Genomic DNA, 63,563 nt, shown 5'->3' on the forward strand with positions numbered 1-63,563 from the left:
GGGCAGCTGTGGCTCACCCTGGGGACATAGACACTGGTGGCAGACGTATCAGGGAGGATTCATCCGTGTGAGCTCTCCTGGAGGCTGACATTTTGGAACCAAGACCTGGCCCCACCCAACAGCCTGTAGGCTTCAGTGTTGGGATGCCTCAGGCCAAACAACCATCAGGGCAGGAACACGGCCCCATCCGTCAGCAGACATGCTGCCTAAAGCCATCCTGAGCACAGCCACCTCTACACACGTCCCTAGACATGGCTCTGCCCACCATCTCTAGAAGGCCAAGACCCAGCACCATCCACCAAGAGGCAGACAGAGGCGCCTCCCACCAGGAAGCCTGCACAAGCCTCTAGACCAGCCCCACCCACCAGGGGACAAACAGAAGCAAGAAAACTACAGTTCTGCGGCCTGCAGACAGAGTCAGCAAACGCAGGCCAGACCCTACCCTGGGACCACCCGGCCCTTGGCCCTTGGGTGATGATAAGGGAATTCACTGCTGGGACACATAGAATGTCCCCTACAGAGGGCCACTTCTCCAAAGTCGAGAAATGTAACTAACCTACCGCATACATAAAAATACGAATAGCAATTTAGACAAAATGAAGTGACAGCGGAATATGTTTCAGATGAAGGAACGAGATAAACCCTAGAAGAAGAACTAAGTGATGTGGAGGTAAGTAATCCACCTGAGAAAGAGTTGAGAGCAATGATCGTTAAGATGATCAAAGAACTCAGGAGAAGAATGGATTCACAGAGTGAGAAATTAAAGTTTTTAACAAAGAATTAGAAAATATAAAGCACAAAAAAACAATTGAAGAATACAATAACCGAAATGGAAAATACACTGCAAGGAATCAATAGTAGACTAAATGAAGCATAAGAACTGATCAGTGAGCTGGAAGACAGAGTAGTGGGAATCATTGCCACTGAACAGAATAAAGAAAAAAGAATGAAAAGAAATAAGGACAGTTTAAGAGACTGCTGGGACAACACCAAATGCACTAATATTCACATTGTAGGGGTCCTAGAAGGAGAAGAGAGAAAGAGCCTGAGAAAATATTAGAAGAGATAATAGTTGAAAACTTCCCTAATATGGGAAAGGAAACACTCACCCAAGTCCAGAGAGTACAGAGAGTCCCATACTGGATTAACCCACATTAGAACACACCAAGACACATTGTAATCAAAATGACAAAAATTAAAGAGAGAATATTAAAAGCAACAAGGGAAAAGAAATAACATACATGGGAATTCTCATAAGGTTATCAGCTGATTTTTCAGCAGAAACTCTACAGGCCAGAAGGGAGTGGCATGATATACTTAAAGTGATTAAAGAGAAAAACCTATGACCAGAATACTCTACCCAGAAAGGCTGTCATTCAAATTTGATAGAGAAATCAAAAGCTCTACGGACAAGCAAAAGCTAAGAAAATTCAGCACCACCAAACCAGCTTTACAACAAATGCTAAAGGAATTTCTCTAGGTGGGAAAAAAAAAAGGCCACAATTAAAAACAAGAAAATTACAAAAAGGAAAAGCTCACTGGTAAAGGCAAACACAGTAAAGGTAGGAAATCATCCACACACAAAGCTAGCAGGGAGGTTAAAAGACAAAAGTCGTAAAAATCACTTGTATCCACAGTAAGCAATTAAGGGATACACAAAACAATTAGATAGAAAATATACCAAAAACAGTAATCATGAGGGGATGGGAGTATAAGTGCAGGGTATCTAAAACGGAGTTGAAATTAAGAGATCAGCAACTTAAAACAAGTGCATATATATATAGACTGCTATACAAGAACCTCATGGTAAAAGCAAAACAAAAATCTATAATAGATATACACACAAAAGAAGAAAAAGGAATCCAAACATAACACTAAAGACAGTCATCAAATCACAAGAGAAGGAGGAAAAAAAGACCTATAGAAACAAATCCAAAAGGAGACATCACAACCAACACCACAGAAATACAAAGGATCATAAGAGTCTACTACAAGCAAATATATGCCAATAAAATGGACAATCTAGGAGAAATGGACAAATTCATAGAAAGGTACAGTCTCCCAAGACTGGACCCTGAAGAGACAGAAAATATGTTCAGACCAATTACAAGTACTGAAGTTGAATCAGTAATTTAAAAGCTTGCAACAAACAAAAGTCCAGGACCAGATGGCTTCATAGGTGAATTCCACCAAACATTTAGAGAAGAGTTAACACCTATCCTTCTGAAACTATTCCCAAAAATTGCAGAGGAAAAAAAAAATGCAGAGGAAAAAATTTCCTCTTATAGGAAAACATAGGAAAAACACTCGGACATAAATTGCAGCAACATCTTTTTTGACCCACCTACTAGAGTAATGGAAATAAAACCAAAAATAAACAAATGGGGCCTAATGAAACTTAAAAGCTTTTGCACAGCAAAGGAAACCATAAACAAGACGAAAAGACAACCCTCAGAATAGGAGAAAATATGTGCAAATGTATCAATGGACAAAGGATTAATCTCCAAAATATACAAAGAGTTCATGCAGCTCAATATCAAAAAAACAAACAACCCAATCAAAAAATGGGCAGAAGATCTAAATAGACATTTCTCCAAAGAAGACATACAGATGGATAAAAGGTACATGAAAAGATGCTCAACAGCACTAATTACTACAGAAATGTAAATCAAAACTACAATGAGGTGTTACCTCACACTGGTCAGAATGGCCATCATCAAAAAATCTACACACAGTAAACGCTGGAGAAGGTGTGGAGAAAATGGAACACTCTTGCACTGTTGCTGGGAATGTAAATTGATACAGCCACTATGGAGAACATTATGGAAGTTCCTTAAAAAAAAAGGAAATATAGAATTACCATATGACCCAGCAATCCCACTACTGGGCATATACCCAGAGAAAACCATAATTCAAAAAGACGCATGCACCCCAATGTTCATTGCAGCACAATTTACAATAGCCAGGTCATGGAAGCAACCTAAATGTCCTTTGACAGACGAATGGATAAAGAAGATGTGGTACATATATACACTAGAATATTACTCAGCCACAAAGAGGAACAAAATTGGGTCATTTGTAGAGATGTGGATGGACCTAGAGACTGTCATACAGAGTGAAGTAAGTCAGAAAGAGAAAAATATTCTATATTAATGCACATGTGTGGAATCTAGAAAAATGGTACAGATGAACTGGTTTGCAAGGCAGAATAGAGACACGAATGTAGAAAACAAACGTATGGACACCAATGGGGGAAAGGGGGAATGGGATGAATTGTGAGATTGGGACTAATATATATACACTAATATGTATAAAATAGATAACTAATGAGAACCTGCCATATAGCACAGGGAACTCCACTTTGCTGTACAGAAGAAACTAACACAACATTGTAAAACAGCTATACCCCAATTTAAAAAAAAAAACAGGAATTTCAGATTGTATTTCCCCCTTTACTCAAGAATTATTTCACACCGTGCTTCCTTTAATAAATATTGAGGAGGGACTTCCCTGGTGGCGCAGTGGTTTAAGAATCCGCCTGCCAATGCAAGGGACACGGGTTTGAGCCCTGGTCCGGGAAGATGCCACATGCCACGGAGCAACTAAGCCCATGTGTCACAACTACTGAGACTGCGCTCTGGAGCCCGCAAGCCACAACTACTGAAGCCCGCATGCGTAGAGTCCGTGCTGTGAAACAGGAGAAGCCAACACAATAAGCCTGTGCATCACAATGAAGAGTAGCCTGCACTTGCCACAACTAGAGGAAGCCCGTGCACAGCAACAAAGACCCAACACAGACAAAAAAATTTTTTTAATTAATTAATTAATTTTAAAAATAAAATAAATATTGAGGAATTTTCTGAATAAATAAATTCAGTGGTGTCTGTGATAAGAGTGGGCACTGGACCTAGTATATGGAAATTGTGGGTAATTATCAGAACATTTCAACTGTTTCCATTGGTACATTTTCTCTTTATATTTCTCTTTACATCTGCAAACTGCTGATTCATTCCTTTGCTATTTTCATGTTGGCATAATTCTCCCATGCCTTCTTTGCAGGTATTATCTTCAAGATGGTGCCTCAATTGTATCTTCAAAAGGCCATTCCATTGCACTGTCGGGGTGGCAGCTTCTAGTTGGTACAGTATGCAATAGGACAGTGGACTCTATGGTTATGCATCCATTTGCCACATCTCCTTTGAGGTAAGGTGGGTTCCTTTGTTCAAAGAGAGGTAGGAACCCTTGAGGGGAGAACACACATTCTGTAAGCTCTCTGATGGTGCCAGTTGAGGTCCTGCAGGCAGAGAAGGCAAAACCATATACAGTATGAGTCAGTTCTAGTCACAAAAGTGTTGGATGGTCTTCCAGTCATTTTTCCTTCCAAGCTCCTGACCAACAAGCCAAGTCTTCTCCCATTGCTCATGACTTTGCAGATATTCTTGGCTTGGGCCCCTTCTCTTTCCACACAGAGTAAATGGCCAGATGAATTGCCCAAAATTCTACTGGGACAATTTTCCCTTGTCCCTATCATTTAGGGCCACGTCTAACAAGAGGTACAGCACAGCAGCCATCAAGTTTTGGCTTGCATCCACTTATTACGTTGACGGGACCAAACTTGAGTTTTCCCCTTCTTTCTAGGCTGACCATAAGGGACACTCCATGCAAACGTAGGGATGATCTGAGGGAGAGGTGCTGTGCAATATTAATGAAAGATATGGGGCTCTGGGCCACCTGCTTGTAGCATGGAACCTACTTTTGCCCAGTTCTAGATATATAGCTTATGATAGATTGGTGCTGGGCCTGCTCAACTTATGACCCTGAGGGCCTAACAGAGCTGCTCAAGATGAACAGTCCTGGCCATTTGGTCACTTCACGTCCTGAGGTCAGGTGTTCTGTTTCCCCCAGGAACCTTGTATACATAAAACTCCATTGCAGATGGTCTTGCATTGTAATTTTCCTACTGTATCTTGCCACACAGATCTTTTTCCAGTCATCAATACCTTTAATACCATGGGGTCTTCTAGTCAGTTATCAACCAAGTGGCAAGTGAGTACACTTGCCTCACTGTCTGTACCTGCAGGGGCCTTTCCTGCTCTAGAACCTGCTCAAATTTGGCAGAATTTCATGTCACTCAGTACTCCCAAGTATGGAATATGCTGCCTCAGAATCCAAAAATTGTGCTTTTGTGAGAGGTGTAAGGTGCAATATTTTGTCATTTAATTTGGAGGTGATGGAACGGCATGACCCCAGATCTCTGGATCCCTAAAAACTTCACTGATGGGGTAGATCCACATCAACCTGCTCTAACAAATGTATTACTTGACTCAGCAGCTACAATTAGGGCTACAGCTGGGTTGAGTTTGCAGTAATCTTCAGTCTGGTTTATTGTAGAGGCCAGAGGAGCAAATTAAATGGGGATATTATGGGAGCCAGTATCTCTGCACCCTTTAGATTTCTAACGGTGGTACCAATCAGGGCGATAACCACCCAGCACAAGATATTTGATTTACTATATTGACTGGGAGGAGACAGTTTCAGAGACTTTCATTTAGCAACTTAGTATTTCCCACAACAACAGCTCCTACCTCAGTCCCAGGCACAACAGGAGAGGACTGCCAACTTCCAAGTACGTCTGTTCCAATCATAAAAAGCATATGGAAAGCATGTGGAAAGGACCACTGGGTAGGTCCTTGACCCAGTGGACTCACTGTGAGTCAAACCTGGGCCAGGACTCTATCGCTGGCCTCCATGTGTTCCCAACTCTAACAGAAGGACCATGTTGGCACTTTGAATATCAAGGTCAACTTGAATCCTGTATCCAAACATCTTCGAAATGTGTAGGTAATTCCCAGTGTATGGTTACTTGGGTAAATGGCCCTAGATCCCCATGAGGAATCATTATCATACACTCTCACCAGGGTATTGCAAGGACCTCCTCCTAGAACTTGATTTCTCTTTTATTTATTGATTTTTAAATAATTAATTATTTTCTTTTTCGGCCACGCTGTGCAGCATGCATGATCAGGGATCGAACCCATGTGCCCTGCATTAGGAAGATGGAGTCTTAACCACTGGACCAACAGGGAAATTCCTGATTTCTCTTTTAGTGAGTATGGGTTATTAAGGTGGCTGCCCTCAGCCTCATCATCCAGCACTGATTTGATTGTAGAAACTGAGCAATACTTGCTGACTCTTCACCATTCCTGGGAAGGCTGTGTTCTATGAACCACTTCTATAGTTCTGTGGGGGCCAAACCACCCAGCTGCCACTCTGGTTTTGCTGCTGGTTATGATAACATTATCCACCTGTTCCTGATCTTTAACCACCTGACCTCCCTTATTTTAGTATCTGTTATGCTTGCTGCTATACGTGAGGCCAATTCCAGTCATAGCATCTCCCACTGTCAGCCCTTGCCTACAGAGGACAGCCACCCCTGGGCTTCCTAATGACACTGGAGCCCTTTTGTGCAATACATTCTTTGTTCCTTTGGTAAAGGGAATGTCTGCCATGTTCATCCCCAGAGCATTCTCAACTGGGTTTTCTGCCCTTACACAGTATATCCAGTCTAGAATGCCCATTTCTCTGTCTTGTGTTACCTTCCACCATCCATCCTGGAATTTGTACTTCATTTGACATGGGCCATCTCTTACTGCCAGCTTCCAAGAGCCATCATAGCAGCAGGTGAGCACTGTCTCCCAGGGTCCTTGCTGGGGAGTTAAAACATGTATCACAGGACAGGGCTCTCCTAAACCCCACTTGAGCCGGCATTCACAGGATCCGGTCTCAAATATAGATTAATACCAGGCCCAGCTGGTACAGGTTAGCTGAGTGCTGTAGCTGTTTCTTCCTATAGTCCCTTTGGTCCCTTAGCAGTTTCCTGGCAGGCTATGTGGTGACTTGACTCTAGATATTGGTCTGGCAGCCAGAATGGAGATCCTGAAGGGTGTGTGTGTTACCCTACAACACAGAGGCCTCTGCAGCATCTTTAATCAAGAGGAGTGCTAGTCTCCAATAGGGAGGACTAAACCATCTCGGCAGGCCCTGAGGATTTTCTTATAAATTTACTAATTTATTTATTTATTTATTTACTTTTGGCTGCGTTGGGTCTTCGTTGCTGTGTGCAGGCTTTCTCTAGTTGCGGCAAGCGCGGGCTACTCTTTGTTATGGTGCACGGACTTCTCATTGCAGTGGCTTCTCTTGTTACGGAGCACGGGCTCTAGGTGCTCGGGCTTCAGTAGTTGTGGCATGTGGGCTCAGTAGTGTGGCTCGTGGGCTCTAGAGCACAGGCTCAGTAGTTGTGGTGCACGGGCTTAGTTGCTCCGCGGCATGTGGGATCTTCCAAGACCAGGGCTCAAACCTGTGATCTCTGCATTGGCAGACAGGTTCTTAACCACTGTGCCATCAGGGAAGCCCTCTGAGGATTTTCTTCATCCCAAATCTCAGGATCCTGTTTTTTCCCAGCCTTGCTGGAACTGAGAAGTCAGCCTCCTCTGGAATGCTACTTTTTTTTTTTTTTTTTTTTTTGCGGTACATGGGCCTCTCACTGTTGTGGCCTCTCCCACCGCGGAGCACAGGCTCCGGACGCACAGGCTCAGCGGCCATGACTCATGGGCCCAGCCACTCTGCGGCATGTGGGATCTTCCCAGACCTGGGCACAAACCCGTGTCCCCTGCATCGGCAGGCGGACTCTCAACCACTGCACCACCAGGGAAGCCCATGGAATGCTACTTTTATAATTACATCCTCACCCTTATCCTCAACATCTTCTGGCCTTTGGGTGCAGAAACTAAGCTGTTGCCAAAGATGCCTCTGACTTTCTCACTTCACCTTCAACTGCTGATTAATGACCCCAATCTTTCATCATCTTTCTCAGAAAGAGGCATTGTCCTTATAATTGGTTCTTCCCCTGAACCTCTCAAAAGCTTGAGATATTAAACCTTCCAGTTCATCCTCTTCCAACACAGTCCCATCCCAATTCACCATCAATGAAAAAAAATTTTTGGAATATAATTGCTTTACAATGTTGTTAGTTTCTGCTGTATAACAAAGTGAATCAGCTATATGTATACCTATATCCCCATATTCCCTCCCTCTTGCACATCAATGAAAATTTTAACCACTGGTCATTACAACTTGCCAGGGACTGCTAATGCTCCACATACCATCAGTGATAAGGTTCTCTTTGCCTGGTAATCCACAGCCAAAATCTCTTTTTAGAGTTGTCTTCCTTAGACCATTGCTGGCACCCGCTGTGCTAGATTGAGTTTCCTGGGAAACACGCTGAAATGTAGATTTTTGTGCAGGAAGCTCATTGGGGGAGTGCCCTCTGCATCAGTATCCCTGGGAGAGAGAAGCTGAACTGCGATGTATCAATAATTACAACAAGGGCCTCGGTTGATTCTATAGGCAGCTCCCGAGGTAGGATGGGTCTGGGCATTCATACCCTTACACTGGTCAGTCATTGGATGAGGGTTATCATTTGTCTCTAGGGGAGGGGCTGAGGCAACTGTCTTCAGCTGAAAGCAATGCCTGGAGAGGGACTCACCTGAAAGCCATCAGCTACCAACACTCCTAGCAGCTGGGGAAACGAGTGCCTCAGCCAGAAAGAGGATCTGGATGACGTGCCACAGCATCAGCTACGATGCGCTGGATGTTGTTTCACGTGTTGAGATACAGCAGGGAGTATAGCAGGCAAAAACCTGTGTTTTTTTCTATATTTTAAATGGAGTACACAAGGAAGGCATCACTGTGCAGGCAAAATTGAACAAAGACTTGAAGGAACAGAGGAAACAAGGTATGTAGATATTTGGGGCCGCGTGTTCCAGGCAGAGGCAACAGCAAGTGCAAAGCCTGGCTTGAAGAGGGAGTGTCCCTGGGTGTTCAGGAACATGAGGAAGCCAGAGTGAGAAAAAGGGAGAGTAACAATTGTTGAGGTCAGAGAAATTGGGAGTGAGGGAAGGAGGCAAATTGTAATAAGCTCTGAAGGCCATTGCAAGGGTTTTTGGCTTTTACTCTGAGTAAACATGGAAAGTCATTGAGGAGTTTGGAGCAGACGAGAAACATGACATATTTTTCAAGGATGGCTCTGGCTGCGTGTCGAAGGAGGGACAAGGATGGAGGCAGGCCAGTTACGAGGCTTTTGCAACTATTCATGCCAAGGAAAACGATGAGTTGCGGACAAGGGCAGGTAACAGTGAGGGTGGTGAGAAATGGCTGGATTCTGGATAGAACTTGAAAAGTTGAGCTCAAAATCCATCTGTTGACGGACCGAATGTGAGTTTGAGAGAGAGAGAGATAGAAGACAAAGATGACTTCTAGATTTGAGGCTCAAGCAGCTGAATGGATGGGGTTGCCATTAACAGAAATGGGGAAGACAGCAAGTAGAGCAGGTTTGAAGGGGTTGATCAAGAGTTCATTCTTACCTGGTGGCGCAGTGGTTGAGAGTCCGCCTGCCGATGCAGGGGACGCGGGTTCGTGCCCCGGTCCGGGAAGATCCCACATGCCGCGGAGCGGCCGGGCCCGTGAGCCATGGCTGCTGAGCCTGTGCGTCCGGAGCCTGTGCGTCCGGAGCCTGTGCTCCGCAACAGGAGAGGCCACAGCAGTGAGAGGCCTGCCTACCGAAGGAAAAAAAAAAAAAAGAGTTTAGGAAAATGAAAAGAAACAAGCAAAGGGAACTAAGAAAGAGTAACCAGTGAGGTTGGGGCAGGAGACGTGTGGTGTCCTGGAAGCCAATGAGGAAATGTTTCAAGGAGGAGGGAGTGATCTACTGTTTCAAACGCTACTGATGGCTGAGTGAGAGGAGCGATGTTTTGGTAAATCACCACTGGCGTGGATTTGATAGAGGATGGAAGGAAAGCAATTGGAGACAATTAATACAAACAACTCTGCTTCAAGAAATTTTTGTTGATTTGTTTTGTGGTGGGGAAAACTGGATTCAAGACAGAGTTTTAAGATGGGAGAAATAATGTTTGTACACTGATGGGAAAGATCCAGTAGAGAGGGGACATTTGATATTCAAGAGGAGAGGATTACTGGAGTGAAGACCTGATGTGGATGAGAGAGGATGGGTCAGGTGTCCAAGTGCAAGCGCTGGTCTCTGAAAAGAGTGCTCATAGTTCATCTCTAGTAACGGGAGAAGAGGCAAACAATATGGCACAAAAGCTGGAAGGTGGGTAGATGGGTGGGTGGTGGGTACTTTTGGAAGTTCTCTTGATTGTTTCTCTTTTCCTCAGCTGAAAATGAGAATTAGGAAAAAGTGTTGGAGGTTTGGGAAGAGATGAGAAAGTTTCTAGGCCTGAGATAAGTACCCAGTTGAAGTTTGCAGTCATGAATTTCAAGTGAGTAGTCATCAAGGTGTGTGTTCTTCTTTAGCCATGTATAGCTGCATGGGTACAGGCGTCAAGAGGTAGAGAGGTGAATATAACTTAGGTTGGCACTCAGCCAAGCAAATGCAGACTAGAGAGGGGGTCAAGGGAGCTGAGAGTAGACTTGAGGGACTCACACACCTGTGTTAGTGCTAATTATCCTGTTACCTCAGCTAGGCATCTATGCCTATAAAAATTATACCCGGCTTATACATCTTGCAGAGATTGAGAATAACTGAATCCTGTTCAGGGTAGAGTGCTAGAGCCATAAATTTTTGTAGCTGTAGGAATGGCAAGATAATATAGTCCCTAGAGGTGTCTCCACTTTGGCTTTCCCAGTTCAAGTCTTCCTGGGAGGCACAGCAGGGTGACCCATCCTGTTCTTCCAGGAGGATTCCTGTCCCGCTTTTGCCTGCATGCATATCCTCCCAACAATCCCTATCCCTTGGTCTTTGTTCCACATAGCTGAGAGAGCCTAAGAAAGAAGTTTCAGTTCCCCTATTGTAAAATTAGTAATATTGTAGTTGTAGAGTTTTCTATTGTTTTTTAGAGAATACCTGTTTTCATTTTATTCTATTTTGTGAGTGGAAAACCACAGTCATTAAATCTGTGAACTTTGGTGTCAGGCAGACCATGTTTTGAAGCCCAGCTTTTTTTTTTTTAACATCTTTATTGGAGTGTAATTGCTTTACAATGTTGTGTTAGTTTCTGCTGTATAACAAAGTGAATCAGCTATACGCATACATATATCCCCATATCCCCTCCCTCTGCGTCTCCCTCCCACCCCTCTAGGTAGGCACAAAGCATCGAGCTGATCCCCCTGTGTTATACAGCTACTTCCCACTAGCTATGTATTTTACATTTGGTAGTGTATATATGTCAATGCTACTCTCTCACGTAGTCCCAGCTCACCCTGCCCCCTCCCCGTGTCCTCAAGTCCATTCTCTACGTCTGCGTCTTTATTCTTGTCCTGCCCCTCGTGAACCCCAGCTTTAACACATGTTATCTCAGAAGTAGCAGCTAATTTCTAATGTGATTTCATTATAGTTAATGGAGAGAAATACACTCTCTTACCACCAAACTGCTCTATTAGCAGGGCTTCTTCTTACACATCTGAAGTGTCAACTTCATGTTTGGATGTCAGTGTTCAGAAACATGTTTTAGATTTGTATGGAATATCATAAAGGATGACTAGCATAGGAGACAGGTGTTTGTTCAGGTTTGTATTGCTGTTAATCATTCAGATATATCTGATGACAGCAAACTTCCCAAGGGTTCCTACTTAAGAGCTCAGACTTCATTCTCCAAAGTCACTGGGCCAGAACAACAACAAACAAACACAAAACAAACCAATAATTGTTTCTGACATTTTCAAACACAATAGAGAAATTTGATTATGTTAGACTTTGGTAATCACGTGGCTAAAGGAGACAGATGGGAACACAATGCTATTGCAATTTCTGATTTAATTTAAGTAATTGTTGGGTTCCCACTAGGAACTCAACACTGTGCCAAGCCTGGGTTAGGAGGGAGGGAAAAAATAGGGCTCCTGGACTTCCCTGGTGGCGCAGTAGTTAAGAATCTGCCTGCCAGTGCAGGGGACACGGGTTCAAGCCCTGGTCCGAGAAGATCCACATGATGCGTAACAACTAAGCCCATGTGCCACAGCTACTGAGCCTGTGCTCTAGAGCCTGCGAGCCACAACTGCTGAGCCCACGTGCCTAGAGCCCGTGCTCTGCAATGAGACAAGCCTCCCCAATGAGAAGCTCGTGCACCGCAACAAAGAGTAGCCCCCGCTCACCACAACTATAGAAAGCCTGCGTGCAGCAATGAAGACCCAACGCAGCCAAAAATAAATAAATAAAATAAATTAATTAAAAAAAAATAGGGCTCCTAGTTTCAAAAAGTATATAATTGAGTTTGTGAGGAAAAGGCTTACATTCATGTTATTACATCAAGGGCAGTATACACACATATTCATATTCATCCTGGGCTAAATGTATATATGTATATATATGTGTGTGTGTGTGTGTGTGTGTGTATATATAAACACGAATTTAAACATTTTAAAAGCCCAAACAAGGTTAAATTAGGGATTTTGCAAATATTTTCCCAATCCTCACAACTGCCCTTGTAGAGATTATTACTTCTTTTTGTAATTGAAGTATAGTTGATTTACAATATTGTGATTACAAAGTGATTCAATTATATATATATATATATATACACATTCTTTAAAAATTCTTTTCCATTATGGTTTATCACAGGATATTGAATACAGTTCCCTGTGCTATACAGTAGGACCCTGTTTTTTATCCATTCTATATATAATGGTTTGCATCTGCTAGTCCCAAACTCCCACTCTATCCCTCCCCCACTCCCCCTTCACTGGCAACCACAAGTTTGTTCTCTACGTCTGTGAGTCTGTTTCTATTTCATAGATAGGTTCATTTGTGTCATATTTTAGATTCCACATGTAAGCGATATCATATGGTATTTGTCTTTTTCGTTCTGACTGACTTAGTATGATAATCTCTAAGTCCATCCATGTTGCTGCAAATGGCATTATTTCATTCTTTTCTATGGCTGAGTAGTATTCCATTGTGTGTGTGTGTGTGAGTGTGTGTGTGTGTGTGTGTGTATACAGCACATCTTCCTCTTTATCCATTCATCTGTCGATGGACATTTAGGTTGTTTTCATGTCTTGGCTATTGTGAATAGTGCTGCTATGAGTATTACCCCTCTTTTACAGGTAGGAAAACTGAGGCTTATAGAAGTTAAATTACTTGCCCAAGATCATGCAGCTCAAAAGTGAGAGTCATGAAATCAGTCAATACCTTTTATTTCAAAGTCAAAGCACCTGCCGCCTCAGCAGAAGTGCTGAGTCATCAGGAAGGAGTGGGATCAATTATTACGATGGTGCTGGGAGGACAGCTGTACATGAATTAGCTTTTTAAGTGTAGTCAGTAGTAACAGGTCATGCTTTCCAGCCTCTTTCTGTGCTTCCTCGTTGCTCATGTCGCCATAGGCTCTTCCCCTGCTTTGTGCTCAAGACCCATCTCCCCCCCTGCAACATCTTTGGGGATTTCTCATCAAGGTCAATTCTGCAGGGAAAATCTGTGTCAGCTGCTACCTCATTTATTTATTTAGTTGCACTGGGTCTTAGTTGCAACAGGTGGACTCCTTAGTTGCAGCTCACGGGCTCCTTAACTCCAGCATGTGAACCCTTAGTTGCAGCATGCATGTGTGATCTAGTTCCCTGACCAGGGATCGAGCCCAGGCCCCCTGCATTGGGAGCTCGGAGTCTTAACCACCGTGCCACCAGGAAAGTCCCAGCTGCTACCTTTGAAGGGCACAAATCAATCCATGAACTCAAGCTCTTGAGAGAGATTGATTACAGGAGGATTTAAAAAGCCTGGGAGGCAGTTGGCGGCAGTAGTGGTGGTTTTGGACTTTTCCTTCTCTGAGACGGTGGAGTAACTGACGTGTGGGAACAGAGGCTGCACAGAATGAGGGCGTTTCTTCAAAGACCATGAGCTGAGGTGTGGAAAGGGTCATATCCTGAGCTGATCTGGAATCAAAAGGTGAGTCAGTTGGGCTTCCTCCTAAGAACAAACATTTCCAGCCAGCAGACCAGGCTGATGAGCTCAGGCCATCGCAACTCATGTTCTGAGAACGGCCATATCACCTCGTGTGACCAGGTATCCAGGAATGAAGACTCATCCCTTACTCCTTTGGCAATGGCTTGGCACCAAGGCAGAACTGGAGGGTCACTTGACTCTGTACTGGAGTCTTTGAAGCCAGGCAGGCGTAGGTTGAGATTCTAGCTCTATGCCCCCTGGGGAAGCTACCTGATTTCTCTGCTGCTCAGTTTTCCCATTGGCTCAATGGGGATCATAATAACTTACCTTGCAGAGTTACTGTAGTTACCAAACAGAATACTGTAAAAGTACATCCCACATCCGACACTAAAGAGGTCCCGCTGCTGTTATTTTTCTTCTCAATATCAAGCCTCCAGTATCTCTGCCAGGTGCATATCTGAATAAGTAGCCTTGTCAATCTTATGTCCCTTTCCTGTTCTTTAGAAGGTAAGTGCTCCAGGAAGAGGGCGGCTCTGCGTGTATCAGGGATGCCAAACAGCCCTGTGAGAGAAGGGCTCCATGGAAGTGGCGCTCGTTAGAGGGGAAGCAGCACCGACAGGGCCCAGCTGTGCAACCTGGGGAGAGACAGTTCACCTCTCTGGGCCTCCGTTTCCTCAGCTGTTCCCTGGGGGAAACCATAGCTGCCCTTGGTTTCCATATCACAAGATTGGGTTAATAATACCTGTTCTATCTAAGGTGGGGAGGACCTTGCTTTTCCCCCACAGCAGGTATTTGAAGGAGAAAATGTCTGCCTCATGACAGGGGTGGGACTGGGGAATGGGGGAAGGGGGGTGGGCTGTAGGGAAGACCCACTGAGAACGTGGCAGTGAAAGTCCTCTGCAAACCGTGCCATGTTGGACCCAGGCAGAGCAGTCCCAACCCCTAAAGCATGTTTGCTGGTGCTTTTGTTTTTGATTCACAGGTGCGGTGAATCTAAATCCTCTGAGTGCAAGGCCATGGCAGAGAAAGGCTCCATGGGCAACAGCATTAACCTCCCCTACAGAGACCTGGCCTCCGAGGTGACCAGGCGCCGAATCACCATGACCATGAGGTATTTCTGGGGCCTCTGGTGGGGGTTAGGATGGAACATAAATGCTGATCCTCACCAAGTGCCGTAAAATGCCTCCAGACGCTGGTTTATGTAAATGTATTCATCCATTGCAGCAAGGCAGATTTTACAGATGAGAAAACACTGTGTCACCCACTGTGGGAAACAGACCCTTGTCACGTGATCCTTCAATAGGCAATGATAAAGGGCGCTGGGATGAACTTCAGGTCAGTGGCTCTTGACTGAGGAGTGAGGATCACTTTGATAATCAGCTGGAAGTTATGATGTACCCTCTCAGTATAAAAATGCATGACTTTGCAAAGTTTGGGAACAGCAGGGACTCCCCGAAGATTGTCCTCATTCCCAGCTAGGCTGTAAGCTCCCTGCAAGGACTGCTTTTCTCCTTCATGACTCTGCACCTGGTGCCCAAGACTGTGCTGGCATGCCCTTAGAAAGGGGAGGCCTCAACAGCTTATCTGGAGCAATGGAGCGGGTTTGCCTGCCTTGGAGTACTTAGCTGCCTGAGCTGCATGCTGGAGTTCTCAAACAAGTCCATTGCCTGACACCTTCCCCTGATTGTAGGCTCAGTGGATAAAATACAGGATGCCTAGTTAAATTTGAACTTTAGATGAGCAACAAAAAGGGTTTTTTTTTTTGTCCTAAGTAAGTCTGTGTGATATTTGTGATATACTTACAGTAAAAAAAGTTGTTTATCTGAAATTCAAATTTAACTGGGCATCCTGTATTTTCCTTTGCTAAATCTGGCAAGCCTACGATGGCCATTGTGGGTTGCTCTACACTCTCTCTGGTCTGAGATCCCCAGATCCAGTCAGGTGCCCAAGACATCTCATATATAAAGGTATATAAAGAAAGCATTAGGACTCCAATTTATATGAAAAGTGAGCTCTATTGAAGTTGATGTTTGCTTGGATGCTGCACCTTCCCTGTGTGTCGGTGTGTGTCAGGAGGTTGTGTGTAGATTGAGACTTTCCAGATGGGAGGACGGGAGCTGCAAAGCTGGAGGAAGGCCAGCTTCACTGGACTGCTTCACTCACTCGCAGCAAATGCCAACATGTTGCAGTTTGTCTGTGTGGGTTAAGTGGACTTATAAGTTACTGTGTCTAGTCTTAATGAATGCAACCCTCAACAGAGAAAAGTGGCCTAACAAATTTCTGCCAAGAAACCTGGGTTGAAGTCGTTCTAATAATGCAGATATGAGTAAACAACAATTGGCAGAGCTGACACTTTTGGTCTGAGTTCTGTGGGTATAGTATGAGCTTAAAAATAATGATTTTATGAAACCTGACAAGTTGGCCCAAAATAAAAATTATTGATTTGAAATAGGGACCTCCGTCCAGTTTGTTCACAGTGCTTCTTGACTTTAGAGTTTGTTGGGATGTAAGATATTAGTGAATTGATTTTAAAAATTATGTACAGTTTCTTAGTTAACATAGGTATGGAGTTTTAAACCTTTACAGATGGGGCTGCATGGCAAATTTGACACCACTGGTTAGACTGTGGAGTGGGCATTGTCTCCAGGGTGCTGTGGTCACTATGTTCTAAAATCCACTCAGGAAGGAAGAGATCCCACAGTTCTGGGGCCTCTCCTGGCTTCCTTCCCGGTTAGCCCCTCCCCATTCCCCCACATCCCCACGGCAACATTAGGATCAGCTCTGACTGGGAGATGCAGCAGTGAACTTGTGATCAGGAAATCTGTGTTTGGATTCCAGTTCTGTATTTTACTGGCCTTATGACCCGGATAAATCGCCTTCTGTCTCAGCTTCCTCAGCTGAAAAACTTAACAGGGGTGAGCTGTCGTTGAGAATCTGAATGTAGTTAGTTTCTAGTTAATTTCCAAGTCCCTAGACCAGCGTAGGTGTTCATTCAGCGAACAGTTAATTCTGAATCTCTAATCACTTGACTGGCTAGTCCTATTCCCTTGAAGGCAGGGTTTGCCCAGACCTGAGTAGAATGGAGATGCCTGGTGCATTCTAGCAGAAGGGAAGGAGAACCTGGCAGGCAGGAGGTGGGGACGGGGGGCAGGGGGTAACTAGGCAGAAAGGAGAGCTGAAGTGAGCCTAGGCTGAACTAGCCAGAGGATAGCTGGTATGCAAATAAAACACTGAGAGAGAGAGAGCCTGCCCTGAGCTGAAACTACAGAGAGCTGGCTGGTAGGGGTGGACCCCAGCTACATTGGTTCCATGGGACCAGTGGAGATGGTTAAATCGTCTCTGAGAAGAGCTGACACAGAAAGTGTAAATAGAGTGTATCTTATCTTTGCCAGGTGATGGCTCTGTAAACGTGGGTAGGTGAGTCAAGATGTCCTCCAAAATGCTGTATGCTCTTTAGGTGCCGGGATCTGGGGGTTCTTTTTAAAAATCCCATCTTTAAATGACATTCAGTGTGCCTTTCTTCCCAGAGAAGAGAGATTTACCAAGAAAAGTGATGAAGCCGGGGAGATACCCTCAGATATGGATTTGGGACAAGCTCGTCCTCCTAGTGCAGCTGGCTCCGAAGTACCCCCAGCCCCACCTCCTTCTCCAACTGAAGACTCCAAAGTTTCCTTCTTAAGCACCTAAAACATCAGTCATTTTGAACTAGACTTTGACAGAAAACTCCAAAAAACAGTTTCCATGAAGTCACTGGGGTTGGCTTTGAAGACTCTCTTGGAAAATCTTTGTTCTTTCTTTCCTAGTTTTCTTCTCCTACAACCACTGTTGAGCATTGTTTATCCTTACTCATGCACTTAGAGTAATCTTTGGTTTCTCAAGCCAAGTCTCTGATGTCTCTGTTAGGTCTTTAATTTATGCCACATGGTAGAACACTTATGGTAGTCAGTTGTATTTGAATTAAAAAAAAATTATCAGGCCTCAGTGTTTGTTACTAAACCTGGATGAGTGAAAATCTGAATTTAAAGATCTGAGCTCCAGAGAACCCTGAGGGGTTTGGGTTTTCAGACCTCAGCCTGGGACATGACAGTTTAGTGGCCTTTTGTGGCATCTCCTGGGCTTGGACTGGGCTGCATTTCACATTTATGGACGACATTTTCAAAGTTTGTTTCTTGGAGATTTAAGTGAATTTCAAACTCTAACAGAAGAAACTTAACTTGTACAGCAGCCAAGCGCAGAGTGGCTTAGTTAGGGAGGAGGGGCATACTGCTCAGGTCTCATGCTCAAGACTCCCCAGAGCACTTCTAAGGACCCACAGGACTCTTCTGAAGAGTCAGAAAGCATTAAAGAGGTGATAATTCAAATCCACTTCTGGGAAATGTCCTCAGCTGCCGTTGGGGAGGGAGAAATTTCCTCCTCTATTCCTCTTGAGTTCTGGTTGGACTAATAGTAAAATTGACAAGACAGATGAACAGGAGAAAGAGAAACAAATTTTAATTCATGTGCATGGAGGTCTCATGGAATTGGGACCAAAGAAGTGGCCAAAGCAGGCAGTTTTTATACTTTTTAGACAAGGAAACAATATATTTGTGAGGAATAGGTAGGACAAAGAAATTTAGGTTTGGGGGTGCTCAATTAATGAAGAATCTAAACAGAGTTTGGGCTTGGAGTAGTAAATAAAAGAAGTAACAAGATTTGTTTACACAGGCTTCTCAGCCCGAATTCTCTCTCTGACCATAAGTGTGTCCATTTATGTGAGAGATTTATTTCCTACTTTAAGGGTCAGACAGAAAGGAGGGTCAGAGTATTCCTCTTGCATTGGCCGTTTCTTAAGTAACTTATTTAAGATAATCCATACACCATTGAGGCACATTTTGGGGTGGCCTGCCTTGGTCCCCAACAGGGCCATCTTTTATTGCATTCACTTCTTCAGAGTCCTTGTGGGTGTTCTCCCTCCAAACCCACCCTTATGTGTGCTCAGATCCCCTCCCCACATAGCGGGCTGTGCTGTTGATGTGGAAGTCAGGTTCCTTCTTGTGGTCTGCTGCTGCAGCAGTGAAGCAGGGGGAGCATGCCTGGAGCACCTGTCATCGCCAGCTGGGGGCTCAACACACACATGGCCTCATCCTCAGTCAGATGAGAGAACAAACCTGCACTGTCCAATAGGGTAGCCACTAGCCACAGGTGGCTACTTAAACATAAATTCATCAAAATTAAATATAAAATTCAGTTCCTTGCACTAGCCACATTTCAAGTGCTCAATAGTTACATGTGGCTGGTGGCTACCATACTGGATGTTACAGATATAGAGCATACTGTCATTACAGAAAGTTCCATTACCGCTGGAACAGAGGTTAAGTGACTAGTCTAGGGTTACACAGCCAGTTAAGCATAGAATCAAGGAGGGAAAATGGTGGGAAGGGATACCCCTTGAGGTAGTTTTATTTCTGATTGTTTCTGGGAAAGTTTCAAGATATTTTTTCTGTTTATTCATGTGTTCAAAATATTAAGTACCTACTGTGCGAGCTGGACACTGTTCTAGGGACATATTATTATTATTTTGGCTTTGTTAAATCTTGGTCATGAGTCTATTTATTTATTTATTTATTTTTAACATCTTTATTGGAGTATAATTGCTTTACAATGGTGTGTTAGTTTCTGCTTTATAACAAAGTGAATCAGTTATACATATGTCCCCATATCTCTTCCCTCTTGCATCTCCCTCCCTCCCACCCTCTCTAACCCACCCCTCTAGGTGGTCACAAAGCCCCGAGCTGATCTCCCTGTGCTATGTGGCTTCTTCCCACTAGCTATCTATTTTACGTTTGCTAGTGTATATATGTCCATGCCACTCTCACTTTGTCACAGCTTACCCTTCCCCCTCCCTGTGTCCTTAAGTCCATTCTCTAGTAGGTCTGTGTCTTTATTCCCGTCTTACCCCTAGGTTCTTCATGACATTTTTTTAAATTCCATATATATGTGTTAGCATACGGTATTTGTCTTTCTCTTTCTGACTTACTTCACTCTGTATGACAGTCTCTAGGTCCACCCACCTCACTACAAATAACTCAGTTTCATTCCTTTTTATGGCGGAGTAATATTGCGTTGTATATACGTGCCACATCTTCTTTATCCATTCATCCATTGATGGACACTTAGGTTGCTTCCATGTCCTGGCTATTGTAAATAGTGCTGCAAAGAACGTTGTGGTACATGACTCCTTTTGAATTATGGTTTTCTCAGGGTATATGCCCAGGAGTGGGATTGCTGGGTCATATGGTAGTTCTATTTTTAGTTTTTTAAGGAAGCTCCATACTGTTCTCCATAGTGGCTGTATCAATTTACATTCCCACCAACAGTGCAAGAGGGTTTAGGGACATATTACTGAACAAAACAATCGCTGCCCCCATGAAATTTACACTCCAGTGGGGGAAGACTGACAAAAGGTATATATAATTTAAAAACAACAAATTATATGTTAGGAGATGTTAAATGTAATGGAAAAGACATTTTAAAATAATAAGACAGAAAAAAAAATAATAAGACAGGGTAAGAAAGATTAGAAGTGGCAGAGGAAGCAGGTGAGTTGCAATTTTAAATAGGGTGGTCTGGGTAGACCTCATTAGGAAGGTGATATTTGAGTAAAACCTTGAAGACAGTGATGGAGTTAGGTGTGTGGACATCAGAGCAGAGGGAAGAGCCAGTGCAAAGGCCTTAAGACAAAGGTGTATCCAGAGGAGGAGAAGGGGCCAGTGGGGCTTGGCTGGAGTAGAGTGAATCGGGCCATTAGTAGATGAAGTCACAGGTGGTGGGAGAAGGAGGTAGATCATGTGGGGCTGTGTAAGGACTGACTTTGAATGAGCTGGGAAGGCATGGAGGGTGTTCAGAAAAGGCAACGCATGCTCTGGCTGTTTGTGTGGAGGACAGGCTGTACGACAGGAGGAAACAGAAACCTTTCAGAGGCTACTGTAGTAATCCAGGAAAAAGACAATGATAATTTGGTAATGGTTGGGATGGTGAGAAAGGTGGTCAGATTCTAGATATATATATTTGAAGATAGAACTAATAAAAGTTTCTGATGGATTGGATGAGGGGTTGTGAGAGAGAAGAGTAAAGGATGACCCCAAGAGTTTTGGTCTGAGCAACTGGAGGGATGGAGTTTCCATCAGCTTCAAGACGAGTAGATTTGGAGTGTCTGAGGGGGTGAGATGGGAAAACTCAGAAATTCCATTCTTGCTCGCTTAATATGCCTAACAGACATTTCAGTGGAGAAGTCAAGTGGGCAAATGAATGTATGAATCTGGAGTTCAGGAGCAGCCTGGGCTGGAGATATAAATTTGAGGCATTGTCAGCATAGAGATGGCATTTAAAGTCATGATGCTAGACGAGATCACCAGACGAATGAGTAGATAAACCCTAAAGTGAGCCCTGGGGTGCTACAATCTTAAGAGGTTGGGGCTATGTGATGGTTAATTTTATGTGTCAACTTGGCTGAACCAAGGGGTGCCCAGATTAAACATTATTTCTAGATGCGTCTGTGAGGGTGTGTCTGGATGAGGTTAGCATTTGAACTGGTGGACTCAGTAAAGTAGATCACCCTCTGTAGTAAGGGTGGGCATCATACAATCCCTTTAGGGCCTGAAAAGAACAAAAAGGTGGAGGAAGGAGGAATTCACCCATTTTGCTCCCTGCTGGCCTGTTTGAACTGGGACATTGGTCTTCTACCCTGCTCTGAGATTTACATCATTGGCTCCCCTAGTTTTGAGGCCTTTGAACTTGGACCAGCTTTCCTGGGTCTCCAGCTTGCAGGTGGCAGACAGTGGGACTTCTCCACAATTGCATGAGCCAATTCCTCATAATAAATCTCTTTTTATATCTGAATCTGTATTTATACTTACATATCTCCTACTGGTTCTATTTCTCTGGAGAACCCTGACTAACACAGACTAAAAGGAAGAACCAGCAGAACAAACAAATAAAAACCAAGAAGGAGAAATTCATAATGGAGGAGGAGTTTTATGTCCTGGAAGCTAAGTGAAGAGTTTCCTTCTCCCTTCTGTTCCTCCTTCCATCACCCTCTTCTTCTATCCTGAAGCCAGAAGCAGTAGCTGGTGGAGGGAAAGAAAAGGAAACGTGGGCAGGGCTGTGCAAACAAGGTAGGCCTTACCTATGTGTGTGCTGTGACCACTCATCTCATCACCCAAAAGTGTCTCATCTTCCACTTTTCATTCAACACCTGGCAGCTACCTGTCCTTAGAAGGGTGAATGACTTCATGCACTCTGACTTCCGGGTTTTCTAGTTTTTAAGAGTTTGCTACCAGTGGAATAGAGTGGTAATACCCAGTTGTTATGGGCTGAACTGTCTCCCCGCCACTTCATATGTTAAAGTCCTTGGGGCCTCCCTGGTGGCGCAGTGGTTGAGAGTCCGCCTGCCGATGCAGGGGATACGGGTTCGTGCCCCGGTCTGGGAGGATCCCATATGCCGCGGAGCGGCTGGGCCCGTGAGCCATGGCCGCTGGGCCTGCGCGTCCGGAGCCTGTGCTCCGCAACGGGAGAGGCCACAACGGTGAGAGGCCCGCATACCGCAAAAAAAAAAGAGAAAAAAAAAAAAAAAAAAAAGTCCTAACCCCCAGTACCTTAGAATGTGACAGTCTTTGGAGCTAGACCTTTAAAGAGGTATTTAAATTTAGGTAAAGAGGTAATTAAATTCCTTAGGTCTGCTCACCTGAGGTTATGGCTTATGAAATTCATACCTGTGACAGCAAATAAGAACCAAAATAGAGCTAGGGTGCAAGAGGGTAAGTTGGAGAAAAGATGAAAAGATTGTTTGAGAAGGACCAAAATCACCAAGAGATGGGTGTAGGGAGGTATGGATTCCACTGTTTGCCTGCTGTCATTGTGAGCAACACCTCAAAACCAGGCATAATCCTCTCAGTTACACACACACACACACACACACACCCCAAAACTTTAGCAGCCTGTAATCATACCTTCCAACCCAAAGGAATTATCTGATGGTTGGAATCTGTACTCTTCTCTTCAGCAAAGTATCTCACAAAGTTCAAGGAGAATATTGTGTAAGATTATTTTATTTCACGGGGCAAAGTTGCTGTAATATCCAACTGGATCCCACCTGAAGCATTAGAAGCCAACTGTAGTAAACACATTTTATATATGTTCAGCGCTGCCGCAGTAGCTGTTCCTCTGCCTTTAGGAGTGCTGCTTGTTATTATAGCTCATGGTAACCAGGCAACATGCAATAGCAGGCGATGCATGGAACAGGTTCCACGTGGGGAAACATGTTTTTCCCAAACTATTCTCCAAACATATGTTATTTAGCCATTGAGGACCATTTATCAAAAGCTTTGTGGTTTTCATGAAGAAACTACTATGCATTATAGCTTTTGCCTCAAATCACCAGAAAACTTAAACTATTTTGGTTAAATATCCCTTTAAAAGCTGACAGAAGAAAAGAATATCTATTATAACGTGGAATCATCTAAATCCCCAGACTGTTATTCCCGCCCAGTTGGACATGGTGACCATGCACATTCTTCTGGGTTAATGCAAGCTTGGAAAGCCAGAAAAGCTGCATGGGCATGGGCTGGCTGGCTGGCTTTCCCCTCAGGAACCCTCAACATCATTTCCTTCTGCCTTTTCTGCTAGTGCTTGGCGGCTTTTCACACCTGGGAGAGCCTGATGTCATAGGTGACCATGTTGAAGTTGTCCCAGGCAAAGAGCTTCTTCTCCAGGGGGTTGTAGTCGATCATGCTGCTGTACTTGTAGCGGTTCTTGAACGGGACCGTCAGGGCCTTGCTGCTACCGGTAACGGTGTCGTATGCGAAGTTGACGGTAGCATCAGGCGATGAATAGCTGCTGATTGTATACAAGGTGCTGCAGATGATGAAGGCGTTGGCGACTGACTGCTTACGGATGTTAGTCTCCCAGGTTTGTTCCAGCTCCAGATTCTCTGGGTTCAGCTTGGAGAGGACAATGGCGCCTTTGGCCGCCTCAGTGCTGTAGATGACCCAGAGGCCTGTCTCATCTACTGCCAGGTCGATGTCTGTGTAGCCGCCCCAGGAATAGGGGAACTGCCCGTGGTAGCCGGCTCCAGGGATTTCCTTCTCAGCCTTCAGCGTCTCGGTGTGCAGCTCGTATCTGATCACCGTTCTGGACCCCGCCCCCTGGAAGTAGAGGCTGCCCTGGTACACCACGGCGCCTGTGCTTTCCAGCGGCCTGGGCAGCATGTGTACCTTGGAAGGGTAGCCCTGCAGGAATTGGCTGATGAGGTCATACTCAAAAACCTGGCGGACGTCTGTGCCCACTGTGTCGATTCTCCACGTGGTCTCCTGGGTATAGGGGTAGGCGGCCTGGGGGTCTCTCATCCACACGCCGTACTTGCCCATGAGTGTTTCAGCTGTTCTCAGAGTGACAGGTTCTCCTACCCAAATGAGTTCTCCACATCCTGGTGAATTAAAACAAACACCATATAGCCACCATCTTTCCACAATGTGGAATCATGGCAGAGCCGGTAGAAGTGAGAACCCCAGAGACAGACCATCTGGGTTTAAACCAGGCTTTGCCACGCATCACCTTATTTTGTCACTTACTGTGACTTTCAGTAAGTTACTTTGCTCTCTAAGATTCAGTTTTCTGATTTGTAAGGGGAGATAAGAGTAGTGTTTTGGGTAGTAGAGCTGTGGTAAGTTTTAAATGTAATTATGCATGTTAAGTGCTTGGTATAGAGTAAATGCCCAGTAAATATTCTATGATCACTGTGTGATATCAAAGTACAGTTGACCCTTGAACAACATGGGTTTGAACAGTATGGGTCCTCTTATACGTGGATTCTTTTCAATAAATACTTCTACTCGGTATCGGTTGTAAAGATGAAGGCTTCACAGAGGGCTTCACACCGTATTTGTAATATTTGACTTAAGCTGGGCAACGTCTCATGATGTTCATTGCATTACTCTTTATGACTTTCATGTCTGATTTATTTCATTATTATAAAAAATGAGACAATAATCTCTATAAAACAAGTTTTTCAAGCCCTTCCCCAATGGACCACATACTTCAGCCATCATTTTAATATAATAAAATCTCAGTATGATTTTTTAAATGAAGAGTTGGTTGAAAACTTAAATTTGATCGAATCACAATAAACCTCTGTATTTTAATGGGCATCTCAATTTCCTTACAGAAAGTGGAAACTCTTTGTTGCCCATACCTCAGAGAATCATATTTTGAATATCTCAAAACTCTCCATCCTCATGCATGCCCTTCTGTACTAGCAATAACTGTCAACAACATGGATAGTCACTGTCTCTGAAAGACACAGTCCTTGTCTTAAAGTCAGGCTTTCAGGGAACACCTTTCAGAGGGTCAATTGTACTTTTCCTAAATACCTAAAGTTCAGAAAAGGTACCTTTAGTAACAGACACTATGCTGGGATGGTCCATGGTGTCTGTCTGGCCCCAAGATAAAGATATGAAGGATCTACTGAAAAATGTTGTTTTTCAGGTGCAATCAATTCTATATGACAACAAAGTGGGTGAAACAAACACATCTCTCATCTTCCCTCAGTGCAGCCCAGTCCCCATCCCAAGTGTAGGTGAAAAGATACAGAGCTTTGCTAGGGAAAGGCCAACTTCCTGCCAGTGTGCCCTGGAAAGGGAGCAGAAAGGGGGTTCTGTTCCTCTTCCCCTGTCCTGCCTCTGCTCCCAGGGAGGTTATTTGTCCACCTCCCTCCCCCATAGTGGGCTAAGCAACTCTGAATGCAGAGCTAGACACAGATAAAGACCACATTGGTACAGAAGAGGTGAAATTTAACTCCATACCAGTGCCTCCCTCTTCACTCCTGGGATGACCAGATGGACTCTCCGTCAAGATTCGGGAAGCAGGAACCTCAGTTAACTCTGACTTCAATTCCTGAAAGTCCACGTTCTCCAAATTCCATTTAGAAACTATATTAAAAGAAAGAGGCAAAACTGTACTGTGAGGAAAGAGGCCTAAGGATAGACTATGTTGAGAATGGGATTTAAATAGGCTTCCAAAGATATGAGGATGTTTGAGATTTGTTTTAAGATAATAAATGGGGTTCAGGGAGGGGGAGGGACAAGGAAACAAGATTGGGCTATGCTGACAACTGTTGGAGCTGGGTGATGGGTATGTTAGGGTTTGTATTACTCTCTACTTTTAAAAAAAAATTATTTATTCATTTATGTATGGCTGTGTTGGGTTTTCGTTTCTGTGCGAGGGCTTTCTCCAGTTGTGGCAAGCGGGGGCCACTCTTCATCGTGGTGCGCAGGCCTCTCACTATTGCGGCCTCTCTTGTTGCGGAGCACAGGCTCCAGACGCGCAGGCTCAGTAGTTGTGGCTCACGGGCCTAGTTGCTCTGCGGCATGTGGGATCTTCCCAGACCAGGGCTCGAACCTGTGTCCCCTGCATTGGCAGGCAGATTCTCAACCACTGTGCCACCAGGGAAGCCCTATTCTCTCTACTTTTGTGAATGTTTGAAAAATTCCATAATAAAAAGCTCACAAATAATAAATTGCATGGCAATGTGCCTAGCACAGAGTAGAGTATTCAAAATAAAGTAAGCTTGTACAAAATTAAAATAATTCCCACTAGAAGGTCTGGTTTATGAGTAGGTGAGGTGTGAAGCAGGGATATTGAGAAAATCCTTAGCATTTTCTGGGATGCCAGAAATTCAACAATTAACAATTCTCTGCCTGACTTAGGTGTTTTTTTCTCCTGTCCTAATGCAAGTGTTCCTGTAAGAACTAACATATTAAGCTTTAACATGCTCGGCTGAAATATTCTGTCAGATCCCTTTCCAAGACCACTTTAGACAAGGAAGAGAGTGTGCAGGATTCCTGCAGGAATTTGGGGGACGGTTTGAGCCATGGAGAAGGGAAGAGGTGTGGGTGACCTTGGTTAGACATTAAGTCATCACAGTGTATCACACATTGCTCCTTTGACTTAGGATTATGGCATACAGCAGCCCTTGAATACAAGGAAAAAGCACAGCCACAGGAGCAGCTGTTTTAAAATGCAGGTTGGATTATGGTTCAGGTATGGTGAGGCCAACAGATCAGGAGACAATTGCCATTAAAAAGATAGCTCGGGCTTCCCTGGTGGCGCAGTGGTTGAGAGTCCGCCTGCCGATGCAGGGGACACAGGTTCGTGCCCCTATCCCGGAAGATCCCACGTGCCGCGGAGCGGCTGGGCCCGCGAGCCATGGCCGCGGAGCCTGTGTGTCCGGAGCCTGTGCTCCGCAACGGGAGAGGCCACAGCAGTGAGAGGCCCGCGTACAGCAAAAAAAAAAAAAAAAAAAAAAAAAAAAAAGATAGCTCGTTATACTCACAGATCCCTAGAGGAGGGGGGACACCACCCCATAGAGGGCCACACGGTGAAGCACCAGGGTTCATCAGGGAACATGGGTGAGAGCTTTATTTTGATTTCCAGGGGAAGGAATGAGTAAGGCAGGGTAAGCAGGTTTAGGATTGGCTACTCTGAACAATTTCTGCAGGCTCTGAAGCGTAGGAGCTGTCCCTAGTTGTCTGGTACCTGGCCCCCATTGATCAGGGCAGGGGAATAGTGGTTCTGAGTGTGAGACCCTGATGGAGGAGGGGGTGGGGTGTAGGCTCCGAATTGGTTCATTTGTATATGAAAGGTGTGCTTACAGGTGAGTCATTTACTATCTTTAAGAACTGGCTAACCCTCTGAGGGGCAGTCCCTCCTGTTATCAGCAAGACCCTGACGTCAAAGCATCAGAATAAAAAGATATGCTTAAAACATCGGCCTTTTCTCTTGCTGAATGTCTCAGGCAGTCTGACCTGGCCCCCAGCCCAGCAGAATAGCAGGGAGGGTAGTCAGGGCAATGCCTGAGGCTGGGCTCCCACACAGCCCAGAAAGTCAGGAAGACGTTCTCTGTCTTTCATCACTTGTTAGCTTAACTCTTCTAAATTTACCTCTCAGGCAACGGAACTCTTAACTGTCCTGGATGTGCCACATTTAATCCATCTTCAGCTGCACATTCTTTCACATTTTCACATGTCTGGAATCAAGGTACCCTCTTATAGTCTCTGGTATTCAGCTTAGGTGAACTACAGTACTAGAAAAGGCTTCTCCCTGTAAGGAGGTAGGGACAGCTCCCAGCTCAGAAGCGCTAAGGCTTGGGCTGGGCCAGGGCACTGGGCGTGGCCTTCAGGTATAGCCCCTCCACCTCCCCTCCCGACCCCACAGCAGTCTCCACCCCTGCCTTTCATGCAGCTGTTCAGCTGGCCTCTAGGGGAGTGTGACTGCCCTGGAGGGGGTGCGTGCTCACACCCTGGGACGTTCCTCAGTCTAGACTGGGCCAGGTGACCAGTTATGAACTCTAAGCCAAAACGTGTAGCCAACTGAGGTCATCCTAGATATGCACTCCACACTCCAGGGGTAATTGGGAGTACCCCTAGGGATGTGGAAGGTCTTCGGTGTCCGCAGCCTTGGGAAGCTGTTTATCCATCCTGTCAGCCAACCCCTCTGGAGCACCTATTAAGTGTTAAGACTAGATGTGGAGAAAAAAGGTGAATAAGATACAGCTGGTCCATGGTTCCCTTTAGGAATGGATAATCTGGCAAAGTCCTCTTGGCCAGGAAGTGACATGGGTTCATTCCAGGCTACTTTGGGAACCAGGATCAGTTGGACCATCCAAATGGTTGCTGGAAAGTCCTGGGAAGTTAATTTGGTTCCTTGAGTCTCCTTCTCCCTGTCTGAAGAGCTGTGGAGGTGAGGAAACTCCTCTGTTCTTCCCTCTAAAGATTGCCTTGACCTAGGAGGGTACCCAAGGCAGAGGCTGATCTACTAGGTCAGATGTAGGTTCCCTAGACCAGACCAGTCCGGGACCTGCGTGGGCAGCATGCGAGAGGAACAGGGTGCCCAAGGTCCCCTCTTCTTCTGTGCTGCCAGGAACAGGTAAGTGAGAGGAAGCCCCTTCCTTTACGAGGGGCTGACAGAGCTGTCTTCAACCGTCCCTGCCTCCTGAAGCCCAGGCCTCTGCCCTCTGTCTGCCTCTCCCAACCACTTGACTTATCTCTTAGGCCTAAAACACAAGGAGAGAGCCCTGACTCCTGGCTGTCAGAAGCCACCACCCCCCGCCTTGCCTACCCAACCTCTGACACTGACCAGAGACTCATACAGTGTGGCCGTTTCTCAAAGTCATGTCACTGAGCGAGTTCCCTGAGGTGAGCTGTTTTCCTTTCCTTTGTACCTTTCCTTAGACCACTGTTCCTCTGGATAATTCAAACTTTGTTTCCATTAATTCTCAGAACATAGGAGCTGGTGTCAAGTAACGTGAGGTGAGAGAGAAATACTGCAGTGACATCTGTACCAAGCTGGGGAGTTCCCTCACCCCACCCCAGCTCCCTGCCCTTCAGTTCTGTGACACACAGTTGCCATCCATCAAGGGCTACTGTGAGCCTGCCCTCCCCTGCCCCTGGCTCCTTCCTCTGTGCATCTGATACAAATTATTTCACTCTGTGAGTGTAGCAGTCAGTGAGAAATTTAACTGAGAAAAAGATGTATATTGAGGCACACACCTGCAAGTCAATGAGAAGAAAATTCAGAAAAATGGGGGACTTCCCTGGAGGTCCAGTGGTTAAGACTCCATGTTTCCAATGCAGGGGGCTTGGGTGCAGTTCCTAGTCAGGGAACTAAGATGCCACATGCTGGTGCAGAAACGCCCTCTCAGGAATTCCCTGGTGGTCCAGTGGTTAAGACTCCATACTTTCATTGCGGGGGCCCAGGTTTGATTCCTGGTCGGGGAACTAAGATCCCCACAAGCCACATGGTGCAGCCAAAAGAAAAGAAAGAAAGGAAAATGCCCTCTTTAGCCACAGGGAATAAAAAAAAGTGAGGGGGAAACAAACCCAAACAGGCACTTTCCCAGGTAACTTCATTGAAGACATTAAAGTACTGGCACTGAAAAACAGCTTCTTTGTGAAAAGAGATGATTAACAGGTATTTATGGCTCTTTCTACATTTCAAAGCAGTTTTATATAAATTATTTATGTGATCTGGTGCCTTCACAAGTTTTAGAGAAGTAGAATAAGGCTTTAGAACTGCAGTCTGCCCCTAATTTAACTATTGCGACCACTTACTAAGAGCCTCCTATGAGCCAGGTCCTGTGCTAGGCTTTTGCTATCATGACCCCTATTCCACATAACAGTCCTAAGAGGGAATGTTATGATCTTCGTTTTGCAGAAGAGGAAACTGAGGCTCAGAGAGGTTAAGTTACTTGCCCAAGGTCACACAGCTGGTAAGTGGTGGGACTAGGACTTGAACCCACGTGTGCCATGGTCATGGCAGTTGTGAACCTTTCCACCCTGTGGTGGGGATGTGGGTCAGTTAGAAATGTACTACTGCCTGTCAGTGCTGAATGCACCCTTCCATAGATGCTCTCTCGAAAAAAGAGACATTTCTCCTTTAAAGTGAGTGTGATGTTAGGCTTTCTCAGTAGAGGGCGCTAGAGGGACACAGTGGTGGGGGGCAGTCTCCTGCAGTGTCCCGCCGGGGCTGGGCTGGCAGCAGGAGTGAGGACATCTGGTGGAGCTCTGCCTCAGGCACTTGCCAAGGACGTGGTTCTTCTGTGAGCTTGCAGCCTCAGCCTGGCCATAACGTTTCCACGACCCTCTCAACACCGCACCCAGAGTCCTTGCATGGGGACCCCCGTGCTCTGCAGACCTCTGCAAGCCCCTACACTGGCTCTGCAGGGCTCCTGCAGCCTTTCCCAGACTCAGGAGGTGTCCATTCCACCTCCACCTGGGCTCACCGGCCAGCGTCTCTGCTCTCTGATGGGCTCAACCCCACCTTCCTCAATGATGTCGGAACCTATTCCAAGTTTGCCCTTCTTCTGTACCCTCCCTCAGCCCTAGGGTGCCATGTGGGGTTTATTTTATCTCATAGTTGCTCTTTCATCAGTTACTTCTTTATATTGAACATCCCTGACTTAACCTGCTATGTGGTATCTGCCTCCTGCTTGAACTGAGACTGCTACCAGAGGCTCTACACTGCTCAGCACTTCAGGGGGTGACCCACTCCTGGAGCTGACTCAGATTCCAGTGGGTGGCTCATGCACACACAGCTCCCAGGCGGTTTTCCCAGAGAGACATCTTCCCGTCAGCTCTTCCTCCCCTACACGTGCCTGGCTGGTGCCCAGTTCCTTTCGTGGTCCCACCAAGGTCCTCAGGGCTCTAACCAGGGGGTCTTTCTCCCTGGCCCCCTAACCCCCAAACCCTTTGCAAGAACCACACCTCATGTGCTTTCTTTGGAGTAAACAAGAATCACAATAAAACATAAGGTCGGGCTTCCCTGGTGGCGCAGTTGTTGAGAGTCCGCCCGCCGATGCAGGGGACGCGGGTTCGTGCCCCGGTCCGGGAGGATCCCATGTACTGCGGAGGGGCTGGGCCCGTGAGCCATGGCCACTGAGCCTGCGCGTCCGGAGCCTGTGCTCCGCAACGGGAGAGGCCACAGCAGTGAGAGACCCGCGTACCACAAAAAAAAAACAAAAAAAAAACCATAAGGTCAGGGAATGGCTTCCAGAATGACTGTAAGGCCAGTTCTCAGTTGGCAGGTGGGATGGTTGGATTGCAAATCTGCTCGGTGCTGCTTGGCTGTGTCAGCCAGGAACACCTGACAACGGTCAGATTCCCAGAGTAGAGTCGCCTGGCGTGAGAAGCAAAGCCTGTGGGAGAGGATGCAGAGCCCAAAGGCAGGGAAGCCATTGCGTGAAGGGGCCTGGCTGAGCCAGAAGTCATAGTTTCCTAAGTCAGTCCTGCCATGTACCAGCTGTGTGACTTTGCGCAATTACTCAATTCCGCTGAGCCTCAGAATTCTTAGCTCAAACTATAAACGAAATGATCCTCAGTAAAAATGTAACAAAACTAAAATTTCTCTGGAATGTTTCAAAATCACTCAGATTTCATTCTGAATGTGGGAGAAAAACAAAAAGAGGTTATGAAAAGATTAAGGACTGTATTGTATCAGACAGCTAAAAATTTTTAGGGCTTTTGTTTCTATGAAAATTCAGTCCTTCTGCGGTTGAGAAGTTCATGTCTATTATAAAATTTTGGAAATATTTTCTTCATGCTCTGTCCTATTTACATACTTATATGTAGATATATAAGCAAATGACATTGTAATGATTTTTGTAGTTATTTTCTATCACTGCCTGAAAAGTTAGGTCAATATTATATACATGAAGAGGATGAAGAAGAAGAAGGGTGCCAACATAATCACAGGTTGTCGTGAATACTCTAGAAGGTGAAGATTAGCTAGCAGACTACTGTCCTTGGTTGCTCCAACATATACTGTCTCTGGAATCAATGCGTGTTACAGAAATGATATGTACACGTCGACATTTTGATCTATAAATGACATTTTTTTTTCTTTTGTTTTGGCTGCACTGGGTCTTCGTTGCTGTGTGCAGGCTTTCTCTAGTTGTGGTGAGCGGGGGCTACTCTTCATTGCTGTGTGCAGGCTTCTCATTGTGGTGGCTTCTCTTGTTGCAGAGCACACGGGCTCTAGGCAGGCAGGCTTCAGTAGTTGCAGCATGCGGGCTCAGTAGTGGCAGCACGTGGGCCCCAGAGTGCATGGGCTTCAGTAGTTGCAGCACATGGGCCCAGTAGTTGTGGCGTACAGGCTCTAGAGTGTGCGGGCTTCAGTAGTTGTGGCACACAGACTTAGTTGCTCCACGGCATGTGGGATCTTCCCAGACCAGAGATCGAACCCCTGTCTCCTGCATTGGCAGATAGATTCTTAACCACTGCGCCACCAGGGAAGTCCCTATAAATGACATTTTTAAACAATAGTGGAGCTCAAGCAAAAGAAGCCCTTCATAGCTATAATGCATTTACTGGGTGGTCACTCAGTGCCAGGCACTGTGCTGGATGCTTTCCCACGTTACTTCTAATTGGGGGGATTATTCTCCCCATCCTATAGGTGAGGAAGTGAAATCTGCAGCACTTGTGTTGAGCAACTCTGGTGCCCCTCCCTGCATATCTTGCCCACCTTTTTCTAGCCATTGCTGTGTCAACCTCTGCAAGAACAAGCCTGGTGCTCACATCTGTGGATCGGGGAAGTGTGATATACCCCATGGGATGATCCCTGACCAACAGAGTATCGAATCTGGGAAGGAATGCTCCCTTTCTCTGTTGCATTCTACACAGATTCTCAGAAGTCTTGATGGGGTACAGCCTTTGCTGCCCACCATGGGGACCAGTTGGAGAAGGGCCCTCCCCCACTGCCCCAGGCTGATTCTCTTTCCTTCCCTGTCACACTCTCCCTTGTCCCTGATTCTCCTCCCTGGGATCGTGGCCCATACAAACACTGCACACAAGCCCTCATCCCAGGTTCTGTTCTCTGAGAGTCCAAAGCAGACAAGAAATAAAGGGGAAGGTGGGATTTCTCTTGTGAGCCATAGCAGCTTTAGTTTATCTTTTGGTAATCTGTATTTTCTATTTATTTAAAAGATTTAAAAGATTATTTAAAAGATTTCTAGACATTTCACTACTGAATTATTACTACAACATTTTATATGCATATATTATTTCAACACACACACACATGTATAAACAAGTGACTTCCGTGATTCTAAGGACATTTTTTTTCTATGTAATAACTATACAATAAAGAAGATGCTGGTGACAATTCGAATTACAGGTGGAGTCAGGAAAAGTCCACTTCCTCACGCCTTTCCTCTGGCCACTCAGCCTCACTAAGCCCTCAGTCCCACACCCTCCATCCCTAAGTTATTGCCTCTTCTGCCTAAAGCACACCTACACCTGAATCCCAGCCGCACCAAACACCCCTTTACTCTCAAATCTAGGACCTTGAAGCACATCTTTTGTTCCAAGCCTTCTTTCCCTGATGTTTAAATGTATCTTTTCTGTCATTCATCTTTAGGTTCTATAAACTAGAGGTCACGTCAGGGTCCTGAAGATCCACTGAACATCGGGGGAGGGGCTTGAATTCTAGTCCTGGCTCTGCCACTAGAGAGCTGGTGACCGGGAACCTCTGAGCAGCCTCCCTGGGCCTAAGTTCCACATCTACACAATTGAGCCAGAGGCATCAGATGCTCTCGAGGCCCCCTTTCCAGCTATACATTCTTGTACTAATGTAATTTCCTGCTCACGAAAAATCCACTGCTAGAAAAGAGCTTCCAAGTCTGTAGTTCACTATAATGGGCTGTTGTCTTTATTTCAAAAGTAGAGCAGCTGGAAAGGACAAAAAGAAGTATAAAATCAGGGCTTCCCTGGTGGTGCAGTGGTTAAGAGTCTGCCTGTCAATGCAGGGGACACGGGTTCGAGCCCTGGTCTGGGAAGATCCCACGTGCCGTGGAGCAACTAAGCCCATGTGCCACAACTACTGAGCCTGTGCTCTAGAGTCCACGAGCCACAACTACTGATCAACTACTGAACAACTATTAATAATGATTCTTTCATTTGTGCTCAAAGGCTCAAGTTCAACAAGTCTCAGCACCATCACTGATCAGCTGTTCAACCAGGGATCCCTTGGCATCTTGTGACCTTACTTCCCTTCATTGTAAAATTTAGAATTGGATCTCTTCCAACTCTATCAATACAGGATTTTTAAAAATCCTTTATACCTAGAGTCATTTCATTTGAACCCTACAAAAATCATTATTCACAACAGGAATTTTCATTGCCACGTTATGGATGAGAAACCAAGGTGCAGAGACTAAACGACTTGCCCGAGGTCACACCCAGGCATGGACCCTTGGGTTTTCTGGTGTCACATCTGTGCAGATTTTGCCTTTCATGCAGAGCCTCTTTAGAAGATAATTTCCCTTCATTTTATTTTGAAGATTTTCAAAGATTTTGAAAAGTTGACAGACAGTACAATAAATCCCCCATGTGTTGTTCACTTAGATTCACCAACTGCTAATATTTTGTCACATTTGTATCATTTTTCTTTCTCTCACTCTTTATATATTTACAGTCTTTTCAAACCATTTGAAAGTAAATTGTAGACATTCTGATGTCTCATCCCTAAGTGCTTGAGTATTTATCTCCTTAGAACACGGATATTCTTCATAACCACAATACCATATCTCACCCAAGAAACTGAACATTAATCCAATAACACAACCTGATAAGCAGTCTATATTCAAATTTCCTCAAGGATCCCAAACCTGTCCCTTGTAGCTTTGTCCGCCTGGATGCAGCGGCCACTCCAGCATCATGTACTGCCTTTGGTTACTACATCTCTACAGTCTCCTTTCATCGAAAACAAGGCCCCCACCCCAGCTCCCTTTTTTTTTCTTTCTTGATGTTGACATCTTTGAAGAGCCCAGACTAATAGTCCCCTAACTGGATTTGCTTGCTTGTTCCCTCATGATTGGAAAACTTATTAAACAGTGAATATTTGGGAGCAGAGTTTCACAAAAAGTGACACAAATACTTTCTTCCCAGCTACTGGGAAGAGTGTCCCTCCTCCCTCAGTGTACACTCATGGACTCACCTGGCAGGGACCAGGATGAACAGAATGACATCTCAGGTAGCAAAAGCCACTTCAAAGTGACTTAAAAGCAGAGGTTCTCAGATTGGACCAAGAGCAGGAAAATTTCCAAAACAACATATTGAGGGAACCCACACTGGGTTGCTGCCTCTTTATTTTGCCAAGGAAGGACACTTAAAAAAAAAAACCCTACCACCTATCATCATTTCATAAATCTATTGTCATTTCATAAACAGAGGTCATTTTAACAACAAAAGGTAAGCATCAACAATTTCTGAACAAAGATTCACAAAAGGACAGTTTTCTAAAAAGGATAGTTGGCAACTTTCTACTGATCCTATATATTTGCATCTCACCTGGTCCTTATATTTCTCATTTTGCTATGGATTGTGAAAACTGTCATGGGTAGGCACAAGAACTCAGAACCTGGGCTTCCCTGGTGGCACAGTGGTTAAGAATCTGCCTGCCAATGCAGGGGACACGGGTTTGAGCCCTGGGTCTGGGAAGATCCCACATGCTGCGGAGCAACATAACTACTGAGCCTGAGCTCTAGAGCCCATGCTCCGCAACAAGAGAAGCCACCGCAATGAGAAGCCTGTGCACCGCAACGAAGAGTAGCCCCCGCTCGCCGCAACCAGAGAAAAACCCTCACGCAGCAACGAAAACCCAACGCAGCCAAAAAATAAATATAAAAAATTAAAAAAAAAAACAAACTCAGAACCACGAACCTCAACAGAACTCTCAGGAGCTAACTCACTAGCAACATGTGAAGGTGATTGCTTTGCCCTCCTTAATTTGTCTGACTCATGTTAGATGCGTGGTCTCCAGGAGAAAGGAGAGGGCAGGAAGGACAGTCCTGGCCACCTGTGACAGGTTTCCGTGAACCGTGCCACCTTCACCCCACGGCATTACCTTCCTTGGAGCCTGGTGGCACGTCCTCAGAGGTGCTGCAGGCCTGGGGACACTGGCCCCTCCTCAGGCTCGCTACCTCCTCGCTACTGCTTTCCAACCTCCTGGCCAGATCCCCATTCTCTGCCTCCAGACGTCTCTTCTCCTCCTCCAGAGCTGACTTGTCACGGACGAGGTTGCTGTAGGCTAACTCCAGCTCCCTCTGCAGCCCCTCCTGGGTGTCCCAGGGTGCGGCAGCCTGGCCCAAGGTCAGGCGGTGGAGGAGAGCCTCCAGGGACCTGAGCCGGGCTTTGGTGGACTCCAGGGCCGCGCGCTGTTCGCTGCTGTCTCTCTGAAGGTCCTGGATGGCCGACATGGCCTGGCCCTGCTCGGGGCAGCTGGACTCATTGGGGCTGGCCACGCTGAAGGTGTACTGGCATCGGCCACTGCGGTCGTTGGCCTTCCGGAACTGGGCTGTCCTGGCACCCACACCCCATACCAGACAGGCCAGCAGCAGCAGCTGGACAGCTGGCATCTCGGGCCTGCACTGGCAGCAATGTGCACAGAAGCCCTCAGAGCAGCGGCTGGACGAGGCTCCCTCTGGAACTCTCCCCTGCGCCGCGAGGTGTCTGGCTGGGTGGCCCGGCTGATTCCTGCCCTGGCTGCACAGAGGTTTATATATACTGGGGGAGGCAGCCCTGCGTCGGGGGAGGATGATGCAGCCACGTGAGGCTGGGTGAGGCCGTGCACAAGGTGGGGGGGCTGTTTTCACACTGCCAGCAAGAGTCTTAGAAAATGACCTTTCAGAAGTCTGTTTTGAATTTCTTTTAAAAAAGAATGTCCCACTTTATGCACCCCACATCCCCATAACAGTCCCTGTGTCCCCACCCTGTTTTCCCACATACACGCACACATACCCACCTCATCCAGCATGACTACTTGTGTGTCAGTTTCAACAAGGATTTATTTCTAGCTCTTATTTCCATTACTCTGCAAACTTTATTGAGAACCTGCTCTGTGTCAGGCACTGTTCTAGAAAACGGGGATATAGCCATACCTAAGACACAGTCCCTTTGTCCCTGTAGCAGTGACAGAGATGAATAACAGCCAGGCAGGATACAAAGGCAGCATGCCTCCAGGCTTAAGGGAGCAGCAATACTTTAAAAGCAGTTAGAAGCAGAATTCTTCCCCCCCCCCTCCCTTTAAAACAAATGTTGGTATATTTTGGGAGGATGTTCTGATTCTAGTCTTGCATCTCAGGCACCAATGTCAGTGCTAGCCTCTAGACTAGTTCTCACCATGTGTGTGCGCGTGCATGCAAATGCCATTGATCTCACTGATGAAATCTGTGGAAGCCTCCTCAGGAAGATGTTTTTAAATGTATAAAATATATAGGATTGCAAAGGAAACATATATTGAAATACTACTATCAAAAAAATTTTTAATTGAAATATACATGTCCTTTCTATTAATGTCTTAAAAACAAGGTCTAGCAGGAGGGTATCTAATTTCAAAGTAGTCTTGCACGTAAATACTATTGCATGCTAACTGCAACAACTGTAATGAAATGTAAAATGTCTGTGATCTCTATTGGTGGTGACAAAGTCACAGGTACTGCTAACACAACTTTGGATTTATGGCTAGATCCATATGGAAGGAAATGTTAAACCCAAACTTTACTTCAAAAGTGGTAAAAATAAAGATGCAATTTTTTCCATCCAAATTCATGAGCTTTCTGGACCCTAGGTTAATAATCCCTGCTTTATATTAATAAATCTAAAGAGAAACAAAAACCCCACCAAATATGCCAAGAAGAGGCCCACGCAAATCAGAACGTGTGCAGCAGCCTCATAGGTAACTTTTAAAATAACATTTGAATTTAAGCAATTGATGTTGTTTGATACCAATAACATCTTCAGTATTTTTGAAGTAAATATAATATTTCAGATGTGCCCTGGCAGACTCTGCTCAAGATTGAGAAAATACATTTTGCTCTATAGATTCTATTCTTATTTGATTGGTTCTAAAGTTAGACTTGAACTTGAGACACTTACAAGTGGTTGTCTGTTTACTGCTGACTAAAGGGTACTATTCTCAGTTCCTGAATCAGATAATAAACATTACAAAAATGATTTTTTAAAATATCTTATAGTTAGCAAGAACAGATTCAAATCCGTTTGGCTTTACTCTTAGGAATGCTCTCTTTCTGTTAAAAGGACTAAGATCATTCCTGAGCTGCCGACTCCATGGAGGAAAAGAGTTCTGGATAAAGAGAAACGTAAGTAATTTTGCTGCATTCAGTTTGCTCAGGATAACTCTGCTTGTAAAGGAAGAACATAGGACTAGAAATCAGGTTTTCTGACTTCCCTTGAATTGATTTCCTACTGTGATACAACACTGCCTCGGATAATCCAGGAGCATACAATCTGTATTTCCCGGGGCTTTTCCAGTCAGTTCCCAATGCCCTTTAGTGAATTTTTTTCTTTTTCACCCACACTTTATCCCTCTCTTTTGCTTTATCTCCCCTAAGCTGCAGGCCAGTCACTGTTGAGCTGTGTGGGTGCCAGTCAGGGGTGAAGAGTTTAACAATCCCTGGCATTTTTGCTTGGACCAACCCAGTTTTTGACTGCCAGGCAAAAGCAATCATTCTAAACGTTCTTCATGGTTCCTGGCAAATGCCACTGTGCTTAGGGAAAGAAATGTGGCTGCTGGGTTCATTGACCTTTTCTCTATCACTGTGGTTCACTGTCCCGTCTTCCCCCTGGAGCCGGATATGATAAGGACTGACCAGGCCCTCACATTCTGCCTTCCTCCCCTGACCCGTCATCACGACCCCTACTTACACCTCACTGCCAGAGCTCTGTCTGCTGCCTGCTCTTAGCATCTCCTTCTCAAAGCCCTCATGGAACACTCAAGCCACCAGGGCACTTACAGATGAGAAAGGAGAGGGACTTGTCCAAGGTCACACAGCCAATGAGTGGCAGAACCAGAAAGAAAACCGAGGTCTCCAGATTCCAAGGTTTTCCATCTTCTCGCCTAAGCCTAGTCCACCCAAGGGCCCACTAATTGCCCAGAATACATGAAAGGCTCCAGTCACTTCTTCAAGGAATCACTGCTCTAGGAAATGAGCTAGCTTCCTATATTCCCATTAAATAAAGGCCTTTAGTGAAGCAAACCCATGCATACCCTTGAATTTTCACAGCTGATTTTACAAAACTGCATCCTTTCATGAAATAGAGTTATTTTCCTAAAAGCAGAGAAAAGGGCTCACTAGAAGACACAGGAAACTTTCCAGCCCCGTGAACAGCAATAAACATCTGGTCGGCTTCCTCTTGCCCTTTTCACCCTTCTGCCTTTCACCACCCTCCCCGCGCCAGCGCCCGACTCCCCGCTCCTGGAACCCTGGACATGGTGACCCCTTTCCCTCTGACGAAACCCTGTCCACTCCAGATTCACCATTAGACTGTGTGTTCCAGTTGCATTTCCTTTCCGGAGCCTGGAGCCAGGGAGTCTCCAGCTCAGATGCTCCCGGCAGCCGGAAAGGCGTGCGTCCGGCCACCCGCAGAGCTAGGTTTGTGGCCGGAGCAGGCACGGAAGGCGCTGGCCTGGGGCCTCCGTGCAAGATGGGGGCAGCAGGGGGCACGAGGGAGCGGCATGCTTAAGGAGCATCCGTTACATAATTCGTTTTGAGGTTGTGTTTTTTTCCGTTCTTTTAGCCTGGGTTTAAGCTGGTTGGCTCCTGCTTTCCTTCTGCAGTTCTTCCACGAGAAACTGGAACCTTCATGAGGGTAGAGCTGGGACCGCTTGGCTCACCTTCTTGTCCCCAGGGTCGGGCAGCTATAAGCGCTCAATACACTTTCAGTGGATTCGTGGATGGGTACATAATTCAGGCAGAAATAGAACACAAAAGAGCCCTCAGGCATGAGAGTAAAGCCATGGATGGTGTCATCTGGGCTGCTCAGGACCCTCTGGGTGCCACCCTGAGGTCTGCCAGCAGGGCTCTCCCAGCTGGAGAGGAAGCCTTTGCTGGGGGCACACTCCTCTCCCCCAAACGCACAAACATAACCTCAACTGGGATTATTTTATGTATGCCTTTATTTCACTACGGATAAGGAGGCTTACTACAAAACACTGGTGAATTAAAATGGTAACTTACTATCATGAAAATAAGGACCAGGGAAGGGACTGATGAGACGCAGTCTTAACCGGGGAGCTCAAGGCACCATTCTCCACCCCGCAGCTTTCCTCTGTTTCCCGGGTGGTTCATCATTGAAGTGATTCATTATTAAGCACCTAGTGTGTGCTAAGGGCTGTGGCACACACAGGAATATGTAGGAGGTGGACCCCATCCTCAAGGATCTCTCGGGCTGTAACGCTGGGTGAGGCTGGTGGAGTAACCTAAGTGCTGGAGAAGCCTAGGGGAGGTGGGTGTCCCTCGTGAACGGGGTGGGGGGGCTTCACAGGGGAGATGCATCTGTAAAGGGACCTAAAGAGATGACATGTTAACAGTTGCTCAGGTCCTCGGGTTGTGACTTGTTATAGGTCTGCCTTGGGTTCTTTCAGTGTACCTTGTGTCTAATGACAAGGCATGCGGAATCACTTTCAGATTAAACATGTCTATTTCCTCTGTGGCTGCCTCCCACCACCCAAAGCAGGAAGCCGGGGTGGGTGCGGTGGGGGGCGGATCTTAAGCCATTGAGCCCTGCACATTCTCTTCCATCCAGTGCTTGTCCATGGGTTGTCTGGTGCTGTCCGGATGGGAGCTGGTCCTGGGCACGGGGGCATCCTCTCCCTATTGGAAGAGAGAGAGACTTACAAGGGTAGGAACCAGCAGCTGCAGCTACAAAGTATAGCCCAGGAGCTTGTCCCTGCCTGGAGAGGATGGCTTTTATGAGACCTGAATGTGTATAGGGACAGCCCTCGTGGCAGTTCTGAGAGCTCCAAATGTCATGCTAGCATCTAGATAGTGTCCAACCACACTTTAATTATCACAATAACATTGTTGGCAATTTTCATCCTACAGATTCTACCACTAGTGCCATGAACATCCCATGAAGCCTTATTATATGGCACGTTAAGCTGGTTTTCTTCCAGCTATTAACGGTAGGATTTCTATAGGGGGTTGGGGGGTGGGATATGGAGATATGAAAGGAAGGACATAAAGAAAAAGTGAGACACTTTCGAAAGACCAAACAATAGCCCAGTTTGAAAAAGAGCATCGGGCCTGTGTTACAAGGGCTGTGATATATCAGGGTAGAAGAACTAGGCTTGGGAGGACAGTGATTTCTAATGATTTCTAACCAATCAGAAGCTGGATACAGTATTCTTGTATGCCTGACTTTACAAAATTGTTAGCCTTGTCTAAATTAATTATATGCCACATATTTGTATTTATTTTTTATTTAGAATCATTAAAATTAGTTCTCTTTTGAGAGTTTCTTGAGATTTCTTAAGAAAACTGGACTTTTAAAAAAGATTTAGGGGGCTTCCCTGGTGGTGCAGTGGTTGAGAGTCCGCCTGCTGATGCAGGGGACACGGGTTCGTGCCGCGGTCCGGGAAGATCCCACATGCCGCGGAGCGGCTGGGCCCGTGAGCCATGGTCGCTGAGCCTGAGCGTCCGGAGCCTGTGCTCCGCAACGGGAGAGGCCACAACAGTGAGAGGCCCGCGTACCGCAAAAAAAAAAAAAAAGATTTAGGGTCCCTGCCATCAGACCTTGCTGGTTTGAATACACTCAATGTTCTAGGTGTCTATAAGCAGTCTTTTGCTTTACTCTCTGCTCTTTTATCTTTCCCTTAAAAGCCTGACTTAACCCAGTCAATTGTTTGTGTCTCCTGATACAGGGAGATGTTATGAACATGTTTAACTACCTCATCACCTTCTGTTATGAAAGCCTGCCCCGTCCCCATTTGCTTCCTGCATTTGGAGAATTTTGTTGTCCTTTTCTTGCCCTACATTCCTGAGCTCGCCTCCGCACAGTGATACTGTCTGTTTTTGTTTTGTTTTGTTTTTTAAATAAGGATCCACTTTGGGATCTGATCAGATCATGCTTTTTATGTTTTTCCCATTTTTCCTTCAAGTTTCCATGGAAGTTCCTTCCTAAGGAACAGGTACTTAATTATCAATTTGGAAATGTCTTTTTCTGAGCTGTTTTCCTTACTCATTGACTATTGATTCTCTTTTTTTTTTTTTTGCGGTACGCGGGCCTCTCACTGTTGCGGCCTCTCCCGTTGCGGAGCACAGGCTCCGGACACGCAGGCTCAGCGACCATGGCTCACGGGCCCAACCGCTCCGTGGCATGTGGGATCTTCCCAGACCGGGGCACGAACCCGTGTCCCCTGCATCGGCAGGCAGACTCTCAACCACTGCAACACCAGGGAAGCCCCTCTCATCATTTTTTTTTTCCTGAAGTTAAAAACAAGGGAAAGCTTCATTTTCCATTATCATTTGCTCTCCTGGAATTTTCACATGGACAAGTCTCATAATGGGTCGTGTTTGGTTTCTTAGCTCCACCTTAATGGGCTTACCTTATGGAATCTCATTCTTCCTGAAGGTCAGCTTCTGTCAGGAGGAGCATCAGACACTAAAACCAAGAGCAGATAGAGCCTGAGCACTTCCCTAGAGCTGACACTCCTTGTTCAATTCTTTATCACTCAGCCAAAGACATATACCTGAATAAGGGCCGAAAAGTTTACAGGACACTTTCACATACTTCATTTTATTTAACCTCTCACAGTAACCCTGAGGTAAGCTGGGCAAAGTTCATAATTCCTCTTTTACAAATGAAGAAACTGTGGATCAGAGTTAAACTGTGGATTAACTGATTCAGTCAAGATCATAGAGCTGGTAAATGGGACTAGGACCTGAATATTAGCCTTCCCACTCCATCCAATTTCTAAATTTAATGGTGTTGTGGGGAAGACCTCAAGAATGAACTTTACAAATGCTCTTCAGATGTTTCCTCTCTACCCATTCTATTGACTGGCAACTTGAAGACTAGATTTGCCCAAACATATACGGGGACATCTGCTTTGGGTTCACTCCATAGAGTGGGATTGTGTGTCCTACACTGTGTAGGCCAGAGCAGAAACATGAGCAGCTGCTCTGTGGCCTGTGATGTTACCAGGGAGTCCTGGAGTAACGCTGTGGGCAATCTAAGACTCCTCCAGAGGCTGCGTGAGGGCTGAGAGTATAACTCTTCCTTAGGTTGAGCACAGAAATTCTCCTGTTTTAGTTTCAAGGTACAGATTCCCATTCAAGTTTCCTCAAGGAGAAAAGAAAAGGGTGTGTGTGAGGGGAGTGGTGGATAAGGAAGCAGAATATCAGGTGTTCTCCTAAATTGAAACTGAAACTGACCTTTTGAAAAATGACCAGGTGAACTATTTTCCCTGCTTCTCAAGAGCTGCGAAATCTTACTCATGGTGGCTCTGCTTCTCAATGTGTCAGCTCTGTTCTCTACTTTACCAGTATCTTCCTGCTGACTTCAGCTTTCATCTGGTCCCCCATGGTCAGCCCAGGCTTGAGCCTACCTCCTAGCACAGGGCCTTTCAGCTCTGCTTACTGACTCAGGCTCTGTTTCCCAGGCCACGTTATTTTATTTTATTTTATTTTAATTAATTAATTAATTTCTGGCTGCATTGGGTCTTCATTGCTGCGCGCGGGCTTTCTCTAGTTGCGGTGAGCACAGACTACTCTTCATTGCAGTGTGTGAGCTTCTCACTGCAGTAACTTCTCGTTGCGGAGCACGGGTTCTAGGTGCCTGGGCTTCAGTAGTTGTGGCATGCAGGCTCATTAGTTGTGGTGCTCGGGCTCTAGAGCGCAGGCTCAGTAGTTGTGGCGCACGGACTTAGTTGCTCTGCAGCATGTGGGATCTTCCTGGATCAGGACTTGAACCCATGTCCCCTGCATTGGCACGTGGATTCTTATCCACTGTGCCACCAGGGAAGTGCCCCAGACCATGTTCTTGAGAGATTTGATTGGTTGAGTTCATTCATTCAAGCCGACCACACCAGTTGGACGTTGTCCAGTGGCCCATCGAAGTTCTGCCCTTGGGACAGAAACTCAACTTCAATCCGTTTAATTATGTGGGTTTTTTTTGTTTTGTTTTGTTTTTGCGTGGGGGTGGGGATGAGGGGACTATTAAGAATAGAAAAGCCAGGGAGGGGGAAAGGTAAGATGGGATGAAGTGAGAGAGTGACATGGATTTACATATACTACCAAATGTAACATAGATAGCTGGTGGGAAGCAGCTGCATAGCACAGAGAGATCAGCTTGGTGCTTTGTGACCACCTAGAGGGGTGGGATAGGGAGGGTGGGAGGCAGATGCAAGAGGGAGGGGATATGGGGATATATGTATATGTATAGCTGATTCACTTTGTTATAAAGCAGAAACTAACACACCGTTGTAATGCAATTATACTCCAATAAGATGTTAAAAAGAAAAAAAAGAAAAGAAAAACCTACTGGCACAAAAGATTCCCTTAGATGGAGATGTGAGTTGGTGAGAGATAGCTAGCAACTCTAGTTCAGTGCCCCCAAAGTAATATCTCCCTCACCGTGTTTAGGCAATATTTATTACCATGGAAGGAAACATGGTGGGACATTCATCTAATAAATATTCTAGGGACTTCTGGTCCTGTGTGCACAGGACTGTGCTAGGCATGGGACAGATATTTCAAAATTAGGGGTTAAGGGGAAGACAGAGACAACTTCCTGATGACTTAGACTTCCCTTCTCACCCACATAGAGGGGAAAAAAAACTGGGTACACAATAGCCAATAGTAAGAGCATAGGTAACAAACTTTTATAGGTTTTGGGGGCCTCTACTTATCATTTACATTTTTCTGTAGGAAAATGCTGAGTTCTCATGGCTTGCGTCAAAGAAGAAAAACATGCTTCTTTTTTATTTTATTTTTAATTTATATTTTATTGAAGTATAGTCGATTTATAATGTATTAGTTTCAGGTGCACAGCACAGTGATTCAGTTCATATATATATATATATATATATATATATATATATATATATATATATATATATAAAGCCATGTATATATGGCTTCTCATATGTTAAAAGTTTATAAATTATTGATGGAGCACAATCCACTTGTGATCTTTGGGGTGGAGTCAAGGTGGTTCTTCATCTACTGTTTATTAAATAAATGGTCAGTACTCAGTGGAGGGGTGATGAGAGTCTCAGAGAGCCCCATGCCACAAGAGCAACACGATGGACTGAGCTTGGTGTGTAAAAACACATGAGCAAAAACTGTGGGCTTTTGAGAACATTTATAAATATATAAAATATTACCTTAGGGGCTTCCCTGGTGGCACAGTGGTTGAGAGTCCGCCTGCCGATGCAGGGGACACAGGTTCGTGCCCTGGTCCAGGAAGATCCCACATGCCGTGGAGCGGCTGGGCCCGTGAGCCATGGCCGCTGAGCCTGCGCTCCGCAACGGGAGAGGCCACAACAGTGAGAGGCCCGCGTACTGCAACAACAACAACAACAACAACAACAACAACAACAACAAAATATATATATATATATATAATCTTATTTCTCTGAATAGTACCTCTGTATGTAAACATATTTTTACGTTTACCAACTCATTTTTGTTTTGAACCTTATGAACATCCTGAGAGATAACTGCCATTAACCCCATCTTACAAAGGAGGAAACTGTGGAAATTGACTTGTCAATCCATGAATGGGTTACAGAGTCTAGCACCACCCTCACCCCAGCACCACGGCATCTCCCATATTCTCCCATGCTTCTACTCATTCCCTGTTCCACCTTATGGAAATCATATAGAAGTTAAACAATTTTAGCCCTGATCTATATTAAACTTATACTGACTTTTATCCTGGCAGGTAATTAGTATAAACTTTACTTTCCCAGAAAAGCAGAATGTTTTCAATAGACAATGATAAAAAGTTATTGAAATATTCCCATTGTATTGCTTTTAGTCTAAGAGTGGAAGATTAATAATCAACATGAACTTATTTTAAGTGATTATTAAATAACTTATCTTAAAATTTTTTTAAGCTTCTTCCAGTCTTTTTCTTTATTCCTTATACTTCTGCTCTTTAGGAGTCAGTGTATTACAGCAAAAAGAAGATGGGACCTAGATATCTCCACCTGGTCTGTTCACTCCTTGTGTCCCTGGGGCACTGGTCAAATGGTCATACCTCAGTTTCTCTGGATTTAAAATGCTTCAGAAAAAGCTCTTGTGAAGATCAGATGCCAAATTAGACTGAGAATCTTTAGAGCATTGCATCAGGATTTTTTTTTCTTTTTTTTTTAAGGCACTGTTTATTATTTAGAATCTTGTCAATTTGCATCAACAAAACATGTCTTTGTGTTTTCACAAATAAAAGGGCAAAATCAAAGTGAATATGATCTGTAGATTGTTAGTTTATATTAACTGAACAACAATAACAGAAAAAACCCCAAAGCTTTTAAGAACCCAAAATATCTTGTTCTTTCACTAAGGCATTATATCCTTAATCTTTGTTCAGGTGTAATATATATATATTTTTTACATCTTTATTGGAGTATAATTGCTTTACAATAGTGTGTTAGTTTCTGCTTTAAAACAAAGTGAATCAGTTATACATATACATATGTTCCCATGTCTCTTCCCTCTTACGTCTCCCTCCCTCCCACCCTCCCTATCCCATCCCTCTAGGTGGTCACAAAGCACCCAGCAGATCTCCCTGTGCTATGCGGCTGCTTCCCACTAGCTATCTATTTTACGTTTGGCAGTGTATATATGTCCATGCCACTCTCTCACTTTGTCACAGCTTACCCTTCCCCCTCCCCATATCCTCAAGTCCATTCTCTAGTAGGTCTGTGTCTTTATTCCTGTCTTACCCCTAGGTTCTTCATGACATTTTTTTTTCTTAAATTCCATATATATGTGTTAGCATATGGTATTTGTCTTTCTCTTTCTGACTTACTTCACTCTGCATGACAGACTCTAGGTCCATCCACCTCATTACAAATAGCTCAATTTTTCTTTTTATGGCTGAGTAATATTCCATTGTATATATGTGCCACAACTTCTTTATCCATTCATCCGATGATGATGGACATTTAGATTGTTTCCATCTCCTGGCTACTGTAAATAGAGCTGCAATGAACATTTTGGTACATGACTTTTTTTGAATTATGGTTTTCTCAGGGTATATGCCCAGTAGTGGGATTGCTGGGTCGTATGGTAGTTCTATTTGTAGTTTTTTAAGGAACCTCCATACTGTTCTCCATAGTGGCTGTACCAATTCACATTCCCACCAGCAGTGCAAGAGTGTTCCCTTTTCTCCACACCCTCTCCAGCATTTATTTCTAGATTTTTTGATGATGGCCATTCTGACTGCTGTGAGATGATATCTCATTGTAGTTTTGATTTGCATTTCTCTAATGATTAATGACGTTGAGCATTCTTTCATGTGTTTGTTGGCAGTCTGTATATCTTCTTTGGAGAAATGTCTATGTAGATCTTCTACCCATTTTTGGATTGTTTGTTTGTTTTTTTGTTATTGAGCTGCATGAGCTGTTTGTAAATTTTGGAGATTAATCCTTTGTCAGTTGCTTCATTTCCAAATATTTTCTCCCATTCTGAGGGTTGTCTTTTGGTCTTGTTTATGGTTTCCTTTGCTGTGCAACAGCTTTGAAGTTTCATTAGGTCCCATGTGTTTATTTTTGTTTTTATTTCCATTTCTCTAGGAGGTGAGTCAAAAAGGATCTTGCTGTGATTTATGTCATAGAGTGTTCTGCCTATGTTTTCCTCTAAGAGTTTGATAGTGTCTGGCCTTACATTTAGGTCTTTAATCCATTTTGAGCTTATTTTTGTGTATGGTGTTAGGGAGTGATCTAATCTCATACTTTTACATGTCCCCGTCCAGTTTTCCCAGCACCACTTATTGAAGAGGCTGTCCTTTCTCCACTGTACATTCCTGCCTCCTTTATCAAAGATAAGGTGACCATATGTGCGTGGGTTTATCTCTGGGCTTTCTATCTTGTTCCATTAATCTATATTTCTGTTTTTGTGCCAGTACCATACTGTCTTGATTACTGTAGCTTTGTAGTATAATCTGAAGTCAGGGAGCCTGATTCCTCCAGATCCGTTTTTCATTCTCAAGATTGCTTTGGCTCTTTGGGGTCTTTTGTGTTTCCATACAAATTGTGACATTTTTGTTCTAGTTCTGTGAAAAATGCCAGTGGTAGTTTGATAGGGATTGCATTGAATCTGTAGATTACTTTGGGTAATAGAGTCATTTTCACAATGTTGATTCTTCCAATCCAAGAACATGGTATGTCTTTCCATCTGCTTGTATCATCTTTAATTTCTTTCATCAATGTCTTATAATTTTCTGCATACAGGTCTTTTGTCTCCTTAGGTAGGTTTATTCCTAGATATTTTATTCTTTTTGGTGCAGTGGTAAATGGGAGCGTTTTCTTGATTTCGCTTTCAGATTTTTCATCATTAGTGTATAGGAATGCCAGAGATTTCTGTCATTAATTTTGTATCCTGCTGCTTTACCAAATTCATTGATTAGCTCTAGTAGTTTTCTGGTAGCATCTTTAGGATTCTCTGTGTAGAGTATCATGTCATCTGCAAACAGTGACAGCTTTACTTCTTCTTTTCCAATTTGGATTCCTTTTATTTCCTTTTCTTCTCTGATTGCTGTGGCTAAAACTTCCAAAACTATGTTGAATAAGAGTGGTGAGAGTGGGCAGCCTTGTCTTGTTCCTGGTCTTAATGGAAATGGTTTCAGTTTTTCACCATTGAGGATGATGATGGCTGTGGGTTTGTCATATATGGCCTTTATGATGTTGAGGAAAGTTCCCTCTATGCCTACTTTCTGCAGGGTTTTTGTCATAAATGGGTGTTGAATTTTGTCGAAAGCTTTCTCTTCATCTATTGAGATGACCGTATGGTTTTTCTCCTTCAATGTGTTAATATGGTATATCACATTGATTGATTTGCATATATTGAAGAATCCTTGCATTCTTGGAATAAACCCCACTTGATCATGGTGTATGATCGTTTTAATGTGCTGTTGGATTCTGTTTGCTAGTATTTTGTTGAGGATTTTTGCATGTATGTTCATCAGTGATACTGGCCTGTAGTTTTCTTTCTTTGTGACATCCTTGTCTGGTTTTGGTATCAGGGTGATGGTGGCCTCATAGAATGAGTTTGGGAGTGTTCCTCCCTCTGCTATATTTTGGAAGAGTTTGAGAAGGATAGGTGTTAGCTCTTCTCTATTCTCTAAATGTTTGATACAATTCGCCTGTGAAGCCACCTGGTCCTGGGCTTTTTTTTGTTGGAAGATTTTTAATCACAGTTTCAATTTCAGTGCTTGTGTTTGGTCTGTTCATATTTTCTATTTCTTCCTGATTCAGTCTTGGCATGTTGTGCATTTCTAAGAATTTGTCCATTTCTTCTAGGTTGCCCATTTTGTTGGCAAAGCGTTGCTTGTAGTAATCTCTCATGATCTTTTGTATTTCTTCAGTGTCACTTGTTACTTCTCCTTTTTCATTTCTAATTCTATTGATTTGAGTCTTCTCCCTTTTTTTCTTGATGTGTCTGGCGAATGGCTTATCAATTTTGTTTATCTTCTCAAAGAACCAGCTTTTAGTTTTATTGATCTTTGCTATCGTTTCCTTCATTTCTTTTTCATTTATTTCTGATCTGATCTTTATGATTTCTTTCCTTCTGCTAACTTTGGGTTTTTTTTGTTCTTCTTTCTCTAATTGCTTTAGGAGCAAGGTTAGGTTGTTTATTCGAGATGTTTCCTGTTTCTTAAGGTAGGATTGTCTTGCTATAAACTTCCCTCTTAGAACTGCTTTCTCTGCATCCCATAGATTTTGGGTTGTCATGTCTCCATTGTCATTTGTTTCTAGGTATTTTTTGATTTCCTCTTTGCTTTCTTCAGTGATCACTTCATTATTAAGTTGTGTATTGTTTAGCCTCCATGTGTTTGTATTTTTTACAGATCTTTTCCTGTAATTGATATCTAGTCTCATAGCGTTGTGGTCGGATAAGATACTTGATACAATTCCAATTTCTTGAATTTACCAAAGCTTGATTTGTGAGCCAAGATATGATCTATCCTGGAGAATGTTCCATGAGCACTTGAGAAAAATGTGTATTCTGTTGTTTTTGGATGGAATGTCCTATAAATATCAATTAAGTCCATCTTGCTTAATGTATCATTTAAAGCTTGTGTTTCCTTATTTTTTTTCATTTTGGATGATCTGTCCATTGGTGAAAGTGGGGTGTTAAATTCCCCTACTATGAATGTGTTACTGTCGATTTCCCCTTTTATGGCTCTTAGTATTTGTCTTATGTATTAAGGTGCTGCTATGTTGGGTGCATAAATATTTACAATTGTTATATTTTCTTCTTGGATATATCCCTTGATCATTATGTAGTGTCCTTCTTTGTCTCTTCTAATAGTCTTTATTTTAAAGTCTATTTTGTCTGATACGAGAATTGCTACTCCAGCTTTCTTTTGGTTTCCATTTTCATGGAATATCTTTTTCCATCCCCTCACTTTCAGTGTCTATGTGTCTCTAGGTCTGATGTGGGTCTCTTGTAGACAGCATATATATGAGTCTTGTTTTTGTATGCATTCAGCCAGTCTGTGTCTTTTGGTGGGAGCATTTAATCCATTTACATTTAAGGTAATTATCGATATGTATGTTCCTATTCTCATTTTCTTAATTGTTTTGGGTTTGTTATTGTAGGTCTTTTCCTTCTCTTGTGTTTCTTGCCTAGAGAAGATCCTTTCGCATTTGTTGTAAAGCTGGTTTCATGGTGTTGAAGTCTCTCTGCTTTACCTTGTCTGTAAATGTTTTAATTTCTCCATCAAATCTGAATGAGATCCTTGCTGGGTAGAGTAATCTTGGTTGTAGGTTTTTCTCCTTCATCACTTTAAATATGTCCTGCCAGTCCCTTCTGGCTTGCAGAGTTTCTGCTGAAAGATCAGCTGTTAACCTTATGGGGATTCCCTTGTGTGCTATTTGTTGTCTTTCCCTTGCTGCTTTTAGTATTTTTTCTTTGTATTTAATTTTGATAGTTTGATTAATATGTGTCTTGGCATGTTTCTCCTTGGATTTATCCTGTATGGGACTCTCTGTGCTTCCTGGACTTGACTAACTATTTCCTTTCCCATATTAGGGAAGTTTTCAACTATAATCTCTTCAAATATTTTCTCAGTCCCTTTCTTTTTCTCTTCTTCTTCTGGAACCCCTATAATTAGAATGTTGGTGCATTTAATGTTGTCCCAGTGGTCTCTGAGACTGTTCTCAGTTCTTTTCAATGTTTTCTCTTTATTCTGCTCTGCAGTGGTTATTTCCACTATTTTATCTTCCAGGTCACTTATCCATTCTTTTGCCTCAGTTATTCTGCTATTGATCCCTTCTAGAGTACTTTTAATTTCATTTATTGTGTTGTTCATTGTTGCTTGTTTCATCTTTAATTCTTCTAGGTCCTTGTTAAATGTTTCTTGCATTTTCTCTATTTCCAAGATTTTGGATCATCTTTACTATCATTACTCTGAATTCTTTTTCAGGTAGACTGCCTATTTCCTCTTCATTTGTTAGGTCTGGTGGGTTTTTATCTTGCTCCTTCATCTGCTGTGTGTTTTTCTGTCTTCTCATTTTGCTTATCTTACTGTGTTTGGGGTCTCCTTTTTGCAGGTGGCAGGTTCGTAGTTCCCGTTGTTTTTGGTGTCTGTCCCCAGTGGCTAAGGTTGGTTCAGTGGGTTGTGTAGGCTTCCTGGTGGAGGGGACTAGTGCCTGTGTTCTGGTGGATAAGGCTAGATCTTGTCTTTCTGGTGGGCAGGTCCACGTGTGGTGGTGTATTTGGGGGTGTCTGTGGACTTATTATGATTTTAGGCAGCCTCTCTGTTAATGGGTGGGGTTGTGTTCCTGTCCTGCTAGTTGTTTGGCATAGGGTGTCCAGCACTGTAGCTTGCTGGTCGTTGAGTGAAGCTGGGTGCTGGTGTTGAGATGGAGATCTCTGGGAGATTTTCGCCGTTTGATATTCCGTGGAGCTGGGAGGTCTCTTGTGGACCAGTGTCCTGAAGTTGGCTCTCCCACCTCAGAGGCACCGCACTGGCTCCTGTCTGCAGCACCAAGAGCCTTTCATCCACATGGCTCAGAATAAAAGGGAGAAAAAGTAGAAAGAAAGAAAGAGGATAAAATAAAATAAAATAAAATAAAGTTATTAAAATAAAAACATAATTATTAAGAAAAAAATTTTTTAAAGTAAAAAACAACAACAACAACAAAAAGGATGGATAGAACCCTAGGACAAATGGTGAAAGCAAAGCTATACAGACAAAATCTCACACAGAAGCATACACATACACACTCACAAAAAGAGGAAAAGGGGAAAAAATAATGTCTGCTCTCAAAGTCCACCTCCTCAATTTGGGATGATTCATTGTCTATTCAGGTATTTCACAGATGCAGGGTACATCAAGTTGATTGTGGAGATTTAATCCGCTGCTCCTGAGGCTGCTGGGAGAGATTTCCCTTTCTCTTCTTTGTTCGCACAGCTCCGGGGGTTCAGCTTTGGATTTGGCCCTGCGTCTGCGTATAGGTCGATGGAGGGCGAATGTTCTTCGCTCAGGCAGGACGGGGTTAAAGGAGCCGCTGCTTCGGTGGCTCTGGCTCACTCAGGCCAGGGGGGGGGGAGGGAGGGGTACGGAGGCGGGGTGGTGGGGGGGAGGGGTGCGGAGGCGGGGTGGTGGGGGAGGGAGGGGTACGGAGGCGGGGTGGGGGGGGAGGGAGGGGTACGGAGGCGGGGTGGGGGGGGAGGGAGGGGTACGGAGAAGGGGCGGGCCTGCGGCGTCAGAGGCCGGTGTGACGTTGCACCAGCCCGAGGCGCGCCGTGCGCTCTCCCGCGGAAGCCGTCCCTGGATTCCGGACCCCGGCAGTGGCGGGTTGCACAGGCTCCCCGGAAGAGAGGTGTGGCGAGTGACCTGTGCTCGCACACAGGCCTCTTGGCGGCGGCAGCAGCAGCCCCAGCGTCCCACGCCCGTCTCTGGGGTCCGCGCTTTCACCCGCGGCTCGCGCCCGTCTCTGGAGCTCCTTTAAGCAGCGCTCTTAATGCCCTCTTCTCGCGCACCAGGAAACAAAGAGGTAAGAAAAAGTCTCTTGCCTCTTCGGTAGGTCCAGACTTTTCCCTGGACTCCCTCCCGGCTAGCCGTGGCGCACTAACCCCTTCAGGCTGTGTTCACGCTGCCATTCCTCTCCCTGCGCTCCGACCAAAGCTCGAGCCTCAGCTCCCAGCCCCGCCAGCCCCGGCGGGTGAGTACACAAGCCTCTCAGGCTGGTGAGTGCTGGTCGGCACTGAGCCTCTGTGCGGGAATCTCTCCGCTTTGCCCTCTGCACCCCTGTTGCTCTGCTCTCCTCCGCGGCACCGAAGCTCCCCCGCTCCGCCACCCGCGGTCTCCGCCTGCGAAGGGGCTTCTAGTGTGTGGAAACCTTTCCTCCTTCACGGCTCCCTCCCACTGGTGCAGGTCCCGTCCCTATTCTTTTGTCTCTGTTTCTTCTTTTTTCTTTTGCCCTACCCAGGTATGTGGGGAGTTTCTTGCCTTTTGGGAGGTCTGAGGTCTTCTGCCAGCGTTCAGTAGGTGTTCTGTAGGAGTTGTTCCACGTGTAGATGTATTTCTGGTGTATCTGTGGGGAGGAAGGTGATCTCCGCGTCTTACTCTTCCGCCATCTTCCCCCTCTCCCCGGCATCAGGATTTCTAATGCTCGTTATCACTCATCTGTACCTCTAGTGGAGCAAAGGGGCTCCATAAGGATGAAAGTTTCTCCTGAATTCTTGTTATGAGACTGGATGATACAAGGGTTAAGAATCATTTCCTGATAAAATGGCGCGGATCACACACTAGGTGCAATCATCCTTTCAACCACCCTATTAGATGCTTAGTAATTTCCCCACATGACTTTTGAATAAATTCAGTTTCTGAGTCTCAAAGAAAAACGCATTGGTAGGTATGGGAGCTGGGATGTGCACCCAACTCTTCCCCAGGGCCTGGGCTCCCCGAGTGACCGGTTTGTTCTTTCTTACTTGAGTGAAGTTACGTAAACTTTCCAGTCGATAATTTCTCAGTGTGACATGTATTAAAGAGAGGGATTTTATTGCGGGAAGGCTTTCAACTCTTCATTTCCTTCCTGAATTCTTTTATTCCACTGGGAACAGAAAATCTCTTCCCTGCCGATCAGTTAAATCCATGGAACAGATTTCAGTAAGCATGATTCAAAGGGTTTTAATTAAGAAACTATTACAATATATTTTATTTTTAAAGATGGAACTGTGTTCTGCCACTAGCAAAACTGAATGATGAAAGAATGCCACAGAGGCAGACACACACATTCATTTAAAGTTGGCACTTTGGGTTTAAGGGAGAACAGTTTGTCCTTTAAAAACCCAGTGCTGCTAGGTTATATCCAATGTTCCGGGAGGGAGGAGGGGGACGCAAAAGAAAGAGCTATCTTCCTGTGGCTTTTTGCCCTATGTAAAAGTGAAAAAATATCGAATGTGGCAAATCAGAAAAGGACCTTATGTCAAAGACCCCTGAGCATCCTGCTGGGAATTATGTGTCTTGCAGGTTATCTGTAGCTGTATTTCAGGTCCAGTGAGCTTCCTAAACAAGCTCCCAATCTCTCAGGCAACTTTTCCACAAAATCTAGCTAGCCTGTGGTCAGGGAAGTCACAATGATTTTACTATTAGCACCAGGAAGACTGAATAAAAAGGTAAATCTGCTAAAAACAAAAACAAAGAAAAAATAAAACTAAGAACATAGCACAGCCAAATTAAATATAACTTTGCTTTTCTTCTTTTTTTAAAGATTTTATATTCTTTTCTATCATTACAGCATTGAATATTGATTCTGCACTCTTTCTGGAATATTGCTTCACTCTTGTAGCAACACTGATCTTCCCTGCGTCTCCTGTGCCCCTCTGATTGCTTCTCCTCTGTCTTAGCTGGGTTCTTTCCTTCCTTCTGCTCTATATCTATGGATATAGATTGCAAGTTATAATGCACTTTATATTTTAGGTAATAATTATATCTAACCACTCATTGAGTGCCTGCTATGTTCCAGACATTGTGCTGTGTACTTTACGTGCATTATCTGTTTTTGTTTTTTTGTTTTTGTTTTGTTTTTTGGGCCATGCTGTGCAGCATGTGGGATCTTAGTTACCTGACCGGGGATCAAACCCGCACCCCCCATATTGGAAGCACAGAATCTTAACCACTGGACCTCCGGGAAGTCCCTTTTTTGTTTTGTTTTGTTTTGTTTTGCATTATCTGTTTTAACCTCACTGCATGCAGTCCTGCAAGGCAGATGTTCACATCCCCAACTTATTGGCGAGGCAGCTGAGGTTCAGAGATGACAAGAAATTTGCCCAAGGTAAACACACCTAGAAAGTTGTGGAGCCAAGATTCAGAGCGATGACCCTCTGGCTCTTAACCTCCTGTCCTTCCCCTGTGCTTCGTGCTTGCCCTGGCCCTGGGCTGTGGTCAGGTGGGCGGGACTGACTCTGCCTTCACCTAGGCTCTGTGTATGCGGCTAGGGGCAAGGGGGGTGGATATGAACAGAGAAGAATTAACTGGACAGGCGAAAAAAATAAGAGGTAATATCTAAGGTCTATTACTTTAGTTTAAGATGGAAGAAAACTTGTGTTTATACACTAAAGCGAAAGCACCAACAGAGCAGAAGGGTAAGTACTGATGATAATAACAGCTGACACTTATTAAACATAGCCCTGTGCCAGGGACCATGCTAAGCCCTTTAGCAGGATTACATCAGTAATCTTTCACAACACGCTTATAAAGTAGGTATTATTATCATGATATTTTACAGATGAGAAATGTGAGGCTTTGTCCAAGATCACTGAATGAGCGTGACTTAAATAAAGGGGATCTGAGCTGCGATGTTCAGGAATGCAGAGGTAGCTGCCTTACCTGGTATGCAAGCCAAGCTTCTGTTTAAGGAGCACCCAGTAAGTACCAAGACTTTATTTACATTACTGTGACACTTAATGATATCCCTCAGGGTAGGTAGATAAATACCTCAACCGCAATCCCATATTAAAGTGAGAAAGCTGAGCCTCTGTGGCTACAGACTTGTTCAAAGTCTTCATCTTTTCTCTTTAAACACCCTGTAAAGAATGATGATAAATGTGGGGCTCTACAGCCTCAAATCATAATCAGCATTTGTTTCCAACACTTCTCATCTAGGGAAGTGGAATGAGAATTCCTAGCTCAGGAAATGATGTTCTCGGAGCAATAGTTTAGGACTGTTTGGCTGCACCACCCTCCAAAAGAGGTTTGACTCAACTGTTGGGATTGAGATGATACTGGCAATCAGATCTTTGCTTTTGACAGTGGAATTCTTTTCTTTTTTTAATTTATTGTAGTGAGGTATAGTTGATTCACACTGTTGTGTTAATTTCTACTGTACAGCAAAGTGATTCAGTTTTATCTATCTATCTATATATACTTTTTCATCTTCTTTTCCATTATGGTTTATCACAGGACATTGAATATAGGTCCCTGTGCTATACAGTAGGACCTTGTTGTTTATCCATCCTATATATACTAGTTTGCATCTGCTAACCCCAAACTCCCAGTCCTTTCTTCCCCCAACCCCTTCTCCCTTGGCAACCACAAGTCTGTTCTCTATGTCTGTGAGTCTGTTTCTGTTTTGTAGATAGGTTCATTTGTGTCATATTTTAGATTCCACATACAAGTGATATCATATGGTATTTGTCTTTCTCTGACTGACTTCACTTAGTTTGATAATCTCCAGGTCCATCCACATTGCTGCAAATGGCGTTATTTCACTCTTTTTTATGGCTGAGTAGTATTCCATTGTATATATGTACCACATCTTCTTTATCCATTCATTTGACCATGGAATTCATAATCTTACTTTTAATGATGCAGGTATGGTACTGTTTACAACACTCATTTCACTGAATAAGGCAACTGATTTCATTTCTTTTCCAAAAATTGCAATGCACAGTATACTTTGGTTTAATCATAAAAAGTTTCTGAAAATAATCAATCAGTAGTAAATAACTGAAAAAAGGTTGAAGGAGTATAAGAAATGTAATATAAACTTTTGATGAATGAGAGGCTTAGAGAGAGAAAAAAGATCCCAAATAAAGACGGTCTGTATGCTATTAATTCTATATTTAATTGACCAGCAACTAGTATCTGAAATGTTTATGTTTGTTCCCATTTTCCAAAGCACAAGCCCATACACACCTCATTTGTTCTTCACAACAATATATGTCAGTTAGAATCCTTTTATCTACATGTAACAGGAAACTTGGCCTAAATAGATGGAGGTTGTTTTTCTCATTTAACGAGAGGCTGGGACGTGGCATTCTGGAACTGGTGTGGGGCCCAACAGTGTCATCAAGGACACATGTTCCTTCTACCTCCCACTTCACCATTCTGAGAAGAATGTTGGCCTCTCACCCTCATAATGTGACAGTTGCTCCAGGCATCACATTGGTGTTTAAGTCTGGAAGAAGGAGTAAGGAAAGGAGCAGGTACCAGGAACATCTTTGCTTTTATTAGAAAAACAAAGACTTTCCCAAAGGACCTTTCATTGGCCAGAACTGTGTCACTCAGCCGTCCTTGCTGCAAAGGAGAGTGGGAAAGCAACTATTTAGCTTTTCCAGGTCGTCTGTAGTGAAGGAGAGCAAGAGTGAAGCATTTTGGCAAGGAAATGGGATTAGCCAACCAATAGTGTGGACCACATAGGATTCTTTACAGATGGGAAAGCTAATGTGCATGCTGATCAGTCAGTCACAAAGAGGCAGAGTGGGGGCACAAACTAAGGTGCTCTGATTCCAGCACCTATGTAATTTCCACTGTGCTGTTCAGCCTCTCTAAATTCCTCTCAGGAAGAAAACAGTACTTAAAAGTGTAGAGCAATGGGGATATATACGAAACAGATCAACTTTAAACCAGTAGCTTTTTATCAGTATATCATAGGATACCTTTATCATTGTTGTTTAATAAACATTATTATTCCATTTTTCTAAATGTGTATAACAACTAAGTTTTAAAGATATTGATTGAGGCATTGTTTATAACAGCAAAACACTGCAGGGAAAGCCTTAATTTTCAACAATAGGGGATTGGTTGAAAAAAGCATATACCATAAAGTAGAACAGTCAGAAATAAAGTTTCAGAAGAATATTAGTATTTACAATATTTTATTAAATGAAATAAATAAATTATAAAACTGTATATACAATGTGAACCTAAGTTTATAAACCTATTTTTATATATAAAAGCTAGACGTATATAGCAAAATGTTCATAGTGATTATATTTAGGTGATGAGATTACATGATACTGTGGTTTTCATCTTCGTATTTTTTTGCAATATAATTTAATTTTTAAAAGTCAAGCTATTGAGTGTGAATCATTATGTTGTACACCTGAAACTTATATAATATTGTAAATCAACTATACCTCAATTTAAAAAAGATTTAGACTTAAAAAGTCAGGCTGTTGAAGTATAATTTACATACCATAAAATTTACTGTTTTATGTGTGAGTTTTGACAAATATATTGTTATGTATCCAACACTACAATCAAATATAGAATATTTCCTTTGCTCCCCAAAAGTCCCCTTGTGCCCTTTTGTGGTTAATCCCTTTTTCCTTTTCATTGGCTGTTGGCGACCACTGAACTGATTTTTGTCCCTATAGATTTGCCTTTTCAAGAATGTCATAAAAGTGATAATATGTGACACACAGCCTTTTGTTTTTGGCTTCTATCAATTAGCATGAATGCTTTTGAGATCATTCATGTTGCTTCATGTATCAGAAGTTCATTCCTTTTTACTACTGAGTAGTATTCCACAGTACAGATGTACCGTTATATGTTTATCCTTTTACCACTTGATAGACACTTGGGTTGTTTTCAGTTCTGGACTAATAGTAATGTATTAATTTACTAGAGCTGCCATAACAAAAGTACCACAAACTGGGTGGCTTAAACACCAGAAGTGTGTTGTCTAACAGTGTAAGAATGACAAGAGAAAAAGAAATCTACCAACTCAAGGAAATGAAAGGAAGCTTGAGTCTGTTTCCTGAGAAGCCTCCTAAGAAGCTGAAACTGTCTTTCACCTTGCACAGATCTGAGGGTTGAATTGATACTACCTGAATGGTCCAGAAACCCCCAAGGTAAGAAATAATATAAAAAATGGATCCCTGATAATAGTCTTGGAATGCTTGGCAGAAATGATGTGAAACCGGAAAGCAACTTCTTTGGGGTTCCCACAGGAAAAAATATCCCTACTAAAGATAATTTACCAGTAGAAATGTATCAAACAAGGCAGATCCCATTAGGCCCACCGCAGGTGCCTGCCTAGGATGTGTGTTGCACACAGTAGGGGCACATGCACAGTGATGAGAATGAAGCTCCTGGAGTTATGTGTTGGGGTGGCCCTGGAAGCCATCTACCACCAGCAAGAATCAGCAGGCACTGCAGCAGGGGTAGGAAAGCCCAAGAACTTCAGTTGTTGAACTTCAACTTCAACAACATACGTCTTAACTAAAAATATGTCTTAAAAAAACAGGTATTGTAAAAATAATTAAAGGCTTGAAAGAAACACTTGAAATCCTAAGAAAATAGCAAGGTACTATTTTTTTCAAAGAAGAGACAGATTTGAAAAATAAATATAACTTCTAAAAATGACAAATATGGTTAAACTAAAACCTGAAATATATAGGTTAAACAGCAATTAGATATAGATGGAGAGAAAACTGATGAGGTGGAAAGCAAATTGGAAGATATTCCAAGACGGCACTGCAGAGAAATAAAGAGATAGAAATTTGGACAGAAATTAAGGGGCTTGGGAAGAGATGACATGTTCTTTGAAGATGTGGCTTCTTAGAAATTTTTTCTTGATAGAGGAGAGATTATTACAAGGCAATAAGTTCTTTAGTTTTCTGCATTTGGGGAACTAAGAAAAGAAAACACAGAGAAAAAGTCTTAAGAAAAAATCTGGGGCTTCCCTGGTGGCGCAGTGGTTGAGAGTCCGCCTGCCGATGCAGGGGACACAGGTTCGTGCCCCAGTCCAGGAAGATCCCACATGCCATGGAGCGGCTGGGCCTGTGAGCCATGACCGCTGAGCCTGCGCATCCGGAGGTTGTGCTCTGCAACGGGAGAGGCCACAGCAGTGAGAGGCCTGCGTACCACACACACACACACACAAAATCTGGACTTTAGGAATATCAGGATGCAACCCCATGAAAGAGTCTTTTATTAGAGGATTAGAATTAATAGCAAGGTGATTAAATGAAGAATATAGTTGCTGTGAAGGCAGATGTAATTAGGACAGGCAGAAGCTATGTTTAGGCATTTGGTTTGCAAACTCTAAATGGAAGAAGTTTAAAAAAATCTTTATGGGAGAATGGGAGAAATAATAGTTAAATGGTGATATTTCATGCTTGGGTTTAATGTGAGAAGAGAGTCTAACTTATACCTTGGTGAATATATTTCTTTGTCTTACTCCAAATATTTATTTATATTAAGCAAAATAGTTGTGGGGGAAGTGGGAAAGTTATGCTCATATTTGTACTTTTTGTTGTTAAATCACCCTGATTACTTTAATCACATCTGGAGCAAGTTTACAATTGGGGACCACTGCCAAATACAAGGATCCAATATTTCCTTGGAAATGTCAACTATAATCACAAGCAGAACACCAAGAAGGAAATCATCAATCTCTTTAGAGCTGACTTGTATTTTCAATTATTACAGTACAAGTATCTGATCACAATTTCCTTCAAGAAATAATATAAACTACTGATGAATGGACAAAGGCAGAAGATACTGAGGACTAGATGGAGGATGAAGGTCTTTAGTAAGAAACAGCCTGTTTACAAACATAGGACAGTGCTGCTTTTGGAAGTCATCAAGCAACAATGGCCTTCAACCAGGCTTTCTTGGAAACTAAGGAAGGAAGAAATCATTCCAAATTTTAAAAGTAGATTGGTAAAAATTTTAGCGACATGTTTCTGGGAAAGCTATTTTCTCTTCCCCTAAACTCCCCTCTTAAGTAGGGCATACTGTTCAGAATTCAAAACCTGCTGGCCAAGTTTCTAGGATAAACAAGACTTTGTGGCTCTAAAATGAGCCCTAACTTGAAAGTTGATTTAATTTGGAAACGGGTGAAGGGAGAGGAAGAGGAGTTCTTAAATGAAAAGGAATATGGAATTTAAAAATAAGTAATGCTTGGATTTTGTTCCAGGCACCAATATTTCTCCAGGCAGTTTTGGGCATGTATTATAAAATCGAAGCCAATTTGGCTAAGCCCAGAGCTGGCTGTACACCTGAAGGAATCTCAAGTGTGAAAGCCATCAAGAAGTGGGACTTGGGTTATGGGTATAGAGATGAGTTTTAGAAGAGAATATAGCTTTTCGGGAAAGCAGGATAATATAAACTTTGAGGGAAATGAATCTTTTTAGGAAAGCCAGGGGAAAACGGACACTACTTAAGATACAGAATAAGAAAAATGTTCCACAGAATAAGTTAGATCGACGAATATGAGCTTAAGTACCAGAAATGAGGGACTTCCCTGGCAGTCCAGTGGTTGGGACTTCACCTTCCAGTGCGGGGAGTACGGGTTCGATCCCTGCTTGGGGAGCTAACATCCCACATGCCTTGCGGCCCAAAAATCAAAACATGAAACAGAAGAATATTGTAACAAATTCAATAAAGACTTTAAAAATGGTCCACATCAAAAAAATCTTTTAAAAAAATACCAGAAATGAAAGAAAACGATTGGCTTTTTTGTTTCTTGTTATTGTTGGCTGATATTGTTGTTGTTCTTTCCCTGAAACAGAGGGTTTTAAAACTTTTCTTTTAATTCTGCCTTTACAATGATGAAAAGGCCCTTTGATTAAAGAAAAGATGAGAAATAAGTGTTTCATCTTAAAGGATAGTAAACAGGTTCAGTTTAGTGCTTGTCAGCAAGATGGAAGGTTAAACAGAAAAAGTTACAAAACAATGATATTTTTCCAGTTTTTTTAAAAAATAAAAGAAGCCATTGTCCATTGAGCTAATAACATTTTTTAATTAACAAAATCATATATTTTTTATAATGCTAAAAGACCTATTAGGGAAGTTTTCGACTATAATCTCTTCAGATATTTTCTGGGGTCCTTTCTCTCTCTCTTCTCCTTCTGGGATCCCTATAATGTGAATGTTGTTGCATTTAATGTTGTCCCAGAGGTCTCTTAGGCTGTCTTAATTTCTTTTCATTCCTTTTCTTTATTCTGTTCCTTGGCAGTGGATTCCACAATTCTGTCTTCCAGGTCACTTATCCATTCTTCTGCCTTAGTTATTCTGTTGTTTCCTTTTAGTGTATTTTTCTTTTCAGTTATTGTATTGTTCATCTCTGTTTGTTTGTTCTTTAATTCTTCTGGGTGTTTGTTCTTTAATTCTTCTAGGTCTTAGTTAAACATTTCTTGCATCTTCTCTGTCTTTGCCTCCATTCTTTTTCCGAGGTCCTGGATCATCTTCACTATTATTATTATTCTGAATTCTTTTTCTGGAAGGTTTCCTATCTCAACTTCATTTAGTTGTTTTTCTGTGGTTTTATCTTGTTCCATCATCTGGTACATAGCCCTCTGCCTTTTCATCTTGTCTGTCTTTCTGTGAATGTGGTTTTTGTTCCACAGGCTGCAGGATTGTAGTTCTTCTTGCTTCTGCTATCTGCCCTCTGCAATAATAGAGTGTTTGTGACAAAGTGACTAATGTTGAGATGACGCATATAAAGCACCTAGACTGTGCCTGGCATTGCTTGAGTGTTTCAAAATATTAGTGATGATAATGATGGCTGTGAAGATGACAGAGAGAAGGGAGGGGAGGAGGGAGAAGGAGGGAGAAAAGGGCGAGTGAGAGGATGATGGAGACAGAGCATATGCTGTACTTTCCATGCTCAGAAATATGTGACTCTCACGTGGCACTGGGTCCTGGAAGGTGTACAGCCTGTGACCAGGAAGAAGATAGTGGAAAGTAGGGTAGTCAGGTGGGGATAAAAGGTTGGGTTTTTCATCAAAATATTGGTGTTCCTTTTTACAATGATCTCTAAGGGTTAATTCCTTTACACACAGGGCATTTTCTGGTCCCAAGTCATATTGACTTGGCTT

At 43.8% G+C, this 63,563-nt stretch overlaps 1 protein-coding gene across 1 annotated transcript; it reads right to left on the bottom strand.

Annotated features, from left to right (window-relative positions):
• Positions 1–23,025: 23,025 nt before the first annotated feature.
• MYOC (myocilin) lies at positions 23,026–36,984 on the bottom strand. The gene is made up of 3 exons (XM_081224160.1): positions 36,377–36,984; positions 25,783–25,908; positions 23,026–24,407 (listed from the first exon to the last, which is right to left on the bottom strand). The coding sequence occupies exons 1-3, from the start codon at positions 36,885–36,887 to the stop codon at positions 23,623–23,625; spliced, it is 1,422 nt and encodes a 473-aa protein (XP_081080286.1). The 5' UTR covers positions 36,888–36,984; the 3' UTR covers positions 23,026–23,622.
• Between the last annotated feature and the right edge of the window lie 26,579 nt (positions 36,985–63,563).

The sequence above is a fragment of the Mesoplodon bidens genome (genome assembly GCF_964165515.1).
Source record: "Mesoplodon bidens genome assembly, chromosome: 2".
NCBI lineage: Eukaryota > Metazoa > Chordata > Mammalia > Artiodactyla > Ziphiidae > Mesoplodon > Mesoplodon bidens.

Bases quoted from the DNA above. Each gene is read 5' to 3' on its own strand.
- MYOC (XM_081224160.1), bottom strand. From the start codon at position 36,887: ATGCCAGCTGTCCAGCTGCTGCTGCTGGCCTGTCTGGTATGGGGTGTG. The intron at 25,909-36,376 runs GTAATGCCGTGG...CTTTTAATATAG, and splicing joins GCCACCAGGCTCCAAGGAAG to TTTCTAAATGGAATTTGGAG. The intron at 24,408-25,782 runs GTATGGAGTTAA...TTAATTCACCAG, and splicing joins GAGTGAAGAGGGAGGCACTG to GATGTGGAGAACTCATTTGG.